At 42.6% G+C, this 71,379-nt stretch overlaps 4 protein-coding genes across 6 annotated transcripts in view; 3 read left to right on the top strand and 1 right to left on the bottom strand.

The window, feature by feature from the left end:
* Positions 1 to 12,156: 12,156 nt before the first annotated feature.
* snx33 (sorting nexin 33) lies at positions 12,157 to 34,805 on the bottom strand. The gene is made up of 2 exons (XM_086209599.1): positions 32,492 to 34,805; positions 12,157 to 16,225 (listed from the first exon to the last, which is right to left on the bottom strand). The coding sequence occupies exons 1-2, from the start codon at positions 33,921 to 33,923 to the stop codon at positions 15,972 to 15,974; spliced, it is 1,686 nt and encodes a 561-aa protein (XP_086065725.1). The 5' UTR covers positions 33,924 to 34,805; the 3' UTR covers positions 12,157 to 15,971.
* Positions 34,806 to 35,692: 887 nt separating this feature from the next.
* Positions 35,693 to 41,095, top strand: snupn (snurportin 1). Of its 2 annotated transcripts, none has more exons than XM_086209597.1 (9): positions 35,693 to 35,863; positions 36,967 to 37,131; positions 37,340 to 37,523; positions 37,873 to 37,977; positions 38,174 to 38,270; positions 38,879 to 38,976; positions 39,127 to 39,204; positions 39,633 to 39,713; positions 40,107 to 41,095. In XM_086209597.1, the coding sequence occupies exons 2-9, from the start codon at positions 36,974 to 36,976 to the stop codon at positions 40,425 to 40,427; spliced, it is 1,122 nt and encodes a 373-aa protein (XP_086065723.1). In that variant the 5' UTR covers positions 35,693 to 35,863; positions 36,967 to 36,973; the 3' UTR covers positions 40,428 to 41,095. The 2 variants fall into 2 exon arrangements, with proteins under 2 accessions (XP_086065723.1, XP_086065724.1); XM_086209598.1 differs by lacking the exon at positions 35,693 to 35,863 and adding an exon at positions 36,019 to 36,134.
* A 5,943-nt stretch (positions 41,096 to 47,038) lies between these two features.
* Positions 47,039 to 69,497, top strand: ptpn9a (protein tyrosine phosphatase non-receptor type 9a). Its single transcript, XM_086209594.1, has 13 exons — positions 47,039 to 47,751; positions 55,255 to 55,398; positions 57,956 to 58,045; positions 59,171 to 59,295; positions 60,366 to 60,471; positions 61,074 to 61,184; positions 62,551 to 62,867; positions 63,326 to 63,413; positions 63,640 to 63,709; positions 64,377 to 64,455; positions 64,549 to 64,699; positions 65,470 to 65,677; positions 66,452 to 69,497. The coding sequence occupies exons 1-13, from the start codon at positions 47,719 to 47,721 to the stop codon at positions 66,640 to 66,642; spliced, it is 1,713 nt and encodes a 570-aa protein (XP_086065720.1). The 5' UTR covers positions 47,039 to 47,718; the 3' UTR covers positions 66,643 to 69,497.
* A 65-nt stretch (positions 69,498 to 69,562) lies between these two features.
* LOC147259293 (paired amphipathic helix protein Sin3a-like) overlaps positions 69,563 to 71,379 on the top strand; it is a 4,517-nt gene continuing 2,700 nt past the window's right edge. The window contains exons 1-2 of one of the 2 annotated variants that reach the window (XM_086209595.1): positions 69,563 to 69,896; positions 71,133 to 71,227. In XM_086209595.1, coding sequence (XP_086065721.1) covers positions 69,698 to 69,896; positions 71,133 to 71,227 — 294 coding nt within the window. In that variant the 5' untranslated portion in view covers positions 69,563 to 69,697. Of the gene's footprint in view, positions 69,901 to 71,132; positions 71,228 to 71,379 lie in introns of both variants that reach the window. The other variant, XM_086209596.1, reaches the window with a different exon arrangement.

Here is a 71,379-nt window from a genome sequence, read left to right as displayed (position 1 = left end):
GCGGTCACCCTGCTTTGTTACTCCCACTGGCTGAAACACTATTGTCATGGAAATCTCTCTGTTTTGTTTGTTTAGTGTGTGTGTGTGTGTGTGTGTGTGTGTGTGTGTGTGTGTGTGTGTGTGCGAGAGTGTGCACAGGCTTTGTCGTGAAAAACCACAGAATCTCACTATCCTTGTGGGGTCCACTTTGGGGGGGGGCCTTGGGTTCTTGGCCCCACAAATTTCAATGGCTTGTAGGGTTATGCCCTGAAAAGAATAGGTGTGTGTGTGTGTGTGTGTGTGTGTGTAGAGCCCTGCCATGGTTTAGGACAGACGATGGCGTGAGCCAAGAACAACTGGTCTGATATTGCTTCCCACCCTTCTTTCATCCCTCTCTCTCTGTTCTACCGCATCTCTCACCCCTCCCTCACCACCCACCTTCTATCCTCTCTTCCATCCACCCTCCACAAGCAAGAAAGAACAAGCGTGTGGACCGGGCAGGAAATCACCAGGGTGCACCCGCTGGAACGGAGAGGTCATGCCTGCAGATCCAGCTGATCGGGCAGAGCTCCATCATTTATCGTCTTTACATGCCAGCAGGGAAAGAAATTGCATCAGTCTCAATGCATTAAAAAGCAAAACATGCCGAGGGTTGTTATCCCCATTCCCTGAGAAAAAGAAAAATACTCCACACTGACGATGATGCTGTGCACATTGGCAGGCATTTGTTTATACAACTTGCTTAAGTTTCAGGCCTCAATTTTCAGAAAAAAAAAAAAAAAGGTTTGTGATTAAGGCAAAATGTTCTCTATGTTAATGTTGGAAAAATGAAGGCACCCGACTGCAACATGATCAGAGGAAGTGTCTGAGGTGGTCCTGGAGGTATAGGGGTATGGTGAGGTGGTGGTCAGATTTGGGTGGGCCCGGGTTTGGAGACATGGTATGCAGGATCTGACTGGGGAAGTTATTTTAAGAGGAGAGCCTTTCTGGAAATTCACTCAGAGCTGTCTGCCTCCACTGCTTTTCATCATCGGCGTTGCTATACAGGCCACCACATAACAATTTGAAGTCATACTGCAGACAGAAAAACACTCTAAAATGTGCATAACCTTTACTAACCAATTGAAATGTGGTTAGTGTGTTTTTAATGTTTGTTGGTTCTGGTCTGGTTCTGTTGCAGTGTTTTGAGCTTTCCTATTATTTCTGTTTCTTTTCACACAGAGAAAAAATCCAGTTGAATATAAACAGAAAAAAAAAATCTCATAAGATCTTCACTGTGTTCATTGGTTGATTTGCCTGAGCAGGAGGACAGAAAATGCAATTTGAAAAAAGTCATGTTCTTAAATAGTGCTGGTTTGGTTCAAGGAGCCTCAAAGGCGGAGGACTGGTGGTTTGGGTCTGATCAAAACGTGCCAGACTTTGTTTGTTGTCCCACCAGGACCACATCTTAATGCTAGAATGAACCACACCAAGGGGGAAACCAGAGTTTGGAACAGCCTGACTCGACAAGTCAGGTGTGACCCTAAAAGTTCTTAAGTGCTTACTCTACATTTTCCTTACTGTAGGTACTGTAAAGGGATACTACATAGAAAATACTGAAAAACACTGAAACAGTATTTTTATCTTGATGGATCCGGTTTCTTTGAAAATCAAAGTTGGAACATAAAAGCTGTATTTGATTAAGTCTCTGGACAACATTCCCTCGACACATGGCGCCACAGCAAGTGCTGTTTCACTTCTCTGTAAAGCCAGTCGGCTCAAAGATCACTCCAAAAAGCACATATTACCCACAATACATTGCAGTTGTTACCTCAGTAAACTCATGAAAAGCTGAGTTTGTGAATGGGACAATCAATTTGGATCAACTGAATAAAACACGATTCCTGAGCAAACAACCTACAAGCGTAAGTGGTGATAACCAACTAATAAGATGAACGAGCCAATAATCCATCTTGACTGCAGACTACAAGGGCAGGTGGGCACCATTAATGTCACCCACACCTCCCCTGACCTCTTTCCCCTCGCCCTCCAAGTTGATGGTGGAGTGCAGAGTATTATATCCGCTTGCAAAAATGTGTCAGCAAACATTATCTGCCTTTCAAGTGATTTCAGGCAAACAAAGAACTCCAATAATCCAGAAGTCAAATATTCACCCTTCCTCAGCCCTGTTTTCTCCGCCAGCTGCTGTGAAATATCCTTTTCAGCGGCCAAATGTTCACTTGCTAATTGCCATCTTTCTCTGCCTGTTCGCCGGTGCTGATGAAGTAATCTGCCTGGGGTTTAACCAGGATCTTTTTATTATTTTTTTTTCTTTCAGCCAAAACAGGCGTTCCCTGCCTGTTTTGGCTGGAAACGCAGTTAATCAAGGGCAATGGTGAGAGTGAACCTGAATGGAAAAATGCTCCTTAAGACTGAGGGAAAGTCCAGAGTGTGTTGAACCGTCTCTGCAACCATCCAGAAATGCATGAAACTACCAGCAGCTCGGTTGTGGTGAGGAATGAACCCCAAAGCAACCAAGGAGATTTAAAAAATATCGGTGCGGCTCTACAGCAAAGAAACGTGTTCCCGCTTATCGCGTTCCCCTTGCTGTTTGTTCCAGCGCTGACATTTGTACAAAGGCAAGTGATGTGGGCAGATTAGCTACGTCCACACTTGTGACCCATTCTTATTTATGGACTCGTTGATACTGCTACATGTGGTTTCAGCATTAATACCTCATTCACCAGATTATCAATCTCTGTTCCATTCACTGGGATAACAAAAAAAAAAATACTGTATTACAATTCTTGAATCATTGACTGAACTTTTGTTTGTATTCTTTTGTTATTCTCGTTTTTGATTGTTACAATATTCACAAAAAATGAAGATATCCTTAAGATAATATTTTTTTTTTTAAAAAACAACAGGTGTGTCTCATTTGTTCAAACTGGGTCAAACACCAGATATTGATTTGGAATCCCATGATCACATGACTTTGAAGCTGTTAAAGAAAAAAAAAACCAAACAGGAATTCCCAGTTAAGATGTTCAAACACAAAAGAAATATTGATAAAATGGTGAATTGAAAGGTGTGTGTTATTTGTCCAGTCTTGTAAAAACATCTGGTATTGATTTGGAGTTTCTAGATTGTATAACATTGAAGCTACTGAGAGAAGAAAAAAAAAACATTCATATGAGATCCGGGTGTCATTAAAACTGCATGAAACCACGACACTAAACTCTTATTTCTTCAGTTCTCTGTGTGATTCTTGATGATGTGATTGGGGTCACACGACATGGATGCTGAAAAAAAAAGATGAATTACACATGAAACACTTTTTTTCCCCCAAAATACGACTAATATCTAAACAATAATATATCTCTACACACATCCAGCGATGTTCAACCAAATATGAGGGCAGCGCTGCCCCTTTGACTTAAACTATAAAGTTATGGGTATATCTGAGGACACAATCTGTCTCACGCTGTGTTTTTATTCTGATGTCTTTCGACCCAAAAGCTGCCAGAAGAGATCTGACCGGCACAAACATTCTTGGACTGACATTTGCTGATGGATGTTTTGACAGCGACGGGATTTCAGAGTTTAATTCCTGCGTCAGATTAGATAGAAAGGCTGAGTCACTGAATGATGATGTACTGTATGAACCCATCTGTTCCCTCAAGCAATGTGTACATCAGGCAGAAGTCATTTGTCATGCATGGATGTGCCGTGTTGTTGGAGTAAAACCTCTTACTCACGCTTGGTTGTGGACTTGCTGCTTTCTGATGGTCTGAGTTGGCGTTTGCTCTGTCCCAGGAGAGGCGGGGTGGGGGTTAGTTTGGTACCAGACTGGCTGTACACTTTTATTGATATGCTATCATAAAACTCACTTGCAGAGGTTCCATCGCTATCAATGACCAGATAATATCTCAGCCGCCTACTTAGATTCTGGATGTCAAAACAAATTTATTAAGGCTTTTATTCCGATGAAATCAAAACAACCCCCCCCCCCCCCCCACTCGTAGTACAAAGGCTGTAATACTCAGAAAATCATGTTTTTCACTTGTGGAATCTTTCCACTGATGTTCCCAAAGCTACTTCAAGGCCTTTATTTATCATCCTACATCCCTGAAGTGATGGCTCTACACCACAATCAGACCGTGTACCAGTCAGCTGCGGCTGCGAGTACTTCAACCACGTGTATAGATGTACAGTATTTGTGTGTCAGCTTAAACTCTGACTGATCTCTCAACTAAGCAGGGACTCCAGCTTCACTTCTTGCTGCCAAGACACTGCTTGTCTTTATTGTTTTAGCCTCAAAGGGAAGTGTGATTTCTGCTGGAGAGCAGTAGGAGGTCAGGTTTCTCACACTGATCGCTGGTTACTGCTCATGCCAAGTTTTTCAAGGACAATAAAGTGTTTTCATCACTTCTAATGAACAAAAACACCACATTAACACTCACATTTGGCAAATATTCCTCGTGATTCCTGTGATTTGTATAGTGAAAAATGTGATTGAGGTTGTACAAATAGTCTTACAACTGAGAGTTAGGGTCACTTTAGCTCACATCTCGTGAAAAAAATAAGACGATGAGGTCTTATAGGTGAATAATAGCCAGACTCCTAGCAAAGAGAACAAATGTCACTCAATTTGTCTTTTTCTTGCACAAGAGGAAGAAAAAGCGGAGCTACTATATAAACAGAGATGGAACTTCTGGATGGGACAGTGAGATAATGTGAGACAAAGTTTTCTGTGGCTTTTGTTTCCTGAAGCAGGAATGTTGTTTACAGGGATCGGACAGCATCTCAGGAATGCAGACTGTGTTCTGAGGAAATGCTTATTCTCTCCAGAGGGAACCAGCCTGGCAGCAGAAGCAGAGGCAAAAGGTTGAAAGGGACTACAACCTTTTGTGTGGGACAAAGAGTATCCTGAAAAGTGCCTTTCTGTAAAGTGATGACGCAACCTACCTGTTTGTTGTGTAACACAGCACAGATTCTCTGAGAGCTAATGAATACCAGACCGATCATCTGACCATCATGAGTGTAAAACTAGTAATGTAACACCTCTTTGAACTTGGAAACCGCTGAACAATTAAAGCGAGGATGTATAAAATAAGTATCTGAGATTAAGAAACTGATTCTGGTGGATCATTTAAGAGAAATACAGTATTCCCCTGCAAAGGGAGTGGTATAATTACCCACTAAGGCAAAAGAGGGGTTCATGTTTATGTTTGACTATGGTAGGGAACTCCCCCTTCAGTTGTCTGAACTGTGGACCTGCCCTGCCAACCAGTTTCCCCCGCTCTTGAACACACCCTTCAACTGGTCAATTTGTCCAGATTGCCCCCCTGGGGAAAATCCCGGATGTTGGATTAAAGTAAACGTAACTGTTTGATGCAGGACAAGTTCACTATTGCTGTCGTAGAGCGTTGCAGAATTGTGTGCATATATATATATATATATATATATATATATATATATATGTGTGTGTGTGTGTCTGTGTATGCAGCAATTTCAAAAATAGTGAACTTATGGACCTCAATAATGTTGGCGGTTTTGCGCAATTTCTAATATTTCAGTCCTTTTCTCCACTGTAAAAACTAATGGGAGCAGTATCCCAGTTTGAAGATGACCACAGCTGCTGTACTCCACAAACCTAACTACAGTGTAAGCAGATCTGTGGTGAGCGATTAATTCCTAAAACATATATTTTGTTTGGAGCAAAACTCAGGGAGTCGGTAGTCTGAAGGGATTCTGCAACTCTGCAGTCACTTCAATGGTTCATTACATGAACAATCCCTGGCAGCTGTTCAGTCTTTAGGGATATGATCTGTAATCTCCATAGGTCAGCATCTTTCGCTAAATCATAAATGTTGTCTTCTATTGCATTTTGTTGGTTGAAAGAGCCAAGAGGTGAACTGATGTACCGCTGAGACAGTCCAGAAATCTAGCAGGCTAATTATCTGGGTCCATTGTGATGAGCTTCAGCCGTGAGACACAGCCTGAGGGGAAATTTGCGGCGGGGGTCGTCTGTAACAATCAGAGAGGTTACTCTTGTATGCACTTTGGAAAAAATGGACTAGGTTTGTTGTTGCACCTGAAGGAGAGAGCCGTAAGTAGTGAGCATGTTTGGAGGACTTGTGACTCATGCAGATGTTGACATCCCAAACCACTCTTTTCTTGTTTGTCTTTTTTGGTGTCTCTCAACAAATTAGAGCACAAACAACCTGGATCACTTGTTTCTCAGGAACTACAAATTCCCGTTTCTGGATCAGTTGTTAGTGTTTAAAGCGCAGGGATCCGACAACTTTGAAAGTCTTGTAAAGTTGGCCTGAGGTGGAACACGGCAAATCTGACCATTTACGGTGACAGAGCAGTCCAGTAACGATACTTCAGTCGTTCAAGAAGACATTAAAGCCTGGATGTCACAGCGACACTTGGCAGAATTGTTTAAAGGCCTTGAATTTGTTTGATGTATGCTTGGGTTGACCTCTCACCGGCCCGTGCAGTTTCCACCACTTCCCCTGGTCTGACTCAGTCCTTATCTGCAGATCTTTGGGTGTCACAATCGCTTCACCTCAGGAGAAACAATCTTCATGCAGTATTGTGAAAACACTGAGAACTACTCACACGCAACAGGCATTATCTAACACGTAGGCCTGTGGCAAGAGGTAGCCAAGATTGCCATTTTAAGCCTCACTGGTACACAGTAACAAGCCACATATGTGCTTTGTCTCTTTGGATTAGCGTCTGCAAGTCTACTATGCTGTAATACCTTGTATACTTGCAATAAAGAGTGATAAGAAGTTTTTTTTTTTTTTCTGAAATTATATCTGGTTGAAGTTGAACACCACCTTACCATAGGAAGTATTCAGCATTGTGGGTGTGCACATGTAATAAACGTGTGAGGAGACCTGGATTTTGACCTTCAGTCCTCCAGTTGGTGCAGCACACCAAAAGATTTCTACCAGCCAGGACAGTTTCCCCCTCGGCTGGATCGATATAATCTGCCTGTTCGTCTAGACTTTCAAAAATGTTATCGGTCCAAATGTAAATGATTCTGAATTTAATTTTCCCAGATCATTCGATTGTTTGTGGCATGAGAAAGTTTCAGCTGAGCACCACGTCGTCTATTTTGTTCACCTGAGGCACTGCAGTACAGAAAAGAATGTCGTGCACTGATAAAGAACAAATTTGTGAAAAATTGGAATAAAGTGCCCATTCAACATGATAAAAAGTAGACCTCTGCGGTCCGCAGCGAACAAACATTCAGTGACCGTAGATATTTGCACATGACCAAGATAAATGTTTAATTTGAAGCGCAAAAGGCCAAAAGAATGAACGATCCTCCAAAGTCGAAAACTAGTCGGAGTAGTTTTTCTCTCCCTGAATTTTAAAATCACATTAGATGAACGTACCGCCCCACAGTTCTGTGGTTCAGGACTATTACCACAAATATGACGAGATACTGGCTCATGTGTTTGAGAAATGAGTCCACAAAAATCAGTTTCCTTTCTGATGCGGATATATGGAGTTGCTCCACGATGTACGTCAGTCTGACTTCTTGGATCTCTGCTTTGTTTTTCCTCTTCCCAAACAACTGTTTGTGTCAGTTAATGGCGCTTGGTTTAAGGAGCAAATTGATGAGTCAGAGTTCAAATCGCTGCATCCACCACACAAGTCACACAGCTAAGAGGTTTCTGTTGACGTTGCTGAGGCCTGATGGATTTGTTGGAGGGCCTTTGAGAAAAAATAAACCAGAAAAACATTTTGTGGGACTTTCCAAAAGAATGAGGAAGCTCTTCAGATCCAATCCACTGGAATGTCCTCTGTTGTAGCCAAGCAAGGTGTCAGACCAGCTTGTTGTAATTTACACTGTGGAACTGGCTGAGATTTGACCTTTGACCTCAGGGCGTTAACTCCTTTGATCTACTGATATATACTAAATGGAAGTCGATTGTTGATTTAATGATGCAACATTTTTCAAAGGCAGAGCCAGGCTTTTATGAAGCAGTGTTTGGCTAACACTGGCAGAGGGAAAGTCATTTTCCTTGGCCTCGCCATGACCAGGCACTTTGGAATACAGCGTCCACCACATAGCATGCATCATGGCATGAACTTTTCAGACTGTGTTTAGACGAAGCAGCCAACTGACATTCACTTTGCTGTTGATGAGAGCAGAAAAACACATCTGGAACTGTTAAGTCTGAAGTCAAGGTCACTCCTTCTATGGTTGAGTGGAGGGCAATGAGAGCAGCAGGTCAGACATAAACACATAATAGGATACGTTGAATGATTGGACAGTCTTGTTGAGGATCCTTAATGCTGTCGCGTTCCCTCTTAAGGAACAGAGGGTTATGATGAGACAAGCGTGGACATACCTACCCTGGTAAGGGTAAGATTATTCCCTTAGAAGTTGTAACTTTAAGAGGCCATGAGACAAAAAAGTTAGGAGCAACTGCTATTTCAACTGGGGTCTTACCTCCTGCCTGTTGTACACATCCACTCTGTGTCTCCTCTTGTAGCTTCAGCATTCCTTCACCAGTCGCATCCACACTGTAACGCAAGAACCACTTCACCATCAGCAATGTTTCCTCTATGGTCAAAGCTGGATCCTTTTTGGTTTCTGAAGTTAACATTGTGTGGCAGCCATAGTGGATTATAGATTTTTACAAATTGTCCCTTATGTGCTGTGATGGATTTTGGCAGCGATGGCTTTTCCTCTTTTTTTTTTTCACTTGTGAGAGAGGAGGATGGTGATGCTCACACCACAAATCTGGTTCAAGTGTTGACTCCTGGCTCCGGTGTGATTTTGGCAGGAGGAGGGATGACCACGCCCACTATGTGTGTTTATGTGACCATCTGCTGCTTTTGTTTCCTTCACGTGCTTGGGTGGCTGGGTGGGGGGGGGGGGATGCTTTAATCCCTTGCACTGCAGCGGTCAAGTCCATGTCACTCCAGTCAGTTCAGAAGTGAGACAACAATACTGTCTGGTCATCCTTTAAGCGGTCATTAATGTACACACAGACCACATACGTCAAGGGTTTACAAATGACAATGACAGAGTGGGAATCCTGCCATGTTTGATGGGATTTGTGATTCATGTCTGCATTCTAACAGTTGATGAAAATAGCTGCACTGCCGCTGGGACTTAAACATATTTCTTGCTACTTTAGAGCACAGACTGATTTTTCATTAAGGGAAACAAATGAGGACTCTGGGTACGTGATGTCCTCTGAGGTAGAGGGGTCTGGAGGTGAAGTTTCCTTCCCAAGTATGCCGACATGAAACAGTTCCTGTCTGTCACTCAGCATTTTGTTGGTTTTTTTCCTTTTTGTTTTTTTATGGACATCTGCTGGCACTTTGGGCCATAACGCTTTTACCATGTGTCCCTGCAGCAGCACACCAGAACTTGAAGAAATCCACACTTTTGCCTTCAGATGAACCAAGCAAAGACGTGAAGGGTGTGGATACTACTGTAAATGCTACTGGAAAGTGATACCGAAGCATGTCAAGACCAGTAAAATACAGGTATGTTACAGTCAAGTAAAATGCTGTCCTATCCCAGAAATGTTGGAGACTTCTTTTTTTTGTATATACTTCCATTTTCGCACCACGATAGACTTTTTTTTCAACAACTGCTCCTGCTGCATGGAAAAGGGGTAAATTAACTTGCCCAGACATCAGCTGTGTCCGATGGAAAAAGCCTCAGTAAAGGCAAAGTTGACTGCATGGTTTTCATCTCCCCCACTTCCTTGCTCACACAATGTGGGTTACTGCAGAGAAGTGCACTGTTAGCATTACTTTGGCAATACCTCAAGGTTTTGGAACAATTTCCAAGGTGTCATTTTCCAGTCATTGAGGGATTTTTGCTTTGCTAATACTCAATCGTGGAAGCGTGAGGCAGGCGTGCCTTCTAAGTTTGCTTTGACCTCTCTAATTAGTGCAGTGTTTTACCTTAAAAATTTAATTTTTAAGTATGAATTAATCCTCTGTCAGTCATGGTTTTGTGAGTGAACTGAATGACATCTCCTCCTGGCACATATCACAAAGATGACATCATGCCACTGCTCAGGTTGCATTCCAAAACCTGAGAGAAACATTACCATCAGACGCAGGAATGAGGTTTAAGTAGAAACATCTGCCCTTTTCTCTAAATGGAAAAGATTGCAAGTCATCAAATGCATCTGCAAGGTAGACTAATGGATTCATCCTCATCAAACTAGTGAACAACAGTGACTTTAGCATTTAACCACAACTGGTACAGACGAAACAGAAACGTTGCTGCCATTTTGGCTCATCATCTATTTTGACAAGTCGCTTATATTTATCCACAAAACTTGCAAAGAAATGGGGGGAAATTTATGTTGCAGGTTCTTATGAATGTTTGCAGGAGGACCCTCGATGACAGTAAATTTGAGCCTGTGAAAAAAAATGCATTTAACCAATTCAATTGGTTGTTTGAAACCATTGTAACATCCGCAGGTCCTAGCTAGCAATTTTAAATTTGGTCCGTGAACCCAAGCAATGTGCTGGTAAATCTCTAACAATGACCTCCACAACCGAGTCAAGGATACTGAGAGACTGGAGGTCACCCAGCGGAGTGTTGATGGTAATGTCGCTGAGAGGAACTAACTAATATTCACAGAATGCGGTTAGCCACTAGGATTAGCGTTAAAGTCAGTTAGCTTATGTATTGCAGAGTATATATTTGGAAAGGCTTTTGTTGTGTGGAGATTAATGGAGTCCTCATTTTTGTATCACACTAGTTATGTCACTTTGAGGTGAGGTAAACCATTTCAAATGACCTTTTTTTTTTGGGGATAGCACTTCTTGTAATGTGCTAACCAGCCAGCAAATGTAAGGGAGCATTATAATGCTAGCTCCCCCAAAAAAAAGTATTATAAGATAATGCAGTTTTCACAAGTTTTAAGATTGAGTATTTCCATAACCCCCCCCCCCCCAAGCCCCAAATTCTTACCTTTGTTTATACTTTTCTCTGGAGATTTGTCCACCAAATTTATGCTTCCTTTAAAAGTAAAACAAACTTATGGGGGCAATTAAGCCATCTCAGTGAAAGTTTGGCCGGTTTAAACAGTTCTTAATTTCTGGCTGCAGTGTGACATCCTTCTCCTGCACCTAATATGTCACTGCAAAGGAATTGTCAGTGTAAAGGTACAAAATAGAATCAAGACACCTGTCTGGGTGAAACAGGAGAGGGAGCTCAGTATATCAAGGTTCATGCCAACACCTCATTTGCCTTAACAGAGCTCTTGATGTGAACTGTGCAAATGAAATGTCTGCTTCCGAAACATCTGGAAGCCATTGAGGGAGAAGCACGAGCTTCACCTCAGCATGTTGCACAAGGCTTGTTTTGCATTCATTTGCTGTCGACAAGGAACTGGTGTCGGAAAACTTTCAATAAAGTGTTTTTAAGTATGGGTGTCAACTTCATAAAAAGTGCCGGAGGGGTTTCCTTCATATCCATAGCCTACAAAGATTATCATGGATTTTGGACAAAGGTGAAAAATGTTTAGTAAATTGCTCAAGTTTCCATGACAGTTTTGCATGCTAAGTTAGCTTTGAGCTAAATGCTTGCAGTCACCTTTGAGGCCTGTATTAGCACAACAGCAACAAGGTAAGCAGGTAGTTTACCAAGCCAAAAACAAAAGTGGTGGTTAAGGAAAATTCAGGAGACCTCAAAAACTGTAAATTTAACTTTATGAACATCTGAGCAAAACTTCATGGCTCTATATCAAATAAATGTTGATATAGTTCACTTCACACCAAGGTGGGGGACTGACATGGACCAGATGTAATCCTGTTTCTTTGATATTTATTTTGGTAGTGCTGCTGTGTTTACATGTAGCTTCTAACTGGACACAGCTCCTTTGCTGTCCTTGTTCTGGACAAATTAAATCATGCTCTGTTCATAAATATCCTGACGCAGATAGAAAAACAGCACTTCAGTATTGCACATCAGTATGAAATTAAAATAAATCTTATTGGAATGTGGATTCATTGCCCCTTTTATCAGTATGTTTGCGAACTTGAGCAAGTGATCTGTTGGTGAGTGCACTAAAATGAGAGTGTGAGAGTTCCAACTCATCCAAATTTTATCTTACAATGCTGCTTATGTCAACAGTCAAATGACCTCAAATTGATTTTTCAGACGCATGAAAAGACAGCAAATTCAGACAGGGATCACCATCATTTTTATTTAGATTTTTTTTTTGTCCCCTTCCCTTAAATCAAGTGACAAATTACTCACTGAAAATCACCATCTGTTATTCCAGAGACCAAAACTAAAGCGCAACGTTCCTGCCACTCTCCAATCTCACATCCATGTTAAGAAACAGTCAGCTGTGTGAAATTCTTTGCATTTTACAAGTCATGCAGCTTCAGAGCGCGAGGGGATTGTGTTAGAGCTGCAAGCACTTACTTGAATGGATCTTTACTTGTTACACCTTGCATTTTGCCTTTGGTGTCTTTTTTTTTTTATAGTTTCATGGTGGAATTTTTTTTTTTTTTTCAAAATACTTTCTGCACAATTTCTTCAGAACAATTACGACATGTAATTCACTACAACCAAAACGAGTAAAAAAAGGAAGCCTGGTAGAAAATATAAGACTTCTTTGGTCTTGGAGAAACTGCAAATGCGAGAAAGAAACAGAAAAAATGAAAAGCAAAGTTTTGTCCAAAAAAAAAAAAAAATGAACAAGCAAAGCAACACCACATTTAGACAGTATAGTTAAATGCTGACTGAACAGTACCAGAAACTAAAACCAACACTCATCTGACTCACACACATACACAGACCATCTGTTTACAGAGAATTTCTAAATCAGCACTTATGGGAGATTTGTTGTAATAGTGAAACAGTCTGAAATTCACTACAACATTAATTTCAAGCCCACGTAAACCACGACCAGTGATAAAACCCTTAGCCATCAGTGACAAATCTTCCAGCACTGAATTGTTTGAGGAAAAACGTGTGAAGCTCACGAAAACATTCCCTATACTTCTTGAGGTAATTGCAGCTCAGGCTCCATATAAACCTCTGAGGTCAACACAATGCTAAAGATAGTATCGTCAAACCGCAAGTTGCCGTGACATGTTTCTCCTGTTAAAAAAGCATGAGTAATGTTGCTGGAACAAATCTAAATTACTAATAAACACGTAATCGGACAAAGTACATCTCAAATCTCATTCAGTGTGGGAAAGTTAGTTCGCAAATACAGAAGAATGTGGATTAACGGGCTGTTTTTTGGAGCCCAGACTACACAAAAATGCTAATAACAGCAGTTTGGTCCTGCACATGCCTGTGTAAACACAGGTTTTTAAACCAGCGTAAACCTCTTTCCCACTAGAAACATACGAGTTACCTTTCTGCTTACATTTGTTTTATTTTATTTCTGGTGTGTCACATTCAACAGAAGGAACACACCAGAAAAACAGGGTGTACAAACAGTACTGGACAGGAGTTTAGTTGGTTTTTGTTTTTAACTTAATGTTCACCGATCAGTGTAAAAGTGTTAAACAAATGCAGACGGCTGGAAAATTTGGCCAAGGTGACAAAATGTCACTGACGTCGCACCGACCAAAGCATTGCTCAAGAAACGGGTTGTCTCATACAAACAGGTGATCCATTAACACCATCAGACTCTGTTTGGTATCAGCTGGCTTCACGAACTCACTGCTACATTAAAAAAGAACATCCAAATTATCTTTTCCACCATGGAAGAAGGTTTTCTGAATAAAGTTTTCTGAATCTGAACTCATCAGCACAGTAGTCGACTTACTCATCCACGCAAAAACAAAACCCAGCACAAAATGACTTACTAGTATTTTATAAAAAAAACAAACAAACAAACAAAAAAAAACATGTGCAAACTTGTCTCTAAACACAACTCATTCCAACAGTCCGCTCTGTCAGTTGAGCTGCGCAGATACACACAGATAAATGGTCCATTTCAACACAGCCTGTCAGAATGCTTCACATCCTTGAAGGCACTTAGATCTTGATGAAAAGTAGGAAAACTAAAAATGAAAAAAAGCCCCTTTTCGACGACAAGGACTCTCCCCGGGAACAAGGAATCTTTGGGGGAACTACCTTCGTTGCTACCGCAGGACCCAGGGTCTAAATTTCGCTCAGTTTACCTCTGAAATAGACTCACCTCTGGAGATAGTAATTTGTGGTGTCCTGGGAACTATGGAGGTGGGTCTTTTTCCACAGAGCATTCAGAGTGGTAGGTATTCATCGTATTCTGTTTCAACCGCCATGTACGTTGCTATGGTGCTATTCTGCGGGTATATAATGGAACGGAATAACCATAAAGAGAACGACCGATGGAGCGACGACGAGGTACAGGCCTCACTTCATGTTCGTATGTTCACCGACTAAGTTGCCTAAATTTAGATCCTGGTTGAGATGCAGACAACAGCTGTTCAAAAGAACCCTGTTAGTTGATGAGCAACTTGTTCCTGGGACTAGAATTTTTGGTCAAAGAGGGGCGTCAGATGGTTTTGGTGATGTGGTAGGGCTGCTCACTCTGAACCCAAACCATAGTCCAATCACTCAACATGATTACTCATTGATTTTAGAAACAATGTGTTTACTTACCAAGCCAAACTGTTTCCAAACCAATCTGTGCATGTGTCCACAAAGCGTTTTGGGTTTTGTTTTTGTTTGTTTTTTTTTGGGGGGGGGGGGGGGGGGTTCAGCTGAAAAGGGGTTGCCCAAAAAAAAAAAAAAAAACACACAAGATTTAGTTTGTGTGATATTAAGAGCTATGACACATTTGCCCTCGTACTCTTTGTGGATGATGTTACTAATGATGTCACTGCTCCAGCTGACAGCTGTTGATATGAGGGGATGTGAGGGTGCATGATGGGACCACACCATTAATATTCAATGTCGTGTCGTTGACAAAACTTTCTCTGTTATGAAATTGTTCCTATCGGACATTTGATAGGGTTTATGTTGACCAGCAAGAACAAGATTCTCCTCCATTCCATTGATTACCAGGGAGGCCAACCCACATGTTTAGCTTAAAAAGGATCAATTGAGACGACGCCAGCGCCTTCCTTAAAAGTTAAAGAGATTTTCAACCCCAGGGGCTCAGAACAGCTGCACACAAAAAAGAAAAGAAAAAAAAAAAAGCGGCCAAAGTCCATGAAAAAAGATGCTGGCTGCAGCACTTTTCCTCGCGGAGGCTGCATACGCCTGCTCCTCATTGGAAACAATTGAAGAAATACGCCGGCAAACACTCTGTGGACACAGGCTCTCAGCCAGCCCTACCATATGGTGCGAAGTTTAGACAGGTATTTTAATTTGTATCAAGCGATAACCACAGTGAAACAAATCAGTGAACCTGAGCAAATTGAAAACCCCAACGTGAACCAGATGAGGTTGTGATGTCAGTCGTCCTCACTCTACTGTATCTGCCGCCTTTTACACCATCGATTCCTATAGGAATAAAAATCAGTGATTTTTTTTTTCTACATTTTTTTATATTCTGGAAGTAACTTGAATCAGTCGCCAAAGTGCATGGTTTTGAAGAGAAGGGAACAGAACCCGTTTAATGTGTTACACTGTAGAATAATTCTACTTATAGAAACCGCTATAAATTTCAAACCTATGCTCATATTTTAATGTTACGAACAGCTTAAATTATATAAAACATACAATATGCTGTGACATTGCCTATTAGGTGATGTGTATTTCAGGAAAAAAAAAAAAAAACGGTACAGTAGGTTTTTAAAATAACAAGAAATATGACTTTGAATCCATCAAAGTAAAAGAATGACTGGCTTTGTATGTCTTGTCCATGAAGTCTTTTCAAACTGGAAACATGACCAATACAAAAAAAAACCTTGATAAAAGAGTCAAGACGCGGACCGTCCTTCCTTTGTCTTCTGTATGTGTGTGTGTGTGTGTGTGTGTGTGTGTGTGTGTGTGTGTGTGTGTGTGTGTCCTTTGGCACCCTGCACCAGGTGAAGGGTGGATGTCTTTACAGACATTCATACATGCGCAGGGTGCGCTCCAGTTGCTGGACAACACGTTGGTAAAAGGCTATCTGCTCCCTGAGGTAGGCCTGCATCATGTCTTTGAAGTCCACCTCTCGTCGCTGATGGAAGTGGCTCATCTCTGCCTGGAGGGCAAACCCGACTGTTCGGCAGCGTTTTCTTATACCGTCAGCCTCGTCCTGGTCCATCTTCCCCTCGTCAGTCATCCGCTGGCTCTCTTTCACCTTGGCAAAGGCACCTCGAATAAGAAAAAAAAAAAAAAAAGCTTAATTACTCTAAAAGCGGAGTGGTATCCGACCCCAACATGTCACAGGAACTTGAAAATTAATTGTGCAGAAACAGCGAAGAAACCAGGACAAAAAAATAAAAAGGTTCCGATCCCTCAAATTCCCAGCAACCTTCTTTCTCACTCGCTGACCTCTGTGGTAGACGGTCTCACACATAGTTTTTGGGGTTTTTTTTCTCAGATTTTCTGCTCCACCCCACACAACAACTAGTCTGTCCGCTCCGTGGTCAACTGCCTCCGCCAACTGGCCCAGTTGTGGCTTACATCCGTGTTTGTCCAGACCCGTGAGCTATACTCGGTGCAGACTTTTCCAATTTAATTGTGTTGGGGAGTCATTATGATCTAGCATTTTTTGAACTTTGTTCATGTTAGCATGTGAAAGTTTGGGCCGGTGCAGTCACAGTTCGTTTGAGGTCCAAGTGAATCTCAGGGAATTTCTTTGATGCGTTCATGAGATGGCCCTCGGCAGTCTGGAGTCACGTTGACCTTTGACTGGAAAAACCTAATCTGTTCATCTGTGAGTACATGGAACATCGGCAGGAGCAATGGGATGATCACACTTTTTTTGAAAAATAACATTCTTAAGCATTCAAGGCCGTAATTGTGGTTCCGTCTGTTTGTCAAGTGAATCTTAAGCAACCTGACGTTAGGTGAGTACCGTCATCTTCTGGCTAAGAAACGCTCACAGTGGAAAATGTCAACGGAAAAAAAGAAACACCGTTGCTAAATGTTAAATATATTTGAAAATATACCACAAATCAATTTTATTTACCATGTTTATAGTGGGATGGAAACAGTAATTTTAGGTAACAAGATTCAACTTTTTTTTTTTTTGTAACTTGAACTGGCCCTTTAATGCAGTTCTACACAGACTGTCTTTGTCCACCGTAAAAACGTACAATCTGGTGTTAATGACGACAACTTGATGAAAAGAGCAATTGAAAAGTTGCAACAAGCTTGTGAAAAAGGTTCTCAATAAAATCCATCATACTCCTATTGAATGAGAAGTAATAAAAATGTCTTGATTTTATTGCTCTGGGTGGGTCTGGATTTTTGTATGTTGTGCTTTATAAAAAAAAAAAAAGAAAGAAAGAAAGAAAAAAAAACAGTACATTCAGAAGTTTGTTGCTGACATCTTCTCAGCAGTTTGTTCAACATTGTAACTTTTCCCCACAGCGATTAGCTCGCACAAATCTGTACGTTTCATCGGAACACGCCACACTGCTACTTTTTGTTTCACCACATTCCAAATGTCTAGTTTCACTGCGATGGGGACAAGTTGTAACCACATTCATCCAGACTGCCATGACGTCACTTTCCAGGAGGCAGAGCACAGCAGCCCATTGGCATGTCGCCACCCTGCATTTCTCATCAGATTAGCGAGTCTCAATCACGCAGAACCTGAACCCACAAAGACGACAGATTTCAGCCGGGAAGATATGATAATCTAGCGAGCCGAACAAGTTCAGACAAGCGAGTTGTTCTAGAATGTAGCTGCTGCAATTCTTAGCTGTATCTGTGAGTTCATGCTGCCCTGGATATTGTATGGAATTCCTGGCAGAAGTCTGGGAAAGCATGAACAGCACTTCCAGTCTGTTCCAGGAAGAGGCGTGTGGACTACAGTCTGTGGCACTGACCTACATTCATGTATTCTGTTTTCCACATGAGAGGAGAATGTGCATCACCAGATAGCATGTCTGCGAGACATAAAGGAAAGAGGTCCGCGGTTGTGTGTGTGTGTGTGTGTGTGTGTGTGTGTGTGTGTGTGTGTGTGTGTGTGTGTGTGTGTGTGTACAAACGGGGGGGGGGGGCGAATCAACATTTTTTTGGAGCAGAAACACAACATCTCAAGAAAAGGCAGTTTAATAATCTCTTCCTCACTGCGATGTCAGCTCTCTTACTTGATGCAAACCTATACTTCTCAAGATGTAAGACATAAGTTACAAAAGGTAAAAATAAAAAATCTGACAGCATGAAAAGAAAAATTGTTGCTAAACTGTAACGTTCTGTGGATTCCCAAATGCAAAAATCTCATCACAATGAGAGCTTGCTCTTCCGTGCGGCTAGCTTGACACATGAACATTAATCCTGCAAAATACAAGCTGAAAAAAAAGAACAGTGACAGAATAAAGATCAATAAATTCCCACTAAAAGCTTCCTTCTTTTCCCTCGGTAACAAATAAATGCTCGATGATACATGGCTGGCAGTGTGGAGAGTCACCTGATTTGTTTATCATGCCCAACCTGATCAGGTAGCGCATGATTTATGGCTACGGCTGGAGAGAGAATTGAACTCCTTCACATGTGACAGCTTTATGGGCCTGTGCTTGGCAGATATTGGGGATTTAGAGGTGGTGGGTGGTAGGAGAGGAGAAGGGAGGTGAGGAGAGGAAGGGAGGGGAGAAGAGAGGAGGGGAGGGGAAAGGAGAGGGTCTGTGCAGCGTCATTGGCTCATACAGTATGTGTGAGCATGAGACAGAAAGAAAAAGAATGAGGACGCTCAGATTAACTATGACCACAATCCTCTGGGCGACTGAACTCAGGCATCTGCTAAATTCTTCATTCCCACAGCCCTCCCTGGGCCCGAGGTCACAGCAGCACCAAATCAGAGAAAGCAGAACTTTGCATTTAAGAGTGGGAGATATTTCCTACAGTATAGGTTGCTTTAGTAGGCTACTTGTAATTACGTGCTGACGCAAATGAAAGGTTCCATTTGCTATATAGTTGCCCTTTAAACAAACAAACCAATCATAGATTTTCTCCATCGACTTCAGCTACTTTTTTTAGATGGAAACATTAGCATACTTTTTTGAGGCGTATCTAATGATTCTGATCTGCTACACAGTCGAAGCAAAAATAAATTATTCATCGAGTTTAATGTTGGAGTGGAAGCATTATTAAACTGCAGTGGAGTCTATAAATGTCAATCCAGTGACCCTCATAATCTGTGTGCAATCAAAATAAAAGCTAATATTCCGCTGGTGGACATGAGAACTGTATACTGCTGAAGTGTGTGTCTTGAGGAAGCCATATGCTCCGGCTCAGTGTGTCACAGTTCAATCAGAACAGCTTTAGAAGTGTGAGATTATGCTCACATTCCAGTTTGATTTTTTTCACAATTTTAACCGTACTTGTTATTACAATTTCAATTCCAAAACAAGAGGTGCATTTTGGCAACACAGACCAGGTTACTGTTTTACTTCCTGAGAAACTGACTAAACAACACAGGCCAATTTTTTTTAAAAACTGCAGGTTTCCTCTGTTAAAGGGACAACTTTTTGGGAAATGTGCTTCTTTGCCATCTTACTCAGAGCCAAATTAGAAGGGAGATATCCTTCCCTCCTCTGTGGAACCTGCACAGACCTGCAGACCGCTAGTTAGCTTAGCATATTGAATGGCAGAGCGCAGGTTAGCATAGCTGTGTTTTGTCCACTCAGCTTCCAAAACCTTGAGTTCCTTGTATGACTGTGTATTCCGATTCAATTAGATCGGATTAAGGATCTTCTTCTATCTGAAGTAATCCGCCTCATCCTCTCTTACAATGGTGGCCATGATTAGGTTGGTCTTTCGTCTTCAAGAAGTGTTCCCTTTGTTTGCCAATTCACAGCATCTGCTCAGGAAAGTGGTTCCAGCTATGTGTCCGAGTCGAAGATGTGTTGAAGTACTGAACTGTGTTTTCATAGCAACCCTCACAACCCTACTCTGTAGAAGACCAGGCGATGCTAGCATTAAGCTGGTGAGCAGAGGATGGAAGGTACCTATTTTCCTGTCTGGTTCTGGGGGGGAAGGGGGATAGCAACACATTTCATTGAGCGCTTCCTTAGCCCATGTTACAGCCCTCCGCTATGCTTTTCTTTGTTGATCGGCCTGGTAGAATTCGCTAAATCCTGTCTGCAGAAAAATAAACAGCAACCACAAGCAATAACAGATGCAAGTAAACCTCTGTGACCTCACTGGTGGGGCTAACAGAGATATTAGACAACCAGTATTTGCAGTGAACTGACATGACAAATTAAGAAATGTGTCTAATAAAGTGGTGATTTCCCTTGTAGAGGATAAGCTGGATGCAATATCCAATTATGAAATGTGCTGCTTATTGTTTCACCATCCTCTCAATAAAGCTGTGTGTGTGTGTGTGTGTGTGTGTGTGTGTGTGTGTGTGTGTGTGTGTGTGTGTGTGTGCGTGCGTGTGTGTGGAGTGGGGGGTGAAACAGTGCAGGGTTATATGTGAAAGCAGAGCCACGAGTATGTAATGAGTTCAGTGCTTCAATGCACCACAACCACAGAACAAACAACAGCCTCCTTTTCCTTTAAGACTCGGAACCTCGAAAGAAGAATCTCTTTCTCTCTCACATGGAAAGTCCACGATCTTTTAGTGAAGAAAGTGACCAAAACAAACCTACATTTAATTGTGAAGTGTCCCATTTTAGATTGGGGTGACAAGAATAACTCATCGATAAACTGTGAAATCAAGGAATTTGACCACAAACCCATGAAGAACATGACAGAGAGGCAAGATTAGTGGATCCTGTTTACACTGAACCGACTTGTAAACAGAAACATTTTCAGCTGGAGACAAATGAGGCTTGTCACAGCTAAACAGTGACCATTATAGAGGGCTCTGAGTGTGTGTGTGTGTGTGTGTGTGTGTGTGTGTGTGTGTGTGGGAGGGGCTGATCTCAAGTGCCGCAGTGAACTGATGAGATGTTTGATTTGTTTTGTTCTCAAACAAATTAAATAGCAAAAAAAGAAAACAGAAAGGAAACCTTAGTACCTATGAGGTTTGGGATTCAGATTGGGCACAACAGTATCTTCAACACCTTTAAACCTTCCTCAAATTTTACCTTGATACAGTGCAGATTCATCTTTGATATTTGAAGTTTATCTTTCCTTCACTGTTTCTTTTCACCGTTTTTACCGTCGACCATGATCAAAATTAGCATACCGCTGTTGTGTACTGGCGGGAGTGCTGTCGGAAAACCAGACACAGTTGCCTGTCACGGATGTGTCTGGGTTTGTAACATTATCCACAGGCAGTTAAACTCATAAAACGGATGTGAAAAGCGGTTCATAGTGAGCAGAAGTGGAGACGACACGAGGCACGATGAGTTTTACAGTCGTCTTCAAGAGCTGCGTCTGAATGACTGTCGTACTGAATAAACTGCAATAAATCCATCAGAAATGACAAAGATGGAACCAGATCTTGATGTCCATTTGTATAAAATCATGCACTGTCATGTATTCCAACAAGACATGCAGACAACTTTTAAAAGTGCTTCCTGTCTGAAAAGAATTAAACTACAATTGCTTGTTTTGTTGTATTTCCCAATGAAGTTGAGCAGATCTAATCCAGGATATCTCCGCCCATTTTGGCTCCGTCATTACCCAACACAGAGAAACGTACTCCTTTACTTTGTTGTGTCGGTTCCTTTAAAACAACCTTGTCTCTTTTTCAAATGCTATTGGATAGTTGAAGATTGGTGACTCTGAAGCTTGATGGACGAGGGGAAACGAAAGGAACAAACAATGCAAGAAAGCGGAGACTGCAGAGGAGGAAGTGAGGCTAGAGAAGAGAACTGAGACATAACTTCAAGAATGCAGGACTAGGTCAAAGGACTCAGCAATATCTGCCAGCATTTAAAGTGGAAAATAAGAGCCGCAAACATGAAAGAATAACACTGCTGAGTAAGCTAACAGTAATGATGTTTACATCAGCCAATCAGATAAAAGCAGAGCCGCAGCTGGAAAGTCCTCCGACGAGATTTTAGCCGTCTCAGATATTCTTTGTCCATTTATCTTCAAGGCACGTTCGCGCTATGAGGAGTGGCTTTGAAACATGGAACCAAATACTTCCAATTCTTTGTGTTTTTATTACTTCAGAGATGAAGAATGTTCAAAACAGAACCGCCCTCTCAAGCCTGCACAGAGAATTCGTTACCAGCAATGCTTAATTCCTGACTTGGCCTTCCTTTAGGCTGTCCAAGAACTAAAAGTAAAGCTCTAAATGAAATCTACATAAATAGACGTTCAATAGATGTTCTCAATTAAAGAGAAAGTTGACTGATGTTGTTATAAATCCACGTTTGTGTCAGAGATGATGCTGTCAAGATTTAGGATGTGAGCATTGGGATATATAAATCATTACTGCTGCTAATACGTCCATGTTTATCTTCCCCCGCCAAAGGATTTATTTTATCCATTTGCAGGTCAGGTTTTGTTTCACATCTGTATGAAAACATCAGTCGCTGTGACATCAAAAGTTAAACTGGACACATCAAAATGTTTGGCTTTTCCAGCTGAACAAAATTACAGGCTTTATTATTATTAGCTCTGAACGGAGGCTTTTCAGCATCAGTCAACCTCACACACACCAGACGAAAAGAAAATCTGCGTATTCCTTGAACATCACCTGAAATAAGTGACGCGTGTCATGGTTTATGACATAGTCCTTTGATACAGCCAAATACTATTCCTTTAATCCACGTGAGGAATGCGTTGTGACGTCCTGAAATGCCAACCGTTTATGATCGTACCAGTGCATCGATGAGATTTCTTTATGGGACAGATGTTCCTGATGTGATGGAGACTGGGCGGGACGGAGTTTTCATTAAATAAATTCCTCCCTGCAATCAAACCTCCACTGACACATCTGCGCATCATAAATCACACCCCCGTGATTTATGATCCCAATGTAACGCTCTCAAAACAACATGCTGACACAAGACTAGACAACGTATGGCTAACAATGCTCTCCTCTGAGGAATGGCGTCTCCATGACAACCACAAACATCCATGTCCATGTTACCATGACTCCAGCTACAGTTGGCAGAGCTTTTCTCACATTTTAAAGCTACTTAAATGTCATGGGAGTGAAAATATGAAGGAATTGATGGTATAAACCAGAGAGAAAAAAGCTGAATGGGCTTTCTTAGTCCAAGAGGCAGAAGTCATATTTGCTCCGTGCACAGATGCAGCCAAAGACTGAATGGGCCCAAAAGTAAACAAATACAGATGGTTATGACTTCTATTTTCCATGTATCCATGACACTGTGAGCAATGGAACACAAAGAAATGTATCCTCTTCAAGGTTATGAGGGCTGTAGCCCAGCGAGAGTGAGAGAGGTGCGCGCACATGCGCACACACACACACACACACACACACACACACACACACACACACACACACACACACACACGTTGCCAGTCTAATGTAGGGCAACACTACAGCCAAACTTTGTCTAATTAAATGGTTCCTGCAAAACATGTTTTGAGAAATTAGTCAAAAACTCTAGCAAGAAGCTGAGATATCCTGCTTGACTCCACATGCAGACATTCCCAGCCATGTATTTAACTTCAAACTGCATAACCCCCCCGCCTTGAGTGTGTACTGCTGTCTGTGATAAAGCCTCAGAGCCAAGCAGAGATAATGACCATTTAAGACATTAAAGAACTCCCTTCAAGGACAAAAGAGGAAAAAATGAGCCGATTGATAGGTTTTTTTTTTTCATCCATGTTGGCTGACTGGCTGCACAGCAACAAGCTGCATCACAACACCGGCCATTTATCACCTTATAAAGCTGGTGTGCTGCTATATTAGCATATTCACCGCTGTTTACTTCTGCTGCAGCCTGCAGTAAACAGTCAGAGCAATGAGACAATGGGTCATAAAACCATGGTAATGAGCTGAAAGCTGAAGCTGAAATAAGAAGTCAGGTGATAATCAGTTATGCATGCAGTCCTACAGGTGAGACCTGTCACAGTTCAGAAATGTGATCAGCATGAAAATAACACGGGAAAATGTGTCAGCATCTCTGTTGGTGGGAGGATGACGCTCACTCAAGAATACAGTTTGAGCAATGGAGGGAACGTAATTAATATTTAACTCGAACCAAAACTCGAGGGAACTCAAGAGTGAACAACCCTCCACCAACTTAATGTAAAAAACAAAACAAAAATGCAATTCCACACCGATGATGTTCAACACATCTGCGTGTTACACCCTTCCACCAAGTTTGGTGAAATTCAGCCACATAATCCTGCACGCCAGACAGACAAACGCCACCGAAAACCATCAATCATGCGCGATGTTTACTAACGCAGTGCAGCGCGTCTGTGTTTTCCTACCAATGCAGCGCCTTCATTAAAAATGATGAGGAGGTTGCTCAATAAATCCAACACAATGGGCTTTGCTTACTCTTGGGAAGTCTGCAGCTAACAAGCTACTCATGATACACTGAGTTCTAAAAGCTTTTTGAAGCAAAATATTCACGATTGCGCTGAGTGTTTCTGATTTTGAAGCCTGCTGTAGTTTGGGTAGAAGGGCTACTGTCCTACTAGATGAAAACAGACCCACGTCCTACAGGGCTAATACAGTAAATTCTAGTTAAACCTATGACGTACACAGTCTGTGATGGAAGTAGGCTGTATTTCATGTTCTGTGTTTTTCGTAAATTGAATGTGGCTGAATATGAACTGACAATGTCTCCTAACAGACTTATGATATTAGCAGCCTTCCCTATGACCTCATGCCATCCTCTCTCTGATGCCACAGAATCTGTGGTTCTTTGAGGAGGGCGATGGAGGCGGCAGCCGGACTCTCTGGATACATCTGTATTCTGCTTCAGTGTGAAAGAGCATCGAGCTGGGCCAGCACAGACAGGAATGCAGGAGCGTGTGGATAGGCAGTACGTGTGAAGACGAGGGCCCGGCCTTTGTCAAGATTTATGAGTAAGCAAACTGGAGAGAGAAAACATTTGCTCTCTGGAGTCACCACAGTCAGCAACGGGGACTGAGGCCAACAAACTATCGTACAAAAAACATACAAACGATGCCATAACAGGGACACTGTGAAGCTCTGAGGCACATCGTTTGTCTACCTGTTGACAAAGGGGTATTTTCTTCTAGCGACAGAGTGGAATGTTAATGTGGAACATGTTTGTCAGGCCACATAAACACAACATGTGCTCCTGGTCAGCACCGAGAAATGTGCTGACAAAACCTAAAGCTGGCTAAACTTAACTAGTTGCAAGGTGCACTTTGCATGAAACAATTTCCACCAACTTGAGAAGTACACGAAGCGATTCCATGACAATGACGGCCTCCTGAAACTAGATTGAGTCGCTTATTTTACCACTGGTAGTGGGAAGTTTTGACTAGATCTATATTTGTGTCTTATTTTGACAACTGAATGACAGATTTTCAACACACTCTCATATTGACAGTGAAAATAGGAAGTGGAAATCTTGTCAGCAATGATTCCAGAGCAGTTGACTGTAAAACTACTTCTGGCACAATGATCCTGCCTTCACAATAACAGCAATAGTGATTTATTGTTATGGTTTTGTTAGAGCTGTTGCTGAAAGTCGTATTCTGAAAAACTCTGACGAGGAGTCAAGTGATTCTGTTGCTGGCTCGTTAGTAGCTATGCTAACATGACCTCATCTATCTGTGCCCTATATTTGTCGTACTTACTCGCTCTAATCCTGGTTTTAACAATGTTACATTAATTTATTTTAACAATTGCATAGACAACTAACTCTGAACAGATGTGATATGATCTCATTATGACCTGGCTCAGGTTAAACTCTTTCCAAAATCTGAACAAATAAATATAAACTGTTTTATTCCCGGGATTTTCAAACGTAAACAATTGCCTCATTAATAATTTTGCTCCGTGCGACAAATGTTTCACACTGGAAATCAATCTGTAAAAGATAATCTACAAAGTCGCAAATAGATTTACAATGGAACTTCCCACTTCCATAAATAATATAAACTTTTAAATCCAGCCTGTTGAATGAGATTTTGATTTTTCGGATTTTCTTTTTTTTTTGGTCAAGTTGTGTGGAAATTGTTTCATGCAATGTGAAGCCTGCAGCTAGTTAAGTTTAGCCAGCCGGCTTTAGGTTTTGTCAGCACATTTCTCAGTGCTGCTCAGTGGAAACACAGGAAGTTGTGCTATCTTAGGTTTAGGCTACTGTTTTAGAGAGGCAGCGAATCAATTTGCTGTATGTAATACCATGCACAAATAACCCAGCTAACTGGGAAGTAGCAGAGTTGTATTTCAGAACTAATAACAGTAACTTTAGCCAAAATAAGTAACATTTCCAATACTGGTAATCTAAACAACTCTAGGCAGCGCACAGTGCAGCGAGGTTTAAGTTTCACTGCTTACGGCCAAAGAGAGACATTGATGTGTGCATGTGGGGAAAAATCACTAAACTGTAGATTGCAATGGGAGATCAAGGGGGCATTTGGCTCACACACCTCCTCAGAACTGGCAACAAAACATCTTTTCCTTTAAACTGATAGTCTGGTTTTGTAATGTGTTGCCATATGGAGGACAACTAACCTCTTGTCCAGATTAAAAGTCTGGCTGTGCCTGCTGAGGGCGTCCCAGGGGAGCTTGCTCATTCTGCTGCAGAATAATGCTCCGCTCTGGTTTGCATCACAGTTGGTTTTCATCCTACTATCAGCAACAGCTCAGGGGGAGAAAGACACCCACACCCACACATACACACACGCAAACACACTGTTCTGTCTAAACTTTATAATCCCAAGCCAAAAATGAGATAAGATTAGAAGTCACCAGAAAAACATCTGTTGCTATATATTTTTTAAATGCACTGTAAATTTCACAGTGTATATGTCATGTCTTGTGCTTTAGTTGGATGCAATTACATTGCTTTTTCTATCACAATGAGTCCAGTGTGGCCTTTATATCAAACTCACAATAGGTCACTATTTAGTTTGAATAGAAACGTCATTGTTACCTACATCAATATGTCATTCTAGGGACACAAGAGAAAGAGGTCAAGACCTGGAACGCCTCAGATTTGCTCTTACGTAACGTAATCAGATCTAATTGTGCCGATACTCACACCAAGAGCCGAGTTGGTGTCACTTTGTTGTGTTTTCTTTTGTACTGAATCAAAGCTTGAAGAGGTTGTTTGGTCTCGCTTGCTGCCAGAGACAAACTCCCAAGAACATGATCAACTTTAAATACTGTCAACAAGGGCTTCGACCAGCACTGCTTCTTTCAGAATTATGTACAATTATTCAAAACCACTTATCATATTTCAACAGGAGACACTGGAATAAATTTCAGAGATCAGCATTGACAACAAAGACTCAAGTGTATCAAGCAGTGAGAGTGCAGCTGTGGCACTGCTCACACAAAATCCTCTATTCTATTAACAATGCAATGCAATTAAGGCTTCAGATCAAGATTTCCAATTGTACTCAAATGAGATGGAGGTCTAACTAACGGGATTAGCTTTTGCGAAGGCTCAAAGTATGCTGACTACCCTCTTCACCCCAGACAAGATTTAATTTAGGGCTGTTCAGATATGAGGGTCCTCATGGTAAAACAGCAGGAGAACAGATGAAAGGAATGTAGCCAGACATGAGGGGCAAATTTTTACCTGCCTTACATCGATTTTATCAAGGCCACATGCAGCCACTGCCCGGCAACTCATTACAGAGACAGTTCCTGCAGTTCACTGGCTCACCAGGATCCCACCAGGAAGAGGGAAATCAGGCAGGAATGAAGCTACGAGGAGATGAAGAGGCGGAAGAGGAGGAGGAGGAGGAGGAGGTGCGCCCCGGAAAATGTTGACCTCAGTTTTGTGTGTTCAAGTGTTGCTACAGCTGTATCTGGTTCAGTAGAACACAAGTCACATCAAGGAGACCTCTCTGGACCGGCAGGGAAGACCCAGTGGAGAGAAAACACCTCTTCCCGCACAAAAACACTTCTGGTGCAAGTACCTGCGGTCTCTACAGGCTCAGCTGTTGCCTTTATGATACCAAAGATTTGGAAGCGATTCCAAAATGACACTTGCTGTCGGGAAAGGAAGCATTACAAAATTTAAGATCAACTTTATTGTCCAAAATCTAAAAAAATTGGCTCTGGCTTTCAACCGAATCCCTTTATTTATCTAACAAAAGAAGCCAACTCACTCACACGTTCAAATACTAGTCTGAAATTGGCTTAACATTTGTTTAAATTAACCTTCGGTTTAAAAGAAAATAAATAAGACCACCAGAAATTCAATGCCAGCAACAGCATGTATAAGATTTTAATCGTTTAGCGTAATTTTAGTTAACGAAATGAATGAATGAGTGCCAATAATTGGCAACTTCCAGTCAAGTATTGAGGCTTGATTCACTTTCTTAATCCGAGTGGATAAATAGAAGTATTGCATTTCTAAGCTGCAAAAATCAAAATGATGTGGCTCAATCATCAAATGTAAATGCTTCCGATTCTCCTCCAGATCCTCACACACATAACTGCTCTTCACTGGCTGCTATTAGCGTAGTCGTTGCGCTGCTGTTCGACTGCATATACTTGATCCCCATCAGTCAAAAAATGAATTATGTCATATTGTGCAATGGGCCAAGATTTTGAAATATCCTCTATCACCAAATAATGGGAGTGACATTATCAACAACATGATGTCGCCGACTCTTAAAGCCTCAATTTTAGCAATTTGGCCGTTACACCAATCTTGACTTTGAGCAACCGCGGGTGAGAATAATTAGACCAGAATATTTGGTGAGCTGGTGGAATAACTCCAACCTGATCCAGTGGCTTGGCCTTCACCGGTTTGCTCAAAGACAAAGCATGCATCCACCTAACATGGATACAATGCATGAACATGCAAAACCACCAAGAGATACGCCATCAACCAACAATCCAGGACACGAACCGTAACTTCCCCAGGATCTTCATTCCTATCTATGAAACTAAATTCTTTCAACTGGGTTGTTAACTGTTTTCTGTCCAGCAAAGCTGCTTTTGACCAAATATTCTTCATGAGATGAACTGGAACTTGCACCTACTCGCCATGTGTTGGTCTGCAACATCCTGGGACACATCTTAAAGATGCAACAGTGGATTTTTTTTAATTTGCAGTGACTCACTGTGCTGATTTAGCAGCAGTTCTCATAGTCATGAATTGGCAAAGATATATATAAACCAACAGCTAAGAGATGTGCTTTTGTTCTCAAGCCAGCCACTGGGAACTTGAGAAGCTGACTTGCAAGTTTGCTTGAGTTTGCCCAACTGGGACTTTTCCCTTTTTGTCTTATTGTGAAACTTTGGTCTAAATTGGCCTTTAAGCCGATAAATTACTCTTCAAGTATGAACGAGATAGTTACAGAAACTGTTGGTGTGTACATTGACACAGTGTCAATAAGACACCACAGTTGCTGTCAATAGCACCAGGCAGTTACTCATATCTCTCCTCTCTGCCGAGCCCTACAACACCAGGGTTGAGTAATATTTGTTTTATTTGAGTGGACCAGCCCTTTAATGTCATTCAGATGTCTTTGCTCTCAGTCATTCCTGGGTGGAGCGATTCTGTCAGTGAACTGTATCACAAGTGACCTCTGTACTGATGAGAGCCAGCTGTTTGAAGGAGATAATAACATTTACCAACAGCATTATTCCTCACTGGTAGCAGCCCTTTCCTTCCTCCTGAGCTGATATGGCTGTTTGTTTGAGAGCTGACGCAGAATGCTGATACACCAGCGCTCTGACTGTATCTTAACAAGCTTTACAGCAGATAAGCCTTGATCGCAGGCTTCACCACAGCTAATATCACACTCTGGGGTTTATGAAAAGCCGCCATCACATACGCAACCTTGTCGATGTATTCAAATAGGGAACGTTTCACTACAAAGGCGCGCTCTGTGACTTCATGTCGACATAGATGAGATTAAACATCCTTATGTGAATACTTGAGCATAAATAAGTCATGAGTGAGTGCTGATACATGTTCAAACTCTGTAAATATCATCAGTGAAGCTTCCCACAGTATTGTTAGTCACTGCGGAGATTTATATGATTCACCGCATTTATGTCATTCACAGCTGTAAGCAATGACTATAGCAAACAGGACGGGCCACTTTTGAAAAGTTATTCCTGGTGGAAAGGGCCAATGACTCTATCTCACCACGTCCGTGTGTGACAGGTAAGATTCTTTCAGCAGGCTTTCAGAAAAATGGCACTGATGGTCAGGCCTGCAGCGCTGCCAAGAACTCAATCAATTACCCACGCGAAGGGGGTAATGTGATTGGTAGCATTGGACTGTATGTCAGCAGGATGACATCAAAACTAGAGAAGCTGATTTTGAGAAAAAAAACTTGGTAAAGGGGTGCAGCATGAGGCAGATCCATCCGTCACAGTGAAAAACTACATGGTCTTCAGTCTGTTCGGATTACTTCAGCAGAGGTGCGCACACAGAACAAACTTTTATTTCATGTAGCAGAATTTGTCATCATATATTTCTGGAAGCGGCAATAATGGTGTATCTGGTTGAAGTGGTATTTACAGTATATTGATCTCGATGGAGAGAAATAAGTGCTTCACACAACCTTTTGAACGCAAAATGCAGCACGACCTGTCGTTGCCCATTAGCTTCAAGCTAAATGTACGTGGCTGATGCTTTCTACATCCCGGAGACACAAAGAAGAAGAGATGCAAGAATGAAAAAAAAAAATCTTTGCATGATCAAGATTCCTATTTATGAGCACTTGAAAGGCAGAATAAGGTCATAAGGTGGTGTCATCGGCCACTGAGCCTCTACCATCACAACATTGCGTTAAAAATTCTTCAGGAGTTGGGGGACTGCTCACAGTAGCCGTAGGAGAGGAGTGTTGATGAGGGGGTAAAAAAGAAGCTGCGGCAGCCGGTCATTGCGTGAATGTAACGTCCGGTTGGTTATTTACTCATCACACCTGCTCGGCTGGGTGACTCAAGATGATGGGCGACGTCAGCAGCCGGGTTTCATTTGTGTGGGTCGCTGTTATTGTGTGGCTGTTAGTCAAGCAGCTACTGTTTTTAGCTTAGCTTCCCCAGTGCAGTAAAAAGGCAAACCACACCTCATGTCGTAAACTTCGTTGTGTTAAACGTTACACACAGACCCGTTTAAACCCAGACCAGGGATGTCTGTGGAGAGTTACATGAGACAGTAGACGTCCAACCCTCACACTCATTTGGATCTCGCTGATTACTGTCGATTAATAGGTTTAAATTGTCATCGGTTACAGTTGGAACACACAGAACGAACCGCTTGAACCAGATTAAGATCATGAAGACCTGTCAGACCTGACCTGAACCTCATAGTGTGCCACCCATTCCGACTGCCAACCCCACTCACCCCTCCCTGCCAATATTACTCAAGTGTCCTTGTTGCATCATGGCAGCTGGTGGTAATATTACACGACACGAACAAAGCTCTCAACCTGTTTGTCTCATAAATGATTTGGACAAAGGATCTCGACTTCAGCAACAAAAAATGCACCGAAGTTTTGTTCGGTCATTCAGAGGAGCGGAGTATTACATGCATGGTTTTATTATCATTGGAACATGAATGTTTAATTATCCAACTTGTATATAATTTTATCATCTACAATAAAAATTACAAGTGGACCAAACTTTGTGGAAGAATGCATTGTGGGTAAAGGACAAACCCTTTCATTTGTGGTGCGGATCTGGATCAAAGGATCAGATCCAGGATTTTTTTTTTCTTCCACTGTCTTTTAAAATGTGACAGTTTCCTACATTTTCATTTATTTATCAGGAAATATTAACCAGACCTACATTAAAAATTCAGGCAAGCATTAGCACTTCTGGAAGTATTTTCAAATACTCAATGCTTTCACTTTGCTTCTTACAAATGTTGCAACCATTAAATTATGTAATCTCACTGACCTTCATGAAAAAAACGCTCATGATGTCACTGTACACTCTGTCCTGGATTTAGTTGGGTTTATAATTCCATGACTATGGCATGTACACTCTCAGCAAGTGAAAAATGCAGTAATAAGCTCTTTATCTTGAGTGTCAAAAGATGAGAAGTGGAACTGTAATGCTGGAGGAAATACTTGACCTGATCTGTTGCCCTTCACAAAAAAATAAATACAATGTGTTCATAGTTGCGATTAGCAGTCACACAATTGTTATTCTCTAAACTTTACGACTCAGCTTGACGACACTCTCAGTCTGGTTCCTAATGGCTCATTTGTAGGATGCTACAGCGCCGCCAACGCCAGCCTGACACTGAATTTCAGTCCTCAACAAGGAGGAATGAAAACTGTGGGAGGAGGAGGATGCTGCTGAACATCTGTGTGGATTATTTTCATGACGGCTGCACATAATTTCTGTTGACATGCACGGAGATATCAGAGAACTCTCTCACACACTCATCTTGTTACCTTTCTGTAGATGAATAATGTCTGGGAAGTTGGCGAGCAGGCCTTGGTAGAGTGACAGCTTGTCCAGCATCTGGAAGAGGTCATATTTTGGTTGCTCAGCAAACATCTCTCCGATGTTCTCATAGGTGCGGCCTGTATGGGAGATGGCGTTGTTGAGGGTCTCTGAACTGTGGGGGGGGTCCAGCATGAATGACTGGCTGATGGACTGGAAGGCATTTCCCAGTCGCTGGAATTCCTTCCTGAACCCACCCAGGTGTTTACGCACCAGCTCAGAGGCAACATGTGTGAGCTGCATGACACTGTCGTCCATTTTCTTGGCAAAGGCCTTAAAGGAGTCCACCCTCTCCTCTACATCCTGAAGGTCCTGGTGCTCGTTGGGGATCTGGAGGGTCAGCATGAAGTGGGCACCCACCATCTCGTCCTTCTCCGCCCGTCTCTTGCCCAGCTTCCACTGCTTGTCGTCAGCACACATCAGAAAGTGCTCAAAGCCTTCATACTGGGAGAGGACTGGGTGACTGGTCATGTGATTCATCCACAGTATCAGTCGTCTCTTACGCTTCTCGATAAAGTCTTCCTCGAACCGCCCCGTGGCCTGCTTCTCAGGCAGGTGCGGCACGGAGATCACAGTGAACTTGTGCAGCAGCCGGTTGTACAGCCAGTCGAAGTGTTTGTAGCGTCTGTACACGGGACGGCCCGTGTGAGACGGCGTGACCCGGTATGAAATGTATGTCTTGATGCCTTTGAATTTTGTCTGTTTTGTGGGATCTTCAATGGAGCAGGAGAAAGGCTGTGGGCTCTCCTTCCACTGGGGCCCGAGAGGGCCCATCTCAATGGTGTATGACTCAGCTATCTTTGCCATCATGGGCACATCGCCCAGCACAAAAGCTTCCACACCTGAGCGCACAAAGCTGGAAAATCGATTCAAGTTCCTGCCCACCATGCTGCCTTTCCTGGAGCTGGAGATGCTGTCTTGTCTCTCCATGTGTGGTTTGGCCCGGTAGTGCACATTGGGGTTGTTGGACAGTGGGCTCTGATGGGCATGGCCATTGGCCCCAGGGCTCCTACTGTGATCACCATCATCCACCACCGTGGATCTGTCGTCCCAGTCGTCCCAGTCGTCGTCGTCGTCGTCATAGTAACCCTGCTGCATGTTAAGAGTGGTGTTTGCAGTGGAGGGGAAGTAGTAGGAGTCATTTCCCAGCGAGCCAGCTGGGCTGATGGAGCAGTCGGTCACGTTAGAGTTGGAACGTGTGCGAATAATTTCCACATAGGATGCAGGGAAGAGACCCCTCTCCCCTCGGCTGTTCTCCCCCTGAAACCAGCCGTCCACTGAGTTCTCATCAAAGATAACCAGTTCCTCATTCTCCTGAATACTGATCTCCTCCTTGTTTTCACTTTGAAAAGTGTAAATGGCTTTAGCCTTCACTGACATCTTGATTCTCCAGTGGGTCCTAAATCAAATAACTTCTACATGCACATCGTGTCTAGATTGTGTTGATGCTGCAGTCCGGATGCATGCCGAGTTGGAAACATCTGACACGAACTCACTGTAATATTTAAAGTTGTCTCAAATTACATGGCAGCTGATGGATCAGGTGTGCAACAGCACAAGAGAGCTGCTGTAAATTTAATGATCTGACACTCAGTCAAGACAGAGTCAGCAATTACATAAGAATATTACTCCAGTATCCGCCAAAACAATCTGTTCTAGAATGCACCTAAACGCATCCTTGGCCCATGGAGGCTCAGGCTCTATTGTCTAAACGTGAACACAAATATATATGATATACACGCTCAATTACACACCCTGGTTAATCAAGATATGTCTACCTGCTTTCGCGTCACAAACTCGGCTATTTCAGAAACAAAAACCCGTTTCGCAAGACGAGCTCCTCCAAAAGCAGCGACGTTGATTTTAATCCTCCAAAACCTGAACCTTGCGTTATTTCACTTATCGAGACACTTGTTTCTCATCGCAGATCCTTGAAATCACCCTCGAAGAATATATTTCCAAGAACCAACGGAGGGAAAACAGCCAGATGAGTAATGGTACCCCTGTACATTGTGAGCCAGCTCCACATTCCCTCAGACACAAACTTGCTCCGTTTTCCGTGTAAACAGGTTCCTGCGCATCTTCGCTCGATCCTTTAAAGTAAACAAACCGGAGAATCAGCAGCCACACGACCGGAGCCTGCCCGCTATCATCACACATTACGAGCCTCTATTGTTTCTGGAGCTTTTACTCCTTTCTGCGCTGCAACAATCTAACTCTTTCCATGACGTTAGGCTTGGACAATTGAAGAGGCAAGTTCGCCTTTTTCATCCAATCCTTTATAGTCACTTGGAAGAGGAGAAACTGGTTCAATACCGCCTCCAGCAGGACGAGCGGGGAATAACCGGCAGCACAACCCTCAACATCCAGGGGGCACTGAAGGCGAGATGTACGGATACAGAATGAATGCCTGACACCGAGAGAGTAAAGTTCTACCTCTCAAATCCAACTCAAAATATCCTTTTTACTTGTATTTTAGACAGTGAAAATGCTATTCATTTTGACATTCGATACTTTGATAACTAATGACTAAACTGTCTAATATAAATGTTAATATTTGTTTTATTTTTTCTTATTCCATCAATAGTTTTTTAATGAATAGCATCCTTTCTTCTTCTCTCTGTAAATGATGCTGTAACTGTGTAAATTTCCTTAGTGTGGGATAAGTAAAGTATTCTTATTCTCATTCGTGAGGAACAAGAAAATAAGAAGACCTGGTATTGTATTATGTCACTTCCACGGTTTTTAATTCTTGTTCATGTTTGTGCTACATTAAAAATGGTGATTTCAAACCACCAGACTGGAAGTCAAATCGCTTATCTGCATGCACGCAATATGCACTTATTTTCCCACACATGCATAGACCTAAAAGTATCAGGGTAATAGAATAGTAAATTAAAAGAGGTTAAATATAACCAGCACAAAACTATAGCAAAATAAACAGTTACTCTTGTGTATATGCACATACAGCACTACATTTACTTGCAGCTATGATACTTCGAATAGTTATAATATACAAGTACATGATGTAAAGTTTTAGATGTGGCGTAAGTAATTGCCCAACAGCATGTGAAGCAGTTAAAATCGGCATCTACTCAATGATACCTTCTCAAAAAATGTTTGCTCACTAAGTATCTCTTTTACACAAGGAGATGTAAAAAATATAATCAGTGTGGTTCAAAAATATAGAAGTTTCACTTCTGTGGAGAACTCCGGGTTAGTTTGCTGCTCTTGGTCGGCCAACCCATTTCACAGTTGCCACTGGTGGTGGGAAATGTGACAGCGTGATGTGTTAGCCGTAGCTTCCCTGGATGTCCAAGGTATGTATTTAGCTAACTCGTTCGACATTATCATGTCATTTATTAAGCAAGAGGTCAGCTTGCACCTGATATTCGTGTGTAGTTTGTAGACATTTCAGCAGGGACGTAGAATCTTGAACTAGCTTCTGGTAGGCCCACAGAATGCTAGTAGGTTTAGCACACTGTTAGCTGCTAACGTAGCCGCCAGCAGTTTGTAAACAAGGGTACCCGGGCTTTTTCTTATCTCTGAAGCCGAGTGGAGCCCCAGTTTTCAAACGGGAAGATGTCTTTGGTTTGTCTTTATCTTTTGTCAAATATATAAAAGTCTCACCAATGTAGGTGACACATAACCTGCTGTCAAACTAGCTAATGTTGTATTTGGTTAACGTGATAGCACAGTAAAGCTTTTATATGCCGCTGACTGAACAACTTGGGGTTTCAATATTCCAGGATACACATCCGAGGACGATTGAGCATCGTATCTATCTTTTGCAATTTCTTGCACATCATATAACTCCAGCAACATGTGTTGTCCCCTGCAGATCAACGACTTCTGTCCAGAGATGCTGTTGACGATTTATAGTTTACTTTGTCAATTATTGTTGTGTCCAAAAAATAAATAAAAAGTCACATATCAAGATAAAATGTGCAACATTTAGCTGGTTTGCGCCTGAATGTAAGGAATGTCTGCCTGGTTTCACACTGTAAAATGAATGTATACAGATTTGTGGCTGTTGGTTGGAAGACCAAGTAAATTTAGTTGATCACATTTGACTGACAACGATTTTTCTGACAAAGGTGTTCGATCGTGGGAGGGAAGAGCAAATCATGGCTTAAGTGTTTGGTTTTTAAACACACAGGAGCATGAATACAAACAGTTTTTCCAGACTGCATTTTCCCGCCCAGATGCATGTTTCAACGTTTAGTTGAGAATTTTTCTGAGGTGCTCATAACTGTGCAAAAGCAACACAAGCTGCTCCAAAGACTCTCGTCTTGATAATCAGTTTAATTTTCAGTTCATAAAGAAAATGAATTTTCTTCACTATACAAGCAGCAGTCGGTGTATGGAAGAGGCGATGAAAAACCTCACCATGCGCGTTAATTACTGCGCCGTTGATTGACAGAGTCCCCATGGATGACCTGACCCAAGCCCTCTCCGCCAGCTTTGCTGTGTCCAAGGAGCCCAACAGTACAGCTGCCCCCCACCCTCGACTGGCCCAGTACAAGAGCAAGTACAGTGTGCTGGAGCAGAGCGAGCGACGCCGGCGCTTCCTTGAACTGCAGAAAAGGTAAATATTGAGACATTTACTGATTTTTCCAATTCAGATGTGACACGTACAAGCCTGTAAAACTCATGTCAAGCCAACAGAAGAGTGGATTCCTCCCAGTTTGACACAATTTGTTGTACTTTCATGGATGTATGTTTGTTATTTTGTGTTCACCTCGTTAATAACGGCACAGTGAAAGTACCAGTCAGGGTTTTTCTTTTCTTCTCAGTAAGAGATTGAACTATGTCAATCACGCACGGCGTCTGGCTGATGGGGACTGGACAGGGACGGACAGCGATGGGGAGCAGGACATGGAGAACCAGGAAGAGGGGAAACGGGAACAAGATGACAAAGCAGAGGAAGAGGAGATGGAGATAGAGAGAAGGAAGCTGCCTAAACATTACGCTAACCAGGTCAGTGTTATACCGATGATATTGTCACTATAAATATTTCTTTTTATTCATGTGTGAAGCCAAGCACATTAGTTTACCTCCAGCGGCATGGCAGGCTTTTGTCCAGTAGAGGGCGCTTGATTCTCTATAATTGCAACCATGTGCAGCATGAGACCTTCATAAAACACACTCCTGTGTACGAGCTTTTTGAATGCCAAAATAAAAAATCCATTATATGGTTTTATTTTTGACTTAAAGCTTACTATAAATCCATTATATGGTTTTATTATATGGTTTTATTTTTGACTTAAAGCTTTGATGAAGACAAACCACATGGTTTGCTGACCATGCTCCTCCTCCTCCTCCTCAGCTCATGCTGTCCGAGTGGCTGGTGGATGTACCATCTGAGTTGGACACCGATTGGCTCATGGTGGTCTGTCCTGTAGGGAAGAGATCTCTCATTGTTGCCTCCAAGGTAGAAACTCTACATGTACATTGTGTTGTACAAGATTTGCCCAAATGATTCAGTGCGTATCTGACAGACGTGTTCAAAGTGGTGCACAAACTATGAATATGTGTCTACATAAACTGTATTGAAGCTCCTCTCTGGGGAGCTGATAAGCTCTTGTCTCTTCCTCACACGTCATTTCTGGTTCAAATGTTCTTTAAAGGGTTCCACTGCAGCGTACACTAAAAGCGGCTACTGTGTGAACCGTTTCCCCTCCCTGCTCCCTGGTGGGAACCGACACAACTCCGCCATGGGAAAAGGTAGGTGGAGCCTCTTTATCTGGAAACTCGTCTGTGATAATCATTCTACGGTGTAAAACGCTTCTGTCGATACTTGTGAGTTTTCAAGCTTTTTATATGATCATTTTAAAAAAAACCCACAAGTCTACAGATGTTGTCATGAATATTAAATGTCATTGCGCGGACATAGAATAAGTGTGACGCTTGTCATGGGGACGAAAAAATCCCATTGACTTTTGGCCGACATTCCTCGTGGCCATGCTAACTTCTTACTGACCTGCAGAAATGTGTCATCCCTGCAGTTCTCTATTGGACATAATTATGGAATATGTTGTAGTTTGTGGCTGTAAAAATGCAACATTTTGTTCACTTGCTTTTGAAACCTCTGGTTTGGGAACTGTTGTTCCTTAGAGTCTCAGAGGACCTGAATGTAACTGCACGATCGAATGTACCAGATCTTTTAATCGTTGCACTGTTGATTGACCAGAGTGACCGTCAACCCCCTGGAGACACTTTTTGTTCAGCCCGTTTTGCGCTGCAAGATTATACCTTTTGTTTCTGTGTATGTACTGTATGTACCTGTGTATGTTGACCAGCTGTAAATTTCTCTGTACTTGTGCTCCATGCAGACTACACCATCCTGGACTGCATTTATAGCGAGGTGGACCGAACGTACTACATCCTGGACGTGATGTGCTGGAGAGGCCACCCGGTGTACGACTGCCCGGTAAGACTGGTTCTCAAATCCTCCAGCGGCTCACGAATGCCTGTCTAATTGCTTCAGTAGTATAGTCTGGGCCACAGATGTGCTTTTGAGCCACGTTGCCGTCTCATTTGGATTCATTTTTGTTTACGGTGCTTGTTTTTACATCAACAGACTGAGTTCCGCTTCTACTGGCTCCAGTCCAAAATCCAGGAAGCGGATGGACTATCAGAAATTGCCAAACGCAACCCAGTGAGTCACAGCACCAGGAATAAAGCCGCTCCTCCTTCTTTCATCCCACTGTTCACTGCCTAGTTCTGTTATTATACACTTTATCTGCCCTCCATTTTGTGTTTGTTGTGTTTACTGCTGCACTTCAGTTCCCCATATGGGGTCAATAAAGGACTGATGGGGTTTTGAGACAAAAGAAAGCCCATTATCCAGTGTGGAACCAGCATTTTTAACCCAAATCTACTAGCTTATTGAGCTTTGATGATGAACTTTGTGTTCTAGTTCCACCTCTTAAGCTTCAGCATTTTTTTGTGTGGTACGTACCACAGGGCCTTAATCAGGCTTAGTTCTTGTAGAGTAAACTCACCATTTGCAATCCACTTTCTACCATTTGACAAGAAGACTAATTGTGTTTGGAAGTAACAACATGGTTTTGTTTGGTGTCACAGTTCCGGTTCGTGAGCCTCCAAAGCACCGACTGCACAACAGAGTCGATTCAGAAAGCCCTGGCAGCGGAGTACAGCTTCACCGTGAGAGCAGATCTTTAGTCCTTCTTCCATTTTTTTTAAACCAAATCCCTTTGTTACCAATGTTGAACATGAGGCTGAACACTTTTTACAGAATATCTTATCGCAATTACTTTGCCTGATATTAAGTGTAAAATGTAAATGGTTTGATTTTTGGGGGGTTGTACTTGCAAACTGGGATTTCTCTGCAGTAGCACAGTGCTTCAGGTAGAATGCTGTTGTGACACGTTTTCCGTGAAGCTAACATGTTCTCGCCTGCAGTTTGGATATTCCACAATTTTTCACTCCCAGTTTGATTAATGTGTCAGTCTTAGTTGCACAGAGTTTGAGTCAAAAATCAAATGCAAGTCTTCTCCTCAGGTTTTTATTGGTTTAATTTGGACTTCCCGATTGCAGGTGGATGGTCTCCTCTTCTACCACCGGCAGACCCACTACACCCCCGGCAGCACCCCGCTGGTGGGCTGGCTCCGCCCCTACATGGTCACAGACATCCTGGGTATCGAGGTTCCCGTCGGACCCCTCACCAACAAGCCTGAGTATGCCAGCCACCAGCTGCAGCAGATCCTGGAACACAAGAAAACATCGAGTGAAGTCCGGCCTGCCAGTAGAAGCGGAGGTTATGAGTTGGAGTACCTGTCCACACCCAGCCAGGACAGCAGGGGCGCTCTGAACTTCATCAATCAGAAACCAATAAGGGAAGCGCACATGGAGAGCTGAGCAGGCGGCCTGACAAGATGCAAATTCTTGTTTCAGAGAGGTGGCGTCCCTTATATGGTTCTTTAGAATATCTGCTCAATGGTTCTGCGGATCGGACCAATTGCAAAGCATGGCTAATTTTAATCCGGCGCTGCTCAGGACGCCCTCTGAGTGCAGATTAGTAGAGCTGTATATGTTTTCCTTTTGGCCAAAACTCAAAACATCTTTACTCACACGCTCTGTGCATTCAGTTCTATGAGAAAGACTTGACAGAATTACGCCACTCTTCGTGTCACGTTTCACTCTTATGACAGTTAGGTTGATGACATCATAGCTTACAATAAAAAGGGTCAATGGTACACCGCCCACTGCAAAGTGGTGGTTGAGTATCATCTTGCTGCCCTTTTTCTCCTTTGATACTGCATATCGCCTCCTCATTGCTGGTTTGCAGACGTTCAGCAGTCATCACTGATATTTACTCACCTAGGAAAGCTGCATTGTTTTGGGCAGAAGATCAGTTGGAGCATCGTGCGGCGAGAACAAACTGAATGTACTCTGTGACCCTAATGGTCGCATCCTGTGAGCAGCAGCAACCTTTACAGTTTAACCTAAAATTTAAAAATCACTTCAAATGTGTTTTAAAGTGTACGTTTGGAAATAAATGTTCTTGGGGTGTTTTTTTTTAATCAGCCTACTGTGTTCCTGTGTCTGATTTGTAGACTTTTGAGTGCAACGCTGTTCTCAAGTCAGATGGAATTTACTGTGCAGGAGTCGTTCTTCAGTGGTGATGTACATCACACCAGGGAGTTGTTCAGTAACCCTTTTACTCTCTGAGTAGCGTCACTATTTTGTTGTTTCCACGAAGAGAAGATGGCCGCTAGGGTAGAAAAAGACTGTCGCTGTACAAACTTCAACTAAATTCATCTTGAATATTTAATTTGTCCTCCACAGAGCAGCAGCGCTGACAAAAATCAAAACCTCTCCAGTTCTTCTGCCAGTGTTTTAGCCAGGAGCACAATCGCTAAAAAATGAACAGATTACTATCATGATGTTGCAGACAGTTAATTCCCTCTCAAGATGCGTCGTGTTGTGATCCTTCGCTTCGGCGCTATCATCAGGTTCTCTCACTTTGACCATTTATGTCGTTTTACAAATATCTGCCGTGCATCTGACCTGTACGTTGTTTTTCCTCCCAAAGAAAGAACATCAACCTGCCATCACACCAAGAATGATGACATGTTAAAGAGTTTTTATACATCAACAGACCAACATACGTGTTTGAGCCCGGCAGCGTGCGGATGATAGCATTTAGCTCCTTTAACCCCTGCGCTGACAGCCTGATTTGGCTACCAGATCAGTGGCCACTTGTAACTTGTGGCCATTTATTTATATTTTCAGTCATTTCTGACGTCAGGTTCATTTACGTGAAACCAAACCAAAGTGAAAGTTATCTCTAGACGCTTTCCCAACAGAGCAAGTTGAGAAGGAGACCAAGCATTCTCCCATGAGTAGGCACTTCTCAACAGCATCGAGGAAAACCTGCTATATAAGGAACACATCAAGGCTCCAGGTGGACGGCCGTCTGCCGCGACCAGCTGAGGCGACAGAGACAGGTAAAGATGTGACATTGTTAAAGTCAATATCCATGCTTCTTTACGTGATATTTAATCAAATTTTTATTCCAGGTTAAAAGTTGCCAGGTCTGATGACAGCAAATTACTGCAAATGGCTGATGTTCCAGTGTGGAGGAAGGCATGAGTCAGACTGCTGATAACAGGATTCACCCCCCCCCCCCCCCCCCGCACTGAGTTTACCGTCTCACTGCAGCACTGAAGAGCTGGGAGGGATTTCTCCTGGAAGAGATGTGAACGTGGCCGACAGTGGTGAATCTCTCGCATCATCAGCATCCCATGCTCATCAAGGGCCAAGATCTTTTACATGTGTTTGTACGGGGAAATATGTTACAGTGACGTTATTTATCACATTATTCTGGAAGGTCAGTTAGAAAGCAGTGAAATAATTCAGCATGCTTGATTGTTTTCTTTGAAACTTCCATGCAAACAGATTAGTGATGCACAATAATATCAGTCTGATGAGTGAAACAGGGTCTATATTTGAGGTAAGTGTATGATTTATGGGCTATTCCCACGTAAGATGTTACTTTTTAAAATTACTACACGTGTTTTCCATTGTGTTCAAAATGTAAATAATGTGTGTACTTGGTTTTTCACGTAGCGTCCAAATCAAAATATCAGTATATTGGATAACAACAACAAAAATCATTCCCCTACATCCCAACTGAAGTTCTTCTCCCTCATCCTGGCTTGATCCTGATACCTGCTCCTGCTCTATATGTGCATGCGTGCCCTCGTCCTCCACGTTCGCCCTTATTACATTATCTTGTCGGCAGCTGGGTTCGTGAAACTCTGCGAGAGTCTGTTCCTTATTTATAGGTAATAATGTTTTTTCTGGTAGAAACCGTATCACTAAATCTCTAGCAGTGGACATATTTATATATTTGGACATAAACATCATATCACACAAAAACCGCCTCAGCTTTCAGACCCTGGCTGACGGGGGTTGTTCACAGTTTCCTACCAGACAGCAGCATGACTTTCATTTTCCTTTCGTGGGCTTGTTTCGTTGAAGATACAGATTTGAAGAGGAGTTACACGGTTTACACCAAATACAGTCACAAATTTCCTGGAAATTTCTACAACTTTGACAAGATAAAATAAAATGAGATTTACTTGATCTAACTTTATTAATCTCACAGTAGGGAAATTCGCATGTCACAGCAGCTTAAAAGGTTCAGGTAGGGTCAGGGCAAACAACTTTTTTTTTTTTTTTAATTTTGAATTTAGAGATTTTAGAGACTCAAACTTCCCAAATTTCCCCCTCTTGACAAAATGTACTTTCCCTCTCCGTGAACATGTTTGACACTAGAGGGCTGTTTTCACACTCACTTATTAAAGAATAAATGTTATTTAACTCAAAACAATCTTAAAAGGCAGATCTATGAGCACGATTTATTACAACACAAATAATTTGGATTATTCTGACCAGCGGAGGGATGTTGAGGTTGTCAGAGTTTATAATTGAAGAGTCTTGAGTTTTCTTTCCATGGATATCGACGTTATTACCAAAATAAAAGCAGATGCATCTCCACCAGCTGCTCTTTCAATAGACCAGAACGCCGTGCAGCCTGCAGCCACGATCATGTCTCTCGCTCCACCTAACACTCTTTCTTTTTTAAACAGGAAAAAAAAAAGTATCTCATTTTCTTCTCTTGGTCTTTTTTTTTTTTTTTTTAACAATGGTATCGCTATTGCTCACACCACCTACGTGGAATTTGTCTTTGAAAATAACCTGTTTGCTTTAAGTATGCAGGGCTTGTTAAAACTCATTCTGGGAAATGTAACAGATAACTGAGTAGAGTCAGAGGGTGCAAAAATCAGGTGAGGGAAACTTTGTATACCACAATTTTAACAGTTGATGATGCAATATATTAACTCCTGGAAAGCGCCAAACATCGCAGTCTTTCTGAGAAGTTGGTCGTGGCTGTTTTTATTGAGGTTTTTATTATTATAGTATTCTTATTACTAATTTAAACAGTTTGAATGAATATTGACAAGAGTTGATTTGTTATAAAGACAAGTTTAACTACTCAAAATTACCTTTGAAACCCCAAATGGGGAAGAAAAAGACCTCTAGACCTCTCCAAACCTCTAATATTTCAGAACAAAATGTTTAACAAATATAAACACTTGGTGCAACTGAATGTTTTTTTTCTCTTTCACATTTAGTCACCTCTTAACCGAAGAAGCCTGTCGCAAGAGAGCAAAGTCAGGCATGTGGTCGGTGCGAGAATTCAGGAATTAGTCAGCAGCACAGATCGCTTTCCAGGAACTGAGCACCTGTCTGTCCTCAGTTACAGTTTTCTGGCTCCCACACGAAAAGCTGAGCCTCAATGCAAAGAAGTCGATTTCTGTGTCTCCTGCAACTGTGCAGCACCTGTCACGAAATATGAGGTTGTGGTTAATCAAACGCTGTGGTATTAATGTGTGGAAAATGAAGTAAAGCCAAGATATGTATTGATTCCTAGGTGCACACAGTGGTGTAACTAGCTTTTGTTGTTGTTGTTTTTTTAAGCATTGAGGTCAAATACAAATCCCCTGAGGTACCAAAACACTTTCCTGTTCCGTCAAGATGTGAAAACTGATACTTCTTGCATACCTGTAGAGCCAATATGTTGCTGCAGGCAGCAGACAAATGTGCTTCAAATAAAAACTGGAAACACCAGAATCTAGTAGCCTAGCAGGGAGCAAAGTCCTCCTACCAAAACCTCTAAAGCTCACCAAGTAACACAATATGTCTCTTTTTGTACTACAAACAAAATGAGGACGCACTGACAGTCATGAGCCAGGCCAGAAAGATTCCCCTTATGAATCCACATTTGATCACTCTTTGCTTTGAGCACTGATTCAACAAACGGGGGGCTGCTGCCAGCTATTCCGAGTCTTTGTGCTAAGCTAAGCGTGGCTAAGCTAACAGCTGCTAGCCCCATCTTTATAATCAAACAACTGCAGAGACACACACTACAACCCATTCCCGTTTATGTCGATGTGTGAAATTGATACTGTTCTCATGTTCATGTAATAAATATGTTGTTACAAGAAGTACAAACGAAAGCTTAAACTAAAGGCTGGAAACACTGGAATCCAGGAAACCAGTGTGTGGAAAAACAGAAAGAACATAAAGTATTTATTAGTGTGCTCTACTTTACTCTTAATTCTGGAGAGACTACTTGCTTTCCCTTTTTGAACGAAAGTAATTTTAATGCATCTTCAGTCTACAAAACTTCTGAATCAGCCAAACGCAACACAATCACAGTATTGAGTACAACAACTACTTTTGGGGTTAAACACCCCCCAAAAAGTAGAAGTTCATAAAAACTTTGTGATGACCATTTGTCTAAAACTATATTTCATTACGTAGTAATTGTTTATGTACTGATTTGATACATTTGCTGAGTAGGAGGTCTTGATATGTCATCAGGCCTCTACAATTTATAACTCAGACAATACCATTCAATGCTTTTATGTCCTGTTCTTAATACACTCAAAAGACCTAAAGTCAGCTTTTTTTCCCCCCAGGGACATTATGTGGGCGGGGCTTCGGGTTGACCAATCACATTTTCCCAAATGACATGATGTCGGCTGGTACAACAGGAAGTCTGTTGTTGTCCACTCCCTTTTCCCCAGACATTCTCACGCCTCATTATTTACAGTTTGTCTATTGTGGGATCTTGAATTAAAAGGAAATATATATACACATGTATATAAAAAAAGCATATGGATGTATTTCCGCTTTCTCATACAAACACACTGGACTACAGAGAATTAAAAAGTTTGCACGTCTGAACAGGCCTGTCCGTCTCGTTCTCAGATGTAACAAGGCATGTAAAAGTTATTAACACGGCAATAAGATATCTTATATTTCCAGTGTTAAGAGATCTGCAGTGTGTTTCTGGCTCACAGTTGCTTTATCATTGCGTTGAGTATCTTATTATTCCAGTAGTACTTGCTGATGGGGGGGGGGGGGGGGTGCGTGAGGGTGGAGAATTCCTGTAAATAATTCAATTTGTCACTGTATTCTAAGGAATGGTTCCCTCCTGTTTTTGATTATCAAGCTCTGACTCGCTCTAGTAATGAAGAGGGATCATTTGGATTAAAATGTTTTTGATGGAGCGCCAACTGCAGTCTCTCAAGCATCTGAGGGGTCAAGCGGTGCCCCAACCACACCTCCATGGGGTGGCCAAAAATACGAAATCACCCTCAAACAAACAATTAATCATCAAGAGGGCCAACACCTTGATTAGAAACCAAAAGCATGTAAATTCCATTCAATTGAGTATCCCCTTGGTGCTATTTCTTCACGTGAAAGTGACTAAAATTACAATTTTCCCCTGAATTTGATTACCATGTGCAAAATATTTATCTGGCAAGTTTCCAGCACCTCTCCATCGGAACTGTTCTCAAAGTACATACCAGAACAAATGTTTTCACTCAGTTTTCCCCACTGCATGAACAGAATACGTTTAAATTAGTCCCGCAGCAGGACTCCAGAAGTAGTGGTGGAAGAAGTACACAGTTCCTTTACTTAAGTAGTAGTAAATACTGAGAGAAGAGAGTACTCGGATGAAAGGAAAAATCTGCAATCCACAATCGTACGGTACTTTTACTATGCTTGACCAATGCGGTGGGAGTGTTAAAAATACTTTAACTGATGGCCCCTTACACTCATGCTATCCTGGAGTGTTTGCATGTGTGTGTGTGTGTGTGCTTGTGTGTTCCAGTTGTGTTGCTCCGATGATGTCATCTAAATTGGGAGGCTTAAAATTTCAAAGTATATCACCCTCATCAGGTTTTGTCTCGATTTGTGTCCCAAATCTTTTACTTAAAGTAACTGTTGGGTTAAATGTAGTAAAGTTAAAAAAAAATTAAAAGTACAGCGTCCACTTGGAAATGTAGTGAAGTAAGAGATCAAAGTCCATTCAAATGCATGTGAGTAAAAAAAGAAGTTGTGTGTATGTGCGTTTAATTATCTATATCAGAGTCCTGTGGGGCCTCCAATGCAAACTGACACTCAAAATGGTGATTTTCCTGCTCGGTGCCCTTTTTTTTTTTTTTTTTTTATGAATGGAGGCAGAGGTCGTGAGCCTTTTCTAGTCTCAACCACCAGGGGGGTAGAGCAACATGCAGGAAGAACATCCTCTAATCTCCCTCGCAGCATAAAGGCGACGTTCAGGGGCTAAAAACTTGCAATTCATGGCTGGGAGAAGCTGCAGCCCTGCGTTGTGCGGAAGGTGAGGCGGCTGTGCAGCAGATCATGGTCTGAACCCGGTTACCACCGCGCTGAAGTCTCGTCTACAGCCGCTGTCCTCTTTTATTTCTTCTTCTTCTTCTTCTCTCCGGTTCTGCAATTTTTCTTCTACTGGGTGAAATCTGACACAGCAAGCAGCGTCTTTTCCTCCAGTAGTTTGGATGGCAGATCCGGGCTTGTTGGCCTGCGTGTGTCTCAGTCAGACGGCATCCAGAGAGCGGAGAGATTGAGCCCAGGCTGCGGCGGTTCAGATGCCTTCAGTTTGGAGCGAGAGGGACGAGCCATAATCCCTGGGTTTTGGGTTTTTTTTGTTTTTGTTTTGTTTTGTTTTTGTTTTTTTTGTTGTTGTTTTTTTACGCGAGGGACAAAGGCACACATCTCCGTTATCCTCCACTTTATGAGCAGCTAAAGGTGATCAGACGGGATCATGGCAGCCACTTTGACGGCGGAGGAAGAACAGGTAGGCCCTCAGTCTCTTTATGTGTCTGCTTTTATGCGGTATATCGGCTGTGTGCCTCCGACCACGGTCCCACACCTGGAGGTATACTCCGGCCCTGTGCGTCGCAGCGAGCGGATCGGTTGTGAAATAGTCCCGAATACAGAGCGGAAATAATGTATCGATTTCTGGCGCATTATTGCTCGGGTTGCATCACTGCCAGTTCCTCCCAGCGACCCAGGCTGAAGTTTAGTGGAACCAGGCCTCTGTCAGCATCCACGAGTATCTTATATATCCTGAGATTGAAGCCTCCACATTTTCCAGGAATGTGTTCAGGAACTTGGCATGGAAGGGATGTGGCAATGAGAACTATTTAATCAAGTTTTAAGGCAGCCATTTACGTTTAAACGTGTCAAGGACCTATTTTCCATGATTTTTTTTTCTTTCAAAATTTTCAACATTAAGTACGATTATTTTTGAAAAAAAAAAAAAAACCTACCTCATTTCCGATTCGGTTTTGTCCGATTAAGCAACCACGATATTAATTTTTCACTTGAAAAGCTAATTGAAATTACACTGATGGGATTTTTGTGGCCTTCTGTTTCAAAAAGAAGTTTGCTGTCCGCAGCCACACAATAGTCAATTTAAAGTAGCATTTTTAGACACAGTTACCATTTTATGAATATTTGCAATTCAATTCCATTCATTCTGTAGCGCTGTTGTTTACTAGTCTCCCTTTCTTGATATGTTGATTGGAAAAAAAACAACCCAAACAGCCACCAAAATTTGAATTTCAGATTGCGAACCCTGCATTATAAGGGAAGCTCCAATCTCAGTATGCTTGTATAATGACAATAAAACTGATTCTGATTGTGTCTTTTTGAACGTGAGATCAGATCAGGATTCTCAAATTAGATTAGACTTAATTATGCACCAGATGTGAATAATCAGAACTGCCTTGCTGGGCTTACATTTAGTCGAGCCTTCATAACTTTAGGCTAAAATAATTTGTGCTTCCAGCTCTTTTAATGTTGCATTTTGTCTCCTTATGTCAGACTAACTGAGTACATTTTGGACTGCTAAATTAATCCAGAAATCCTGATATATTTTGTGCCAAAGAATCTGTTACAACAGTTGTTGTCGTTGTTGTTGTTGTTGTTTTTTTAAAGATGCATCAAACTTGATGGTCATTTTGTAAACTCGAGTTACTGAATTTTGTTTTAGAATATTTCATAAGAGCCTTCATGAATGGCGACTGTATGTTAGGAACTGCTCTGATTCTCTCAGTGAGACCAGAAACTGCAGCCTCCACAATCGCCACAAAGTCACTTTAAAAGATGTAGCCTGTGTAACTTTTAGCTACTAAGCTGTTAACTGAGGATGGAATACAGCATCCCTCCTGGTTTGGAGCTCTACATAGATCCAGGGAACGCTGTCACGGCGTTCTGAGTGATCATCCTCTGAGTTGGTGCTGCTCATGCTCGCGCCTCATCTGACTCCTCATCATCTGGCCCACAGAAAGCCTTATCTGGCTACTCCATTTCCTGTGTGAGCCAGGGCCCCGCAAGGGTACCAGACGCCCTTATTACATCCACAGCCTCGTGGGGTGGGGGGTGCCTGTGTGTGTGTGTGTGTGTGTGTGTGTGTGTGTGTGTGTCTTTCTCTCTCGGGAGTTTACATGAGTGTAGTGGAACTTCATTGTGAAGGCAGCTGTTAAAAGCATATCCACTAGACTCAGAGGGGGGTGTGGGGGTTGGGGGGGCACAGAGTGCATGTGTGTTGACCATGTGCTTTAGAGAGAGAGAGAGAGAGAGAGTTTGTGTGTGTGTGTGTGTGTGTGTGTGTGTGTTGTCTACTCCCAGGAAGCAGTGGAGTGAAAGAAAGTAGGGAACATTGAGAGAGTGACGTTATTGACTTCCTGTTTTGTTATTGACTTTTGCCAAATGGAATTTGACTGAAGTGAGGTGAAGCTGCTTGGCATATATTCCTAAATAGATTAACATGGCATCTACAGTCTAGCCCAAAGGCCCGAATCCCATTAAGAAATAGTCATAATAAAAGAATGCATTAGTTGGAGGATTGATGCTGATGTCACCCTTAACTATTTCCCATTTTCCAAGTTAGCCATCCCTTCACTGAGTCACACCTGGCTTCAAAATAGTTTTGGGGTATCAGAATGCAGTTGGAGAGGGTTTGACTACGTGAGCGTACAGGTGGAAATGCCGCCGGGAGTCAATTAGGACATGTTGTAATCTGATTGGCCAAACCGCCTCTGGAGATGGCGAGGGATGATGCATCGTGACCACACTGACTGAACACCGGTGTCGATGCAGTTTGGTTGCCTGTCCACACACCACATGTAGGTGGAAATATGAGCACGAGCAGATCTGTTATCTATTCTGGATCCCGTGGAAGCTCCCGCAAATAATATCCTGAGCGGTGGGACGGAGCAGCAGGTACAGCACCAGGGTTGTAGGTGGTGTTTCACCAGTTTAGATATCAACTGGTGCATGTGTGACAAGTATGAAGCAGCAGAAAATATGAACGTAGACGAGAAAGATCATGTACAGAAAGCTTTACTAATAGCTGAACTATTGAACATGTGACTAATTCAAACCGCAGTTGTGGCAACGGTGGGCTGAAAGTGAAAAGAGTACTGTGTTTGACAGTCGTCCCCCTCAACGCCTGCAGCAATGAGAAGTTGAAAGGGGTCGTATTAAACCCATTCCGAGTGTAATATTTTCCTGTCGGTGGTGCATTTACCAATATTGGCATGTTTTTATGGGAAATACTTGTGAAATACAGTACATTTTAGGACAACCTTTGTTTGATCCCCCCCGCCCCTCTTCTAAAACGCCCACTCAAGTGTGACTGGTCAGATCGAGTGTGTTGGAAACATCTCGCCCCTTACCACAACCGGAGTTCACCTTCCGTAGTCTCCTGGAATGGAAACACACTTGTGGATGGAACATGCACACAGAAAGATGCAAGGGTGGCAACAGTTTCAATGGAGCCCCTCGTGATGCATTCAGTGCTGTGAAATCTGAACAGGTTATTGAAACTACACACGACAAATCAGTTACTCTTAATGAGCGTTGGCTTGATCTGTCAAATTTCACAGTTATGTGTGCTCATCGGCTCATCAGAGACCCAAATATAAAAAAAGTGAGTTTCTCTTAATGTGGCCTCTTGTGCCAGTGTCAGTTAGAATGAGAACAGTACAGTGCAGCCCTGGTGTATCTAAAGCCACAAGTTTCCTGAGAAGTTTAATAGTGACTTCTTTCAGGGAGTGACCCTTAACCTTTTTGACCCCTGGTACCGGATGTTTGTCCTGTTCCAAACAGTCAGTTTGGTTCAGTAATTCCAAAATCCTCCACATGCAGCACAACAGGATCCTGCTGCTGTGAATCTGATGATTTAGTTCTCAATTGCGGTTGTCAACGGCACCAATGAGAAACTACAGTAATCAATGAACATCCCCCACAACCACAAGGTTTACAGTATGGAAAGTGTTTTCATGCACGTAGCAGGCGCGACTACTGCAAGTCTCTGTTCAGGAATCTCCCAATCAAGACACTGATAGACTACGACTGAACCAAGAACTCTGTCACACCAGTTCTAGCACAGACAGACGGACTAGTTCTTCAAAACCTAGACTGGTTACCTGCTCCCTTCAGAGTACGATTCGAAATTCTCTTCCTCTTCTACACACCACTTCATGGTCTGGCTCTGCAGTATTTATCCATCATGCTGTCAGTATACCATTCTAGCCGATCCCTCAGGTCACAAGATGGAAATCTCCGTGTGCCTAGAGCTTTTTCTAGGTCTGGTGAGATGGCTTATATGCCTTAAAAAAAAAATGGAACATTTATGTTCCGATCTTAAACTTTCCCCAACACTGTGTTCCCTTAAATCTAAATCTAAATGTAAAAGGTTCTTTTTTTAGTCTAGCTTGTTTTTTTGTTTTTTTGTTTTGAAGGCCAGAAACCATTTCTCATGTCTCCGTCAACATTGAGACAAACAACCTGATTTTTTTTTATTGACAGACGAAGATGGAAAAATAAGATATTTAAGACGATTGAGATTGAAGTGTTATAGAAGGAATAATCAAGAGCTTCAGGGGAACTTCTCCTGCTTTTATCTGAACAGGAGCAAGCCAAGCAAATATTTATGCATCCTGCAGGAATTAAATAAGTTACTCCTCCACACTGAGTTTTCCACTGCAGTCCAGTATGCTATCATGAAAACAAACTGCTCCATCCTCAAATTCCACTCTTGCGGATATGGCCCCTAGTGCAGAAAAACCAAACATGACTGGCTTCTCCAGGAACAGAGGGTCACTGCCTGGAGTTGGCAGGCTCTCCTTAAAAGGCTAAGAGAGAAAGAGCAGCTGTCAGACACTGAAATCTTGGAAACCCGAGTGTACCTGACAGCGATCTGACAGGAAGTTATCGTTGGCGAACTCTGAAGGATTAACGCTTCACACAGCAACAACAAAGGCTAGACGATTCAAATGGAATGAGACTGGTGAACTTTCTGTTAAAGGACAGCGGCTTTGAGACGTCATATGTTGTTCTTGGGGTTAGGTGCAGTCAAGTATGTTTTTATAATCCATAAACAATTAGAAAACAGTGACATAGGTGGTGGGCTACTTAATTTTGCAGATTTTGTGTTTTACAGTGTGTAAGTACTAGATAATATCACCCAAATACTTGTTACTGTTTAACCATTTTTTTTTTTTTTGGCGTTGTTCCAGATGTTAGGCTCTATTTTGTTAAAATCACATATTGACTTTTTCCCCTTTGCATCAAAGGATGCATATCCCAGCCCAAAGCCTATACAGAAGCTTCCATCCATTTTCTGGAGCCTATCCCAGCTGCCTTCGGGCGAGAGGCGGGGTTCACCCTGGACAGGTCACCAGTCCATCGCAGGGCCAACACATAGAGACAGACAACCATTCACACCTACAGTCAATTTAGAGTATCAATCAATCTCGTCCCCTCTTGATGTCTTTGGACTGTGGGAGGAAGCCGAAGTACCAGAGAGAACCCACACAGGAACAGGGAGAACATGGAGACTCCACACAGAAAGACCCTGTGCTCCAGCCGGGGTTCGAACCCAGAGCCTTCTTGCTGTGAGGCGACAGCGCTGACCACTGCGCAACAGAAGCTTCCTGTTTTGCATTTCAGTTCTAATTATTTAGCTTTAGCATCAGTTCAGCAAGACCCAGAGACCAAACAGAGCAGAAAATCTGGGTTCGCGTACACATGCCAATGTCATCAATTGTCTGAAGCCCTGAGTCCATGCAACTGTTTGCAGCTACCAGTTCACACTGCTGCAGTTTTCCTGAACCAAACATTCCTGAACTATTAAGATGTGTTGCAGATCATTGGTCTGAATTGGGCCTAAGTGTTTAAAACCATGCTAGCGGCTGTGTGAGGCTTTCTTTATGTATGTTGTACAATGAGAATATGTTATTTGCATTAAATGCAGCTAAGGTTGGTGGTAGTGTCAGAGTTTTGCTGTTGATTTACTCCAAATAAATCCAAATATTTGGTTAGTTTCTAATTTGATGATTGTAACACTGGAAAAGTCATCACAATGCTGTGGAATTAATTTGGTATCTTTTTATTGTGCATTTGAAAAGAACAGAAGAGCAAAGCTATGAACTCGGTTTCAGTGAAAGTACAATGAATTTGTGATTGTTAGAAGGAATCAACATGAATCCCAAACTTTTCTTTTGCAAATCCAGATGTTTGGCTCGCTGTTCGACTGACTTGCGATGTTAATACTCTGTACAGTCACAGTAAAGAATGGATTTTTCGTTCATATTCATGCCATAGTTTACTAGAATGTTGACTCTCTAGCTTGTTATGTCAGTGTTAGCTTCAGAGATCCAAAATCCACTGTGGGACTCACACTGAAGCCCCACCACCCATTTTTCTCTGGGAGAATGCTGTATGAGCCCTGTCAGGTGCAATCCTCCCTCATCCCTTGCATGTTAACGTGCTGGAACAGAGCAGAAGCTTCAGGCCCTCCTGTCTTTGAAAGCACTGGCTTTCCTGAGGAGAGACACTGGCATTCTGTCCTTCGGCTCGGCGCTTGTCAGTGATCGTTTTGTACTCCTAAAGAGCCGTGGAATCCCAGAACTTGACTTCCTGTCTCCCATGCACACCCCGCCGCTGCTGTGCCTGAGCAGAGAAGCGGAACCCTGTGTTTAAAGTGTGAGCTTTCATTGCCTCCTCTGTTGCCTTTTGACGATTCACTGGGTGCTGACTTGCAAACTGTGTGGGTGATGGTGTTGGGGGGCCAGGGGGGAGGGCAGGAAGCCCCTGAAAGACTGCTGGCTAAATGCATAAATTATGCTCAAGATGAGCTTTGAGAATAATCAGAATTTACATATTTGGTGTTGGATTGTGTGCTGTTTTATGTTTGTCACAGGTAGCAGATTATATGCTTTGCTTTTGGTGATGAAAATAGAACTTTCTAGCTTTTCTGCAAAAAAAAAAAAACAAACCCTCTCTGATTCCTGCAGGCTTGCAGATGTCAAAACAACCTAATTACTTCCTCCACCAAGGAGATAATGGGATTCGTGCTGCTTGTAGCTGAAAACTATGAAACTGATTGATACCAGACTTGGTAAAGGAGTGTAGAACCCTGAGATATTTGGGGCAGATCTGTTGAACATAAACGAAGGTTTGGCTGAGTTCTGAAGTCTCCAAGTGACAGTGTGGCATTACGGTTACTCCCTTTATAAGACCTTGGCAGAGGTAAATGCTCCTGGAGTGCCCTCTAGTTAGCACGTGCATCATAAAACGGCTGGTGGAGGCTCGTTTACAAGCTCACCATCACAGTTCGGTGGCTGATGAAGAGAGAGAAGCTGCAGGGAACAAATTCAATTCTAAAAATCACGGAAGTATAAAATTGTGGTGAGTGACGTTATTAGAACAACTCTAATTTGTTGTCAGTGAGGATCTACTCAATTATGTGATGTCTCAGTACTTCATTACTAGATGCTTCCCTCGTCTGTGAGAAGTCACTGTTCCTCTGTCATTGTTACAGCTTCATGTCACGCACCAGTCGAGCCGGATTCCATCTTCACATTCTCATAGTAAACTTTCTTGGCTCTCACCTACAAAGGTTCCCTGACAGACCAACCGTCGAGACCTCCCCTAGTGACCTCACAACTGGTGTTTACATGTATTTTGTTGTCAATTCATGGCTTACACAATAAGCTAAAAGCTTCCCTCAGAGAGCTGTGGTCATAAGTGCAGTATCATCAGCAAAGAGGAAGTACGCATGTAAGAAATGTCATTTTATTTTGTACCTGCCTTTCCTGGCATACTGTACATGAACCCACAGTGAGCAGCCTCAGTCCTCCAGATGTATGCAACAACATTTTAAACACAGGTCTGCCAGACCGCCTCGGAGGATGTATCAAGTTTAAAGCCTAGTTTCACTTCCTTCCTGTTTGACCCTGCGATTATGAGAGTATAATGTTTGTGACCACATCTGTGTCTGTTTCAGGCTACCAGGCAGTTTCTGGAGGAAATCAACAAGTGGACCAGTCAGCATGGAGTGTCGCCACTTTCCAAGGAATTGGCCGTCAAGTTCCTCATGGCACGCAAGTTTGATGTCCTCCGTGCCATTGAGCTATTCCACAGCTACAGGGTAAGGACAGAACATGGAAATGAGTCAGTCACAGAGTCAGGCAAAATAATTATGAACAGAGAAATGTAGTCCACATATGTATACAACCCATCCCTACTCACTTCGTCTGTGGATATAGCTACGTTCTTCCATTTTGACTCATACCCCCTGGTGGCAGGCAGAGTGTCGTGGTAAAAGCTTTGGTTGTGGGGAACCAATCTAATCTTGATGGATGTGTGTAGCCACTTTCTGTGCTCTGCTAAAGTTGTAGCATTAGTGTCTGTCCTTGCGTAAAGGCTTGCTCTCTTTCTTTATGATTTGCCTTAAATGCAAAGTATTTTCCAGACAGTTTTTGCTGCCACCAGAGCTGACCAGAGGCGAGTGAGAGGAGTGATGTGTAAGGGAGTGAATGAATGTGAGCACTGTCAGGGGGAAGTGGAAGCAGTGAAGTGCCGCTGGTGTTGGTGGTATCGATACCACTGAAACACTTTCATATATGAAATATTCATATTTTGGCCTCGGCCGAGAAATGTGCCCTACAGAGGAGCCTTCTAGCGATGGAAATGAATCATTTTAGATCTGCGTAATGTTGACAAGGTGTAGTTGCAGGTTGTTTTGGTTAAAAATACAGTTCAGCTACGGAAAACCATACGTATCAATATTTCAGGCAGAATTCACACCCACGTTGGTGCCATCTTTCTTCTGCATCTTTCCTTTTCTTGCTCACACTTTACTTCCGAACAGCAATTTGTGTAATTTGATGTAATATTTGAATTATAACAACACAGTCGCAGAGTCCAGTGGTTGTTTTTGTCTGTCTAGAATTTGAGAAGAGACAGAATTGACTGATACCAAGTCACAAACAACAAAACATAAATCTGACCTGCAGCTGAAGCGACACTTTTCATTCAGCGATGTTCTAGTTATCAGTCATTCTGCTGTCATGGGCTGATTGAGGCTGACGCAGAGGTAGGAAGGGCGAGATCATGCATCGTCACGCCCACAGCGCAGCAACACAAGGCCTGTTTCATTGAGCCCCAGTAAGAGATGGCCTAAGCAGATGCACCAAAAAAAAAAAAAACTTGTCCCAGGGGTTTGTTTCAAGAGGGCGGGGCTTATTCAGAGTGCCTGAAGCAGAGGAGGCTTCTCAGGGAAGGGCATGTTGGGTTTAGATTGAACCCATGAAATACAATGAGGCCTTATGGTCATTTGGAGCCTTTCTTGAACACTTTTGAGGCCATTCTTTGAGGTGCACGAGTATTCATGCAACTATTAGTAACATAGCTGATCTTTTTCTTTTTTGCTTCCTGTTTGTTTGGTGCACGGGGAACTGCTGCTGGTCCCACTGTCAGACCTCCACATATCTAGATCTGCTATAGGTGTCTGCTCTGGAATAGTTGTGAGGCAGCTGAGAAGAGGACTTAACATGAGTGGATGTGCAAGAGAAGCGTTCTCTCCACTGAAATAGCATTGGGTGACCTTGGTGATATTCTTATCCTCAAAGCGGAAAATGATGAGCAAGATGAATCTCTCAGGGGCAGGACCAGTGGATTAGACTGCAGGTCTCATTTACTGCAGGATCCTAAAATAAGCTAATAACATAATCACCTCTTTCCTCTCAGCCACATAAAAACAACCAGGAAGTTTAGGATAATGTCTCCTTTTGTTTCTTGCAAAACAGTATTTATCTGCTCAGATCTGCTCCGCTTTATCCACCGAACGGAAAGTTCCCAGGCGTCTCACTCAGACTCTAATGACCTGAATAGCTTTGAGACATTGCGGGATTTTTACCACCTAATTTTAGTAAAGTCACTGCATTCACTAAGGTGGGTTCTTACTCAAGCAATAAATAGTCAACCTGCATAAACGCCACTCATTTAGGAATGGCTTAAATGTGACTTTGAGAAGGATTAGTCTCCCCTGCCACGCCACGCTTCATTTAACTGGGTTTAATGCTGCGTCAGCGCCAGGACAGAGGCTGGGTACAAGCAATTTGTCAGAACAAACTCAGGGGGAAAGTTTCCAGTATAGCACTAGGTTTGGGGGGGGGGGGGGTTGCTGGCATTCAAAACTGTTGGTGGTGGTTTCAGTAGAACACACAAGCGTTTGTCTATTGCACCATCTACTGTGAGTAGTTTCTGCTAGAACATGATGTATTTCAATTAAAATCAGCGAGCGGAAGTATCAAAAACACCAAGTCTTTGTGTGAGGAAAGCAGTTGCGAGATAACCAATATTGACGGCGTACACAAATGTAACACATCAGCGTGTATCAACTTTTTTGGGGACATTTTCCTTCAGACATCTCCCCCTGCTCTGCCCCAGTTTTCAGTCAACAGTCGAGCCCTCAGTCACTCACGTTTGCCTCGCAGGTTCTCAGTATTAAAGCAAAAGAGCAAACGGACGTCACGCGTCTCAAGCTTGTCTTTATGATCAGCTCGCAAGGGGTTGGGAGGGGAGGTGGAAACAGAAGGAATCTCCTGGCAGGAATGCTGGGCGTGTGAATCTATTGTTCACCGTGACGTGGTTTGTGGTCGCTCCCGAGCTTGATTTCACCTGCTGTGATCCGTTTTCTGCAGGAAACTCGCCTTAAAGAAGGAATTGTCCGTCTTCAGCCTCAGGAGGAACCTCTGCGCTCCGAGCTGCTGAGTGGGAAGTTCACTGTGTTGGTAAGAACGTCAGTCTGGTGTTTGATTTTAGAATAAAACATGTCGCAGGTGACGTCATTGATTTATTACGAGGCTTTAAACTTAATACATCGTGTAATTTACTCAAAGAGTAGCAGTAAATGCAGGTATGTGATCAGAATTTACTTTGTTTTTTTTAATTGCCTACTTTTACCCATTTAGATTACATATTTTTGTGATTATAAACCAGGTTAATAACTTTAGCTTTGAGAAGACAAAGTTAGAGGCCAAGAATGGTCAGTATAAGACTAGAATATTCATTTTTGTAGATATGTTTTTGGTTCATATTGATCCAAATCAACAGACACCTCCACTAATCTTTGGACACAGCATTATTCAGTTAATAAAAGGTCTCACAAATCCACCAACCAAGTGTCTATCCTGTCAGGAAATAAATGCAGCCTTTTGCTCCCCCCCCCCCCCCCCAAAATAAAGCTACACACTTCCCTGCATTTCCCTCCTTCCTTCCTCATTGACGTGCCACAGTGGCATTGATGCTGCACATTCTCTTGTCTGACGTCGGACTTCTCCAGCCTCAGCAGCAGCAGGCTTCATATCCTATCTGATGTATTTTTAGCTGCCGTGCCCGAGAACACACGCTTATTTGCTTACAAAAGGCTGTTCCGGAGTACTTCTGGTCAGCCGCGTCATTAACATAGAGATCCAGCTGGTCCTCATGGAACAAAAAGCTTCAACACTGTTAAAATGTCTTGTGTTACTCTCCCTCAGTGACAACAGCGTCATTATTTACTGGAGTTGCTCCTCCTTGCTGAAATGTTGGCAGCGGGCTAGGACCCGGGGTGTGAACTCAAGTGCCCCCCTGTGGTCGTTTTGAAAAGACGTCATTTTTGCATCTGCTGCTTTGCGGTCATACTCTTGAACAGCAGCCACATGATTTCTATGACAAAACATGTGATTCAGACAATTTTGCTTTCTGAGAAATGAGTTGATAGAGAATGACTTGCTTTCCTGGTTTTTACTGCCGATGATGAGCCGGGATCTCACAGACGTCTAGTCATGACATATGGAGAATCACTTCGTTTTCAAAGCAAATGAGTTGGTGGGGTGAACGAGAATGCTGACGTAACCTGTAATTATGTATTTCAGAGTGTGCGGGATCCTTCGGGGGCCTCCATTGCCTTGTACACTGCCAAGCTTCATCATCCTAATAAGACAGGCAACCACGTTGTGCTTCAAGCTCTCTTCTACCTCCTGGATCGTGCTGTGGAGAGGTGAGGACGCTGCCAACGTTGAGTCTCTCCGGCTGGATAACCTGACTAATGGCTTCCTGTTTGGATTAGTCAATGTCAGTTTTTTCTCCTGGATTGATACGCATTGTTTTAACACTCTGGGCCGGTGCTGAAGTTTTCTTTCATTCGTGGAAATCAAGTTAGAGTTAGAAGGAAAACCCTGTAATCAGTCATTCCTGATGACTCTTAGCTGGAGGCAGAATGCATCATCAGTTCATCCAAAACAGGCTCACTTTCCCTGAAGTCTGGATAGGGGAAAATGTTAAAATAAGAACATGCAAATAATAGATTAATCGAATCTGATTTTCTTTCCTCATCCCAAGGGTAATGCATTGTAACAAGTTGTTAAAATCTTCCCCCATAGAGCTGAAATGTCATTAAATATCACACAACTACAGGTGTAATTGAACTATTTAAACCAGATTTGTACTTTTGCTACATATCCACGTGTTTATCCTTTGAATGCTATGAGTGTGGGTGTTTGCATTTTCACTGGAATTTTAGTTTTCTCACCAAATGTACATTTTTTTTGTTTTGTTTTCTTCAGTATTTCGATGATGGACAGGATTTAAAATGAGCTTTTGTAAGATAAACTTAAGTTTTCACAGCTTAGAATAAAAATACTTAGGTGTTTTCGTAAGGCCAATTAAAACAGTAGGCTACATTTTTTTAAAAACTGAAAGAAATTCATATTATGATTCTATGAAATGTATGTCACCCACCTCTCATCACCTAAATTATTCACAGTGACTTCTAAGAAATTTTAACAACTTGTTGTTTAATATTTATACAATCAGCTGGCAAAAGGGGTAAGAACATCCAGGTAAAAGTGTATTTTGCTCGAAGCTCAACTAAAATATAAAGCTGAATTATTTGATCAACTGTTCAGAAATAACTTCAGCCCATTTTCAGACAGACATTTTAAAATATTCTCTTCCAAAATGTGACATTATGCCGCTTTTTTGTTTTTTAAGAAAAATTTCGCCGTTTTCTGAATGGATGAGTGTAAATCTGCTGTTTGCGTTCTTACCTGACTCATTTGTTGCCCGCAGCTTTGAGACCCAGAGGAACGGCTTGGTGTTTATCTACGACATGGCGGGTTCCAACTACACAAACTTTGAGCTGGATCTGAGCAAGAAGATCCTCAACTTACTGAAGGTTTGAATCACAGCACTGCAAATCATTGAAAACACAGTAAAGATTCATTTACGGGGAGAGTAAACATTAGATGTAAACTCACCCGCTTCAATTCCAGGATTGCTCTCCCAATTTTCTGCCATTGATGGAACTCAATCACTGCTGTTAAGGACACAGTTGATGCAAAGTTGTTTCCTTTGTCCTGTGAGGGTTGAGGGGTTGATTTGTGTCCTCCATGGCTGTGAAATACTGCTTAATTTATCAGTTGACACTACATCAGATTTGTTTGTTCTCGAACTTTTGCTCCCTTGTGTAACTAAAAACTTTGCTATGGCTCCTTGAATTGTGTATGAAACCGTTCCTTTTTTCTCTCCCTAGTCGCTTTACACCGATGTAAAAAAGAGAGCATGACAAATTCAGTGGGGGAAAAAAAAATGTGTGTATGTTTATGATTGGTGTTGTCTTACAGAAAGCGTCCACTAAAGGAGAGGGAGGTCTGTGTGTACTGAGCAAAGCCAGCTTTTCAAACCTCACGATTGTCTAAATAAATTGAAACTCATGCTGTTTCATTTCTCATTATTTATAGTTTGTTAAACTTGTCCTGTGCTGTGTCCATCCACTAGGGGGCGTTCCCTGCCAGGCTCAAGAAGGTGTTGATTGTCGGGGCCCCTGTTTGGTTCCGGGTCCCCTACAACCTGCTCAGCCTGCTTCTGAAGGAGAAACTGAGGGAGAGGGTAAAGCTCTGCTCTTCACCCCTCAGGCTTACGCTTCACTGGGAGTAGATTTAGAGACTGAGAGAGAATAGATGAGTTGTTGGGTGGGATTGATCGCTGTTTGCTGAAGTGATCATTAGATAAGAGGTTTCTCCTCAAACACTAATCCCTCCTGCTGCCTTGGATGTTAACGCTTAATCGTTTAGACTGATCACCCCACCACAAACGTCTTCCCAGGCTATAAATGTCATCTGATTGTTAACGATTTTTTTTTCAAGGTTATTCAGGTTGGAGAGTAAGAATATGGAGCTAAATAAATGCTGCTGTTTTTTCAAAATTCACAAGGGTTTATTAAACCGTGAACTGTTGTGTCACTGGGACAGTTCCAGGCTGAGAGAAAGCTGCAGTCTTCAAGGATCATTCTGGTGTTTTCAAACCCACTCTCCCATGTTTGTGGGTCTTAATGATTAATAGGAGCAAAACAAACAAAAAAAATCAGATTCCAATATTGTGCTGTAACTGGCAAATACTCATGAGGCAGCAGAGTCAAAGTGCATCCCTCGCACTTGCTCATATTACTAGTTAAATGCCTGATGATATTATGGAAAGGATCCCTGCAGAGGTGGTCCTTCTTATTGAGCTCCCACCTGTTTATTACTGTGACTGTTTGTTTCGTTCTTATCCTGCTGTTTTCTACTGCCAGAGTGGCATTTTTCCTCCAGTAAAAGTCTTGTGGTGTAAGATTTCTTCTCCTATTCGAACAGCAGTTCATCCCGGTCAAAACGGTCACTGCTAACATGGCGGTGCACAGATGGAGTGTTTTCATCCATGTGGAGCAGCACCTTAAGCATGTCGGCGTCCCACTGAGATCATTTGTGAAGCCACTGCAAATCGCAGCACATCATTTTGTCATATTTGGAAATCCTCAAAGAGAAAAGTCACCTGACAACTCGGCACTCTTCTCTTCAGATGCACTCTGACTGTCCCTCACGTAGATACACGCTTGTTTTCGTGGAACAAATCGCATCCGGCAAGATTTCAGAGCAAAACTTGTGTCACGTGTTACACACACATCCATGGAACATACATGCGCACACACACACACACACACACACACAAGGCCTAGTAGCAGCTGTCTCAGTGTTGGCCCCACTCCAATAATTGCCGTTCATATTATATCTGGGTGGGGAACGTGATGGCCCCGCCCTCATTACACCCCTGTGGTTGTATTGGGTGGCCTCTAGGTGTGTATGTGATGTTCCTGTAACAGACAGCATCCCTCCCAGTGAACCACCCTATTTCCATATATCCTTTTTGACCCCAAAAATGTCAAACAGGTTTTAAAATTCTACACTCATCCTTTGAATCCTGTGTCTTCTAACTCCAGGTTCAGATGGTCAAAATGGCGGAGCTGCGCCAACACCTCCCCAGAGACTGTCTCCCTCAGCACCTGGGCGGCCTGCTTCCCCTGGATGCATACAGCTGGAACCAGCAGCTCCTGGCGGGTCAGAACGGCCAGGCAGACCCTGTGGATGAGCTGGTGGGGATTCCTTTGGAAGATACTTCCATTCACGTTCCCGGACCGGAATCCATGCGCCCACAGGAGCTGCTGGCTCACCTCGGCAGGCTTCAGCGCTCGGGCATCCACCAGGAGTATGAGGAGCTCCGTAAAGAGTTGCCGCCTGGAACTTTCCACTTTGCACAGTACGTTTAAAGCACCAGACATTGTGAGAATAGGAGTTATTACATTGTACTTATATATAACTGTCACTTCGTAAAAGGTACGAGTTAGTTTACTTGTTTCATTACATTCACACATTTTTTTGTTAACATTTAAATTATTGTTGTAATGTTTGTGATGATTAAGATGGAACCTACAGCATCAGTCTGAATAGGAAAGAGCTGTTTCCTGTATCTGTTGTCTCTTACGGGAATAAGAGGACATAGGACACAGTCACAGTTGTATTACTTGATGATGCATCATTAATTACTGCATTATTTCTCTGCTGGAGGGAAACACATTCAAATTACATTTTCGGTGTAGTCATTTTACCAGAAACTCACTTCTAGCACATATCAGATTTCTTTTTTAATGCTAAATTCAGGGCTAAATCTGGCTACAGCTGTAGATGTCACTAATAATCTTTGGAAAATGTCAACAGAGCAGCTTACAATCTGGAGAGGAATCGCTATGGAGACGTGCTGTGCCTTGATCAAACAAGAGTTCGTTTGAAACCCAGAAGGAATGAGGTTGGTGTGCTTGGAAATATTGACATTACAGATGTTTTTCATACCGAATAATGAAGCGCTTCTATTATTTCTGGTCACTCTCGACGATAAAGAAATATGCCAGGCCTCAAAATGCGGCTGCTCTCATCTTTGATGGGCAGTCGTTACGACTACAGCGTCATTCAAGCTTGAACTGAGCGCTCAAGATGCTTTACTGACTTGATGACAAAACTTTCTTTCTCTACAGAGGTCCGACTACATCAATGCTAGCTTCATGGACGGCTACAAACAGAAGAACGCGTACATTGGTACCCAAGGTACGACAACTCGACTCAGATTTGTCCGTCATACTCTCTAGGTTCCTGTGATTACCATCATGTTGCAGGCAAACGGAGAAGATTTAACTAGACAACACAAATCGTGTTTCTATCGTTGTTTTTTACTAAAATTTCAAATATCAGATAGAAATGTAACATTGGCATCATACGTCTAGTGATGTTGAGGCTTCTATTCAGACTCACGTCAGAAATGTGTCCGGGATCAACGTTAATTTTAGCTCTGCACCGGCGGCAGTCGCTCTTGTCTCTCACAACGATGGTCAGGGAGGGAGGTGAGGTGTTGGATGCTTCAGTCCGCGTAAAACCCGACTGACCCGTCTGTATTTGAGAGTAGAACTGAGAGAAGTTAAGAGCCGTAAACACAACTCAAACAAATGAGAGGGTTGAGAGAGTCGCCATGTTTTGATAAGCTCTGATGATGCAGAGGAGAAATGCTTTTGACTCTCTCTCTCGCCCTTTCTCTCTCTCTCTCTCTTTTTTTTCTTTTCTTGTCCTTGTGATGCAGTTTGTTTTTTTGGAGCGAAGCTAAAAGCCACAGTTGAATAGATGTTATGTCCAGGACTGCAATTAGCTTGATATGCTCTTTTACATTTATTGACTAAATTCAATAAGAAAAATCATTTCTGTGGACTCTTCTGTTTTCTAGGACCACTGGAGAAGACCTATGGGGATTTCTGGAGAATGGTTTGGGAACAAAATGTGCTTGTTATCGTCATGACAACCAGGTCATTTGAGTCGATTCTCCAGTTTCTAATTTAAGGCTCAACTGTTCTCGGTCTAAAAATTCTTCAAGTAAATGAAATATTTCTGTGCTGCAGGACAGACGAGGGCAGTCGAAGGAAGTGTGGGCAGTACTGGCCCCTGGACGAAGGGGGGCAAGAGGTCTATGGCCACATGGCAGTGGTGAACCAACGGGTCGATCACCACACCCACTACAACCACACCACCCTCGAACTGCACAACACTGAGGTGAAGCCGCTGGGTAGAGAATACACTCGTGAAACAACCTCGGAGTAGTGAGAGTTGTGCGAAAACAAATATTCGTAGCAACATCCAGCTGTGGTTTTCTCTCTGGTGACCAACCGTATCACTTCAGCTCTTGAATTTGAGCAAAACAAATATGGGAATATGCCCTTCAGAGTTCCACACTCACATGTCATCCACTTGGCTGCACATCTGCCAGGCATGTGCTGGAAGAAGAAGCCAAGAGAACTGCGTCACTGGCAGAAAGAAGAGATAGAACCATCGCGGAAGGAAACGTCACACCACTTTAACACAAATAATCAGAAACATAAATACTGTTGGAATCGTGTAAGCAGGGACGTGAGTAGCAAAATTTCTCATGGTTGTCAAGGTTGCAAACTCCAGTAGGTGGCAGTAATGAAACATGCATTGATGTTAACCATCAAAAAAATTCCACTTGGGAAGAAAGTTTCTCAAATAAACACCAATATAATCAAAACCAGGAAGCTCATGTGCATGTAAACACACTCAATAACAGAAGCATCAGAGTTTCCAGAGCCATCAAACCCCTCCCTCTTCTACTCGGTGGCATTCTAGAGTCCATGAGCAGGTTGATGCTTGACTGCCACAGCAGGCCCGGAGGACAAGTCATGAATGCTGTCTTGTATATAAATGAATTCAGAAGAACTCAAAGAGCAGAATGTCGTGTTCGGAATCTCATCAGTAATGCAGGACTAGCTTGTAACCTGTCCTCTGTTCCTTTTTTATCTCTTCAGACATGTGAACAGAGACATGTGAGTCACTTCCAGTACCTCAGCTGGCCTGACTACGGCGTCCCCACCTCAGCAGTGACTCTTATCGACTTCCTGGCAGCTGTGAAGAGACAGCAGAGGAAAATGGTCAAGGCTTTGGGACTTCAGTGGACAGGACACCCGCAGGGACCCCCGATGGTGGTCCACTGCAGTGCAGGGATTGGCAGAACAGGTGAGGTCCTAGCGATGGTAACTACTGATTCTGGGCATTACGACCACTCTCTTCACTTTGTACACCATTTCTTCTGCCACATGCATGCAGGGTTTTTAAACATAAGAAAAATCACCTAAAAAAACAACAACCAAAAAACAACTGTCCACTAATGCACACAGAGAGAACTTTCAGCGATTGCTGTTTTGTATCGTCACTCAACAGTGATTGAACAAAGTTAGGGTGCCCTCACACTTGACCCATTCACGCTGGCCCATACTCGCGTGTCGCTCCAGTCCTGAGCTGTATAAGCCTGTCATTGGGTCAGGAATCTCCCTGCTTAGGATTACTGTATATTTCATCACAGGAATGGGAGTGAAAATCCACTAGTGTGTCAGGCACACACACACACACACACACACACTGCTTGCACTCATACAGTTGGTTCAATAACTGGTGTGACATACAGCGAGCGAGTGAACAGCAGCTGGAAGACGAGCAGCTCATGAAGTATTCTCATCGTGCTGCAACATTGCTCAAGTATATTTGGACATTTCTCCTGTTGCAGACAAAAGCCAGATGTTGGCAAGTTTTTTTTGGCAAATAGAAAAAAATTAACCTTTTACACAGATGTCAAGTTTTTTGAAATGCATTATGAATGCGCTTTGGAGCTCAGTTAATGAGGTTTAAAGGTTTTGAGTCATGGTTGAGTACTGAAGCTTCAACTTGCTTCAGTTGTTTCATTTTTAAAAAAAAGTGTCCCGCTTTGTTTTTGTTTTTTTTATATTTTTGCAGGTACCTTCTGTGCCCTGGACATCTGTCTGTCCCAGCTGCAGGACGTAGGCTCGCTAAATGTGTGCCAGGCGGTGCGGCGCATGAGAACACAGAGGGCCTACAGCATTCAAACCCCTGACCAGTACTACTTCTGCTACAATGCCATTTTGGAGCATGCCCAAAGGCAAGGTCTGCTCCCAGCCAATCAGTGAGCTTCAGACCTGACTTCCCTAACCAGTCCACGAACCCTGAGATTTCAGGAGTCATTCTGTTAACCCCGTGTTGTGTTGTCTGACCAATAGTGAGCTCTGGAAATTAGCTTCCTTGCAGGAGCTGTGTTTTCTAACCAGGCCATTCTTCATCGACATGCCAGAACCGAGACCGTGATAAGGAAGAACATCGTGTGATGTTTCAGTGAAGTAACATTCATGTGACACTCTGTTTTTGTTTAACGTGTTTGAGAAACAGGTGGGAGAGTGAACAAACTGCTGTAGCGACTGGCAGGTTCAAGTGTATGTTCAATAACCTTCAGTTTATTTATTTGAGACTTTAAACCAGTGGTTTAGGGACCATCGAGGAGTAGCCGCCCCTGCTGATCACTTGTCAGTTAAAACACCATTTACTGCAAAACAATGAAATAGATCAAAAATTTTCTCCAATTCCAAACTGCGGCCGTCATGCTCCAAGAAGCTACGTGACCTTTCGGACAGCTGCTTCCTTAGCTTAGTTACCTCCTCTACCTACGTGTCCGATATCCGAAAGACGTAACAGGAGTCTAGAAAAGAGCTGACGTGGAGTTGTGGTGACCAACCTGCTGCATCAACTTCTTCAGTTTCAACTGATATGGAGGCCAAGCGTCATCTCTGTTTCAAAGTTGGGTGATATAATTCTTTAAATGGGCGCACAGCTTTTACTCTAGAGCGCGACGGTCACAGTCACGCAGCAACTTGCTTGTTTTCACACCTCGCGAGTCCATTAAGTATTCAGCTGACCGCAGTTCACTTTTAGCACAAGGTTTATATCGAGTAGATGGTACGAGCCAGTTTTGCGTCGTCTCAGGAGCGTCCGACTGAACACAGAGAGGTCAAACTGCTGCTTGATTTTTTTTATTTTTTATTTTTTTTAATGCCGCACAACAACGCGGTCCAAAAGTTTTATTTGCCGAGAAATTCTTTGAGGTTGCAAGATGCCATCTCCTCTGTCACGACAAATACGGCTGAACGACGGTGAGGAGAGGTGACTGACGTCCAGGAGCATTCACCTGAGGGGAGAAAAATCCATGTTGGTCCGAATTAATTGAATACGTTCAAGAAAATTCATCTCCCGTTTCTGAGGTGATGAGAAATATTCTTCAGGGGGAGAAAAAAAGGCTCTCATTTTCTGATTCAGTGCTTTTCTCCTAAATTTGTTGACTTTCCAAACACACACACACACACACACACACGTTGATACTGAGGCTGAACATAAGTGCCTCCATTGAGAAGTTCTCACTGGAACCTTACTGAGCACACATTTGACAACATGCTCTTTTTTTCTTTTTTAAAAATCTTTTCCTTCTTCTCCTAAATGTACATTAGCGATTCACCCAACCAAACTGTCCTGGTCATTGCTCCACCAACACCCCTCCCCCGTCCCTCTGGGGAACCCCGTGAAATACCACATGCTTCCTTTGTCACGTGTGGAATCACCAGGAGGACTTCCCTCCCTCGGCCGGAGGAGGCACGAGTGTGGTGCAGCGACCAGGACATAAATCCGCTGCACATTGGCATCCAATTCTCAATTGTTAACGAGAAACATTTTTCACGATGGATTAATTCAGACAAGAACAGGGGAATGTGTTCTTTTTGGAAACTTATCATGCTAATTTGGGGGAAAAAAAAACAGATTTTTTCTCCTTTTTTTTTTAAGCTTCTGTAATAAAGCACATCTACAATTTTTCAGGCGATATACTCCCAACTGGACGTAACATTCCCTTTAATGTCATGAAATCACTGTCCATGTGAATTCCTCTTCAAATGTATCCACTGAAACCTTCCATCTCACCTGATATTGAGACTTCCTGCCTCCAGACAGTGGCCAGTGTCTACGTTCGCCTTTGCTCACTAGCAGTGCCATCATGCCGAAATGATTGTCGGAATGTAGTGCTAAACCACACACACACACACACACACACACACCTCTGTTTAGAGCAGTCCGCGCTGCGGTGACTATGCCATTGAAGCTGTGTAAATCATCAGTTAAGACCTCATGAGTAGTGCAATACTTTTTATTTTTTACACAAATCATGTCTTAGCACTTTCTACCTACTCCCAATGTGCTCTGAGATTAGCCACGATGACCATGGATGGGGATGAAATCAAACTTAGCAGTTCTGTAGGTCTAGGTGTGACGCTGGGATGATTGTTCATTTTACCAGTGTTTAAATTGAAACCATTTACCTTTTTGCTTACTGTAAACATCTGCATAGAGCTTTGTTGGGACAAGGATTTATTTTTTACACAGAAATTGAAAAGAATAAAAGAAAGCTGTTAAAGCATGCAGGAACGTGTGCCTACACCCTGTAAAGTGACTTGAGCGTCCCAACCTATGTCTGAAGGTTTATATTTTCAATATTATTGTTACGTTTATGTTCTACAGACTGTGGTTGTAATTTGTGCTTTCATCTGGTCCCAGTACCTTGCCATTATTATAGAGTATATGTACAAAATCTCAGTGTTTGTCTGTCATTCTTTGCGTTATGTTGTTGCCGGGTGAAAAAAAAACAAAACAAAACTTGTTTCTTACTACAGAATTCATATTGAATTTGCTTGTAGTGAAGCATTTTTTTTAAGTCTGCCATCCTCCTGCACTCTGATTTCAGAATTGTTTTTTTTTTCCTTTCAATGATGAAAAATATGCCCAATTTTATTTTTCTATGGTATTCAACAACTGTTTTCATACGATTGCCCAGAATATACAGTTATCTACATTAATTTTATATTTGTTCAGTTATAACCTATTACTTTATCATTCTTATGACTATTGAATCAAGCTATACTGTATTAAAAATACAAAATATGTCAGCGTGTACTTGTGTGAGACTTGTTTTTTTGTATTTCTTTGTGGTGAATGCAACCCATTTCATCTTCCGTCACTGAGATAACCAACACCGCCTGTTTCTCCGAGGATGATTTCTTTTTCAGAGGCGCTTCCACGAATTTATCAGAGCAATTTCCCGCACATCTGATTGCATTTTTATACTTTATTTCATGATTTCTTTTAATTTTAATGCTGCACGTTAAGTTTGTCTCTGTGGGACATTTAGATGATACACAGGAACACGAGTCCGTCTTTGCACACGCACACCCCGGTAAATTCCTCAACAAGCAAAACGAAAGTCGCCTCAAACGAGTTTTATCACTCGATTGCTGCATCACAAGCGCAAACGTGGAGACCAGCGACTGTGACTTTGGTGCTGTTGGCGAGTGTAAGTGAGTAAACGTGTCTGTCTCACTCTTTCCCTCTCTTTTCTCTCACTCTGATTCCGATTTTGGTTCTCTGTCTGGGGTGATCGGCAGTCGTTGACTAGCGCCTGTCTCAGTTGTTGCTACTTCTGTCAATGTATGTTAGTCGAACTGTACCACCTTTTAAGCCTGAGAGCTAACGTAATATTCCAAGAATATGGACAAACCGTAGGCACTAGGACTATGAGGGAAACGCTCAAACTCCTGGGCGCAGATACGGTTAATATCAGCCCCCCCCCCCCCCAAAAAAGGATCATAAACACATCTGTGAGCCCCCACTTGACCCTGTTGTTCTCACTTGTGGAGACCAATGGGGCTTAAGTCTAAATTCTTGCTTGTGTTGTTTGTAGATTCTGTTGGTTCATCTGAGGGACGACATGTTAGTTTTGCTTTCAGTTTCAGAATTAGAAATCACTGGAAAATGATAAACGTCTCCATCACTGATTTTTTTTTTTTTTTTAAATCTTTGAAGAAACAAATTTGGTCACGTTAAACTGGTGAACTCAAAGTGTCTCATTTATGCATGCATGAAGTTAAAAGTTCCTACATCACACTTGTGCGTCAGAACGCGATGGGTTCCAAAGATGTGATGATTACACGTTTCTCTGAAAGTGAGTCCAGAGAAACGTTTCTTCCTTTGACACATGAATGGAGAAATTGTTCTCCCACGTTAACACACAGTCTGCACGTTAGAGGCCACAGGTCAAAGGTCAAGAGACTAGAAGCAAATGTTTCTAGATCAAGGATTTTCAGACTTTTAGGTTCTAGACCCCCAAATTGACTGAATAACCCACAGACCGAGGGCGGCATGGCTCAGAGGTAGAGTGGCTGTCTCGCAACCGAAGGGTTGCTGGTGCGATCCTCACGTCCCCCGGTGACCCTGTCGTAGTGTCCTTGAGCAAGATACTGAGCTCCTGATGGCCCTGTGACGGACTGGTGACCCGTCCAGGGTGAACCCCGCCCCTCACCCAGTGTCAGCTGGGATAGGCTGATAGGATATCCGCCCCCCTGCGAGAGATAAGTGGTATAGAAAATGAATGGAGAGAAACCACAGACCCCCATGTACAGCACAGCATGTATTTATTGATTTTCTGATGCCTTTCTCAAATGTTTAAACCCAAGAAATCTGATCCAGCACCACTGATCTGAACGTCTCAACTACCAAGTGATCATTTGAGTCATGGTTTTTTTTTTTGCAGTCCAGCCCCAAGGGCCCTCGGTAATGTCAGCTCGCTGCCACACGGCTGCTCCTCAAGGCTCTGCACAGGGCCAGCAGCAGTTCCAGAGGCTCAAGGTGAGTTGGCACCGTTCACCGTGTGAAGTCGTCCTGCTAATGTCGAGAGACTTTCACGCCAACGAAGTCGCCCAAAGTAAACACCCGGGGGTTTTTACAAGTTTCAGAGAAACGCATGTATTTATAGCTCATCAAATGTTACTGGAGCGTTT

This window comes from Aulostomus chinensis, chromosome 7 (genome assembly GCF_037954235.1).
Source record: "Aulostomus chinensis isolate RoL2024-O1b breed Wild chromosome 7, RoL_Achi_v1.0, whole genome shotgun sequence".
Lineage (NCBI taxonomy): Eukaryota > Metazoa > Chordata > Actinopteri > Syngnathiformes > Aulostomidae > Aulostomus > Aulostomus chinensis.
Note: the sequence above shows the minus strand (reverse complement) of the source record. Positions and strands in the feature narration are given on the sequence as shown.

Coding starts and splice junctions, on each gene's coding strand:
- snx33 (XM_086209599.1), bottom strand. CDS start 33,923: ATGTCAGTGAAGGCTAAAGCCATTTACACTTTTCAAAGTGAAAACAAG. Junction 16,226..32,491: donor CATTATTCATCTACAGAAAG/GTAACAAGATGA, acceptor TTCTTATTCGAG/GTGCCTTTGCCAAGGTGAAA.
- snupn (XM_086209597.1), top strand. CDS start 36,974: ATGGATGACCTGACCCAAGCCCTCTCCGCCAGCTTTGCTGTGTCCAAG. Junction 37,978..38,173: donor CTCTCATTGTTGCCTCCAAG/GTAGAAACTCTA, acceptor TGTTCTTTAAAG/GGTTCCACTGCAGCGTACAC. Junction 39,714..40,106: donor CAGCGGAGTACAGCTTCACC/GTGAGAGCAGAT, acceptor TCCCGATTGCAG/GTGGATGGTCTCCTCTTCTA.
- ptpn9a (XM_086209594.1), top strand. CDS start 47,719: ATGGCAGCCACTTTGACGGCGGAGGAAGAACAG. Junction 61,185..62,550: donor AGGAGAAACTGAGGGAGAGG/GTAAAGCTCTGC, acceptor TTCTAACTCCAG/GTTCAGATGGTCAAAATGGC. Junction 62,868..63,325: donor GGAACTTTCCACTTTGCACA/GTACGTTTAAAG, acceptor AAATGTCAACAG/AGCAGCTTACAATCTGGAGA.